Source organism: Tasmannia lanceolata, unplaced genomic scaffold (assembly GCF_043159265.1).
Source record: "Tasmannia lanceolata isolate RefF3 unplaced genomic scaffold, GAP_Taslan_0.1 ptg000037l, whole genome shotgun sequence".
Lineage (NCBI taxonomy): Eukaryota > Viridiplantae > Streptophyta > Magnoliopsida > Canellales > Winteraceae > Tasmannia > Tasmannia lanceolata.
The window spans coordinates 5,980,706-6,052,627 of NW_027518714.1; the positions used below are offsets into that span (position 1 = coordinate 5,980,706).

At 38.4% G+C, this 71,922-nt stretch overlaps 4 protein-coding genes and 1 non-coding gene across 6 annotated transcripts; 3 read left to right on the top strand and 2 right to left on the bottom strand.

The window, feature by feature from the left end:
* Positions 1–11,392: 11,392 nt before the first annotated feature.
* LOC143861863 (protein GRAVITROPIC IN THE LIGHT 1-like) lies at positions 11,393–14,778 on the top strand. Of its 2 annotated transcripts, none has more exons than XM_077372815.1 (2): positions 11,393–11,720; positions 12,379–14,778. In XM_077372815.1, exon 2 carries the CDS (start codon positions 13,182–13,184, stop codon positions 14,538–14,540), a length of 1,359 nt encoding a protein of 452 aa, XP_077228930.1. In that variant the 5' UTR covers positions 11,393–11,720; positions 12,379–13,181; the 3' UTR covers positions 14,541–14,778. The 2 variants fall into 2 exon arrangements, with proteins under 2 accessions (XP_077228930.1, XP_077228929.1); XM_077372814.1 differs by having other exon boundaries at positions 13,182–14,778.
* Positions 14,779–17,841: 3,063 nt separating this feature from the next.
* LOC143860333 (uncharacterized) lies at positions 17,842–19,709 on the bottom strand. Its single transcript, XM_077370919.1, has 3 exons — positions 18,788–19,709; positions 18,572–18,649; positions 17,842–18,434 (listed from the first exon to the last, which is right to left on the bottom strand). Exons 1-3 carry the CDS (start codon positions 19,707–19,709, stop codon positions 17,842–17,844), a joined length of 1,593 nt encoding a protein of 530 aa, XP_077227034.1.
* Positions 19,710–30,601: 10,892 nt separating this feature from the next.
* TPS7 (trehalose-phosphatase/synthase 7) lies at positions 30,602–35,506 on the bottom strand. The gene is made up of 4 exons (XM_077370563.1): positions 35,251–35,506; positions 32,708–34,948; positions 32,357–32,630; positions 30,602–31,577 (listed from the first exon to the last, which is right to left on the bottom strand). Exons 2-4 carry the CDS (start codon positions 34,696–34,698, stop codon positions 31,269–31,271), a joined length of 2,574 nt encoding a protein of 857 aa, XP_077226678.1. The 5' UTR covers positions 34,699–34,948; positions 35,251–35,506; the 3' UTR covers positions 30,602–31,268.
* A 5,408-nt stretch (positions 35,507–40,914) lies between these two features.
* On the top strand, positions 40,915–55,938 carry LOC143860335 (uncharacterized). Its single transcript, XM_077370924.1, has 10 exons — positions 40,915–41,064; positions 43,496–43,618; positions 44,165–44,234; positions 45,775–45,899; positions 50,065–50,358; positions 50,449–50,535; positions 50,896–51,321; positions 55,270–55,382; positions 55,505–55,610; positions 55,755–55,938. Exons 1-10 carry the CDS (start codon positions 40,915–40,917, stop codon positions 55,890–55,892), a joined length of 1,632 nt encoding a protein of 543 aa, XP_077227039.1. The 3' UTR covers positions 55,893–55,938.
* Positions 54,010–54,128, top strand: LOC143862732 (5S ribosomal RNA). The gene has a single exon (XR_013240452.1). It is a non-coding gene; the product is annotated as a 5S ribosomal RNA (ribosomal RNA).
* Positions 55,939–71,922: the final 15,984 nt, after the last annotated feature.

A 71,922-nucleotide genomic window follows, 5' to 3' on the forward strand; every position in this document is an offset into this window, starting at 1 on the left:
GATTTGAAAAATCTTTTCGATTAGACGCTATTGCGCGCTCATGTTCAAAAAGGAAACGCCTCTCTTACTCAAGTCATCGAATCTTCAACTAAACGAGACTCTTTGTTTTTCATCCTACGGTCTAAAATCCTCACCTCACTTCCTCATCGAATCTTCAATCATTTTGCTTTTCCCCCCTAAGTTCTCCGAGCCCAAAACCGGGGTTTAATTCTGTGCCCTTGGGACCTCTTGTACTTATTGGTTCCACTTCTTTAATATATGTGGTGGGGGTCTTGCCTAACCCCAGCTTAATCATAAAAAAAAACAAAAGAAGAAGACTCTTGACCATTAAAAAAGATGCAGAGTGCTTTCCAGCAAGGGTAATCATTCGTCATCCGTACGCCAGAAATTTTAGCATGTCTGTAGATCCTAATAATGTTAAATATGTTGGACGAGATCGACATAGCTGTGGTGTTTAAGGCTTAGAACTTTATGATATAACCATAAATGCTTACGAAGTGTATGAGATGGTTCAGATTCACCTAAACTTATTCTTAATATTAAAGTATAAGTGGGACTTATCTTTTTGTGATCCAGATCGTTCAATTAATGGGCTCCACTATGGATGGCCCACGTCTTAAACTTCTTCACTTTTAGATGACCCTAGACACCAAAAAATGATGGTCAATTGGTGGGTATCCATGACCTTCACCTTCACTTTTAACGCATGATCTATGGTGGGGCTATCCAATTGAATACTATCTGTCAATCGGGGATAGGACCCACTTGATACAGTTGCAGCATTAGGAAAGACTTAAAGAGAAATGATATATTCACTCCCTTTTCTTGCCCAGGCCACCTTATGTATTAGGGGTGGACATGGTTCCGGTTCGAACCGAGGAACCGAACCGAACCGGCACATATGGTTCGGTTCGGTTCGGTTCCATAGTTATATGGTTCGGTTCCGGTTCTAATAACCTGGAACCGATGGAAATTCGGTTCGGTTCTGGGTTTGGATCCCGGAACCGAGAACCGAACCAAGAACCGACCCACCTTAAAACCCTTAGTCAGACTGGAAAACAAGTTTTTTAATCTCAGCACTTGCCCAAATATTTTTAATCTCACCAAACAAGCCTTAATATTTTAATGGCAGGAAAGAAGATGTGGGAATCCTTTTTGTTTTTAATATTAACTTGAAAGTTTTTGTAAGTGTAAGAAGAAAGTGAAAGGCTTTTAAAAATAGTAAAATATTATGAGAGTAGTTTGTATAACGCCCCCACAAAGTCATATTCATCATTTCATTAGAGACTTTTGTGCTCTGCTTTTCCCATAATGATGATGACAAGCTGGAAACAAAAAATTATTCTATCTCAAGAAAAGAAAACCAAACATTCAAACAACTATTGTGAAGAAATTCCGTTGATTTGATGAAGATCGGGTAAACCCAGAACCGAACCGAACCGAACCGATTATATATGGTTCTGGTTCGGTTCGGTTCCAAACTTATATGGTTCTGGTTCGGTTCCAATTTCAGGGAACCGATTATATATGGTTCGGTTCTGGGTATACCCCAAAACCGAACCGAACCGAACCATGTCCACCCCTATTATGTATACCCAATTCTCTCCCACAAGTGTACCAAACCTATATTTGTGGATGATACTTCTCTTTCCTATTGGTAAATTAGGGTGGATTAAAACGTGTAAAATCTGTTCTTATAGATGAAATTATATGAACAAATTATGTGGTGGCCCCCTAAAAAAGTGATTAGAGTATAATAAAGATGAAAATGACAATATAACACCGACACCACCTCTATCCAGTCTCTCCTCCCAATCAATACGGGTCGAAGGAGAATCTGTTTGGAAAAATATAGGGCAGTGATAAATCGACTCTCCAAATTGATAAATCGACTCTCCATGTGTCTTTCTCTCTCAGATAAAGCCATTTCGTGACACCTCCTTTTCAACAATAAAGAGTCACCTCCGGCCTGAATCTTTCTTATTCTTTTAATCTACACGAGGTGACACTTTTTCTTGAAAAAGTGGGGCTTCAATATTGCTCTTGCGAAATTCTCCTGGTGAATTTGAATTAGTTGTGTGATGAATTTGTGTTTATGTGGTTTGTGGTAAGAGCTGTAACTTCAGCAAGTGCCTGTTTGTTCTGGATTGATAATGACAGCCCTTTTATTTGCCATCACGGCAATGGTAGATGGGAGGCATCAAACAAAACGTATCATAATGTATTCGCATCTCACAGCACGTGATTTCACACAGGCATGTTTAGACCATTGAGTTTGTTGAAAGCATGTGTTTTTTCTTAGAGATAGACCTAATCCTCTGATCCTCTAATCCTCTGACTATTTGGTGAACGTAAACTTCTTTATTTGTAAGGACGCTGACTGTGACTGCTCATTTAGATTATCCAATATGTATGAGAAAACATGTATTTGTAGTTTTTCGTCATGTTCGGGCGTTTGTGTGCATTTGTATGATCAACACATGTTGCTTTCTAAGCCACATTGGTGATCATTAACCTTTATGTAAAATTTAATTCATGATTATATAACCTAATGTAGGGACCTTGAGTGTTTTAGGGTTGTATTCCCTATGGCCTTGTTTATCAACCATGAGATTTTTTTTCCATGAAACATTAGTTTATCAAGTAATGAGAGAGGTCTAGGGAGCGCGAAACATGAAGAGACTTGAGATCGCATGGAGAGGGTAAGATGTTGCTAAATTGCCAAGAAGAAAAAAATTGTATTTTGATTAGAGATTTTCTTTTCCTTCTTTTTTCTAACTTTTCTCACCCTCTTTACTCTCTCTCTTCTCCCTCCCTCCCTGGCCCTCTCTCACCACATGATAAACTAAAATCCCATGGGAAAATTTTTTCATGGCAGCCAAACATCTAATTGCTAAATCCTAGATTGGTACGTTTTCGATTTTATTTGGTTACTTAAGCTAAACAATCTCTTGGTATGTGAATAATAATTGTATAATAAATACATTAATATCCATGAAAAGTTAACACATGGAAAAATCTTTTACACCTTAGGATTGATGGGGTGGGGCACCAATTCTACCCGGGCCCATGTAGAAGGTTGTGCCCACTATTTTACACCTATGATTTGATGGGTGGGGCCACCATTTTACACCCATGCATATAGGAATGCTAGAATCATTTGCACCCCATCCAATCCTACCTGTTAAACGGTTTGGATCATTTGAACAAACAGGCCCCATGTCTGTCCTATTTTATATTTAGGCCGGCAGAACTATATTCATCGTACGCTTTTCTCTCTTCATATCAGTTAACAACAAGATGATTGGCAATCTCCATCCGTAATTGTGGTGAAAATGCCAAATCGAGATTGAGGAGAGACCTTATACATTCCTGTATAAGTTCCATATGGGGTGTCCTTTATTGCTCGGGAAATGATATCTAGTGTCTCTTGCTTTGACAATGGCTTTCTTTACTTTATTGTACACTTTTATGACCTTTTGGGCCCAACATATTTATGTTGTGGTCCATCGGACATCCTATAGTGTGGTCCGTACAATACCTTTTGAAAAACACGGGACCATAAGGGCTTACACCATATAAAATCTCAGCATTCAATAGCTAAATAGAGAAATGTCAGTGCGTTTTATTACTCTGCAAATTTTGGGGCATATGTTCCATTTTCAAGTGATTTTTGTTTTTGTTTTTCCTTTTTGGGAATTTCAAAGGAAAGTAAATCTATATATGTAGGGCATTTTTGGCAACCATGAAAAAACAGGGAGCTAATTTTTTCACCCCAATGAAGGATTATGCGCGCCCCTTGTAACTGAATTGCGGCAGACTTTAACGCTTCTTGGTGTCAAATCACCTTAACAGGGGGGCACATAATCCTAGGTAGGGCTGCAACTCGGGTCGGGCGGGTCGGGTTTTGAAGAACCCAACCCTGCCCGAGAAATATCTCGGGTCGGGTTTTTTTCCAGAAAACTCACGATTCCCAAACCCGGCCCTACCCATGATAAATCTCGAGTCGGGTCGGGTTGGGTCGGGTTTTTTTTAACGTTGATGCATTTTTTTAAGGAAAACTCTTGTTTGGCAAGGCAACTCAACTCATAGAAGTAGAAAAACTCAAGCATGGCAAACTCTTTAGTGCATTGCTTGAGTTTGCCATGCTTGGACTAATAATTCTTTTTGGACTAATAATTAGTCCAAAGAGAGTAAATTGATGCATTACCAAATGAAAATGATTACACTCATATGAGATAGACAACAAACTATTTAGTGCATTAACTATTTAGTTGAAAATTGAAATCCTAGAGCTAAGAAACCCTAGAGCTAAAGGGGGGAAAAGAACAGAAGATGGAAATAGTCCTTGTGATTGCGTGCGTGTGTGAGTTTTCACTTTTAAAGTAACAGAGTTTTAGAAAAAAAAATACATGCTATAAGTTAAGTAACTCGGGTCGGGTTGGGCCCCTTCAAGATTCATGCGGGCTTTTGGATTGTAGACTCGGCTCGACCCGAAACCCGAGAAACATGAACCCAACCCAAGCTATTTTCGGGTCGGGTCCATGCGGGATGGGTAAAAGCCAACCCAAGTTGCAACCCTATTCCTAGGGGGTGAAAAAATCATCTCCCAAAAGAAAATCATGGAACATTTGTTTTCCATTAGACAGCAGGGCTGGGAGAGAGACATTTGTTTGCGGCTCACTTTTGCTGGAGAGCATGTGTGAAATGAACAAGGCAAAATATGCTAAAAAGTGAGCATGTATGGTAATGAATAAGATAAAATGGGCTTAAAGTTAGCTTATGTGTCAATGAATTAAATGAATGAGAAAAAAATCTAATCTAATCTAATCTAACTATTATATATAAAGGCAAAATGATGGTTTAAGTTCTTCCACCCTTTGCCGTTATTTCCGCTTCTGTTCCCACTGCCATAATTCCAATTGTATCCCACATGTAAGGGCATTTGTGTCATTTGCCGTTATTTCCGCTTGTGTCTAACCTTTTGATCCACACGTCAGCATTACTCTTTTACTATTAACCCTTTTGCTGATATCTGACATCTATCTCTGTGAGAAATTATTTGAGGGTAAAATCATAATCTACATACAAAAAGTACTGACATAGGGTACCTGTCTATGACAATTACGGCAAAAAACTACCAAGAATAGGCAAAGACATATGACAGTGATGAAAGAACTACTTTATATTACTCATGCAGGACACTTGCAAAATATTGATAGATTCCGGGCACTTGAAGAGGAACAACAATTATGGAAATCCCTATCGATAGGAGGGCTAGGATCAACCTATGGAAATGGTTTTACGGGCCCAACCGATTGATGTTGTGTTCCATCACATGGACGGTTTAGACCAACCTATAACCCTCTATAAATCGGAGGGTTCGGATCAACCTATGAAAATTATTTTTGAGGCACAACCTATGTAGGAAGTGGCCCATCCAAAAGAAATTTCTTTTCTTTTTGTCTGGGATTTACACGCCAGCATTATTGTTTTACCATTAACCCCTTTGCTGATATCTAACATCTATCTTTATGAGAAATTATTTCAGGGTAAAATCGTAATCTACATACGAAAATTACCGACACAGGATACGGGCCATACCGTACATTTTAATAAAGTGAGGAGTGCGATCATCAAAATACGGTGAGTAGTGCGATTATAAAATATGGTAGTGAGGACATTAGCACTATATATAATTTCAAACCGTCGTTGTTACTTGCATGTTCCCACGCAGGTCGGGTTCAACCTGAATTTGGATTGGGTCGGGTTAAGCTTTTTCGAAATCGGGTTGAGTCAGGTTGGGAAAAATCAACCCCAAATGGAAATTGGGTTGGGTCGGGTTGGGCTGTCGGGCAACCCGACCTGAATTTCAGTTCCATCTGAAGAAGTTCTGTATATGTGTGTTTTTCTTTTTCAACATTCAAATAGTCTCCACAGTCCACAATGGACGGTTTGGATAATCCTATGGTGCGGCCCATACCGTACTTGAATAAAATGCGGATAATATTTCCCTTTGTTAATTGTTAGTCCCTGTTTGGTTTGGATTTTGAGAACCGATTGTGAGTTAAAAACTAATTATTGGTGACTCACTATTGGTTCTCAAAATCCAAAACAACCCGGCTTGAGTTGAGGTGGTCAACAATTGGTACCATATCAAATCGGGTCAGCCCGACCTAACCCACGCGAATTAGGTCGGGTTGACACCCAAGTTGCACCCCTAACGATGACGAAAAAACTACTTTTCCTTATTCACTATGTGCGGGTCAAATTACAGAAATGTTGATATTACGAATGCAGGACACCTATAAAAATACTGACGAATACTGGGCACCTTAAGATGAACAATAATCATGGAAACCTCTATAGATTGGAGGGCTAGGATCAGCCAATGGAAATGATTTTACGGGCACAACCTATTGATGTTGTGTTCCATCACATGGACGGTTTAGATCAACCTATGACGTGGTCTGTACAATTTGAAATGGATATTTAAATGTGATGCACGTGCATTTTTACTAGTCTACTAAAAAGTGAACATTTGTGGTTGTTCTCTCCTCCAAAGGAGAGCTGCGAAATGCCTTTCCCCGAAATTGCCGAGCAAATCCGTTGCAATTATTTGATTTCACAAGTCGGTTTGGGCAGACTAAAACCTGATATACAGAGGGAGTAGAGTCTAGAGCCTCAAAACTTAGTTCCCTCACTCACACATATTTAATGCATTTTTTTTATTTGAGGTCTGCTAGCAAAACGGGGTTTCGTTTGGAAAAAGAAGAGGAAACCCTATGTTTGTGACACATGAGGCAAGAAGACTTGAAAGTGAGCCTGAATCCCAACAAAATGCAAAAAAACACTGTGGAATCCCTCCAGTCAATTCCACTTTAGTCTTTCTTTTCCAAACGAAATCTCGGTTAGGAAGTGTTTTCCTTATAATTTTCATCCACACAATCTCCATCCCTTCCTCACAATGCCATTTTGGGATTTAAAAACAGTCCTCGTATTATATAGTTGGCATTGTAATGCTACTTAAATGTCCCTGTTGTGATTTAAGATGTAAGAAACTTTTTAATATTAGCTTTTAGGGATTTGCTAGGGAATTTTGTCTAAAGGCATTTCACGGCTGACTTTTGCATGAGAAAACAACTGTGATGAATTGAATGAATAAGACAAAATTTGTTGAAAAGTGAGCCTCTGATGATTTGAATGAATAAGACAAAATTTACTGAAAAATGGGCCTAGGTGGCTTTCTCTCATGCAAAAGTCAGCCACAAAATGCCTTTCCGCAAAATTCGCTTGCAAAACCCATCTTATATCATTTGTAACATTATACTATTACTTTATTAGCTATATATTCTTTCTAATTTCCTAATGAGAAATCATCTAACCCCACACTTTCTTTTATTATAATACCATATAGGGAACTTCATGGAGAGGGAATGGGAATAGGTTTTCATAAATAAATTGGATTTAATTATATAATATGTTCGTGATACATGTACAAGAGGACGAAAAATGTCCAACTGGGCCGAACTTTACTTCCAATAAAATAACCAAAATACCTTAGATTTTTTTGGAGTAAATTTTCGAAAGAATTACCATTAATATGAGGTGACCAGATGCAACCAACACCGATGGTGATCTCCTCGCTCTGTTGGGGGTTCCACGCAAAAGCAAAGATCCCACAACAGAAAAGTTAAGAGACGTGGGTGGGCTTATAAGGACTTGGGCACCCTCCGGACCCTTAACATCTAGATTTTAAGGGTCAGTTTTTACCGAGTCGCAACAAGTCGTATTAGAACTGGAGTGTGGTAAACCCGGTGTGCTTTCAAGGAGATAAAAATCCCTCGGGGAAGATCTCGTTAACCCTGGTTTGCGTCCGAGGATGAAATAATCCCTTGGGAAAGATCTGGCCGAGCCTGACCGAGCCGAGCCTGTTTCGAGCCCGAGCTCGGAGCTTTTGAGCTTAACAAGCCGAGCCGAGCCTGGCCAAGCTCGGCTCGGCTCGGCTCGTTTACACCCCTACCGAAGAGTAGACAATGAGAAATTCTATGGTGCCCAACCGTGAAGTGCGTCAAGGTGGTACTTCAAATGTACCACCCTTGATATTTGATCCAACAGCAGCCTCTTAAAAAGTGTGCTGTTGTTAGATCAAATATCAAGAGTGGTAGATTTTTCAAGCTACTTGACGGTGGGGCATCATATAAAAACTCGCCATTTACAAGGTTTTGATTGAAAGGATAAGATCATCGAATTAGGACGGTTTCTTGAATGCATGCCCCACTAAGTTTGTGGTCCAATGATCGAAGGTTGGGCCCACCATATTGAAAATAGTCAATAATAATTGGGTGCCAATATCAGTTTACTGAAAACATACAGATAATGAATTTCTAAAGCTACTGGTATTTCCACCACCTTGTTTTATAATGAGACAGTCACTGTCTTTTACTATTGAACATGTAGGGAATTTAACAGGGTAGAACTCACCCCCTCAAGCTAGCTATTAGAAGGAGGGTCCCATTCCCTTATAATCCATCTACATCCATTTCACATGTCCGATGTGGGACTATTGCTTCTGCGTGGAACCCCAACAATCTCCCCCTCCACGTGGAAGCAATGTGGGAACCACGAGATAACTATACCGGGGTTTTCGAGATCTTCCCCGAGATACATTCCCGCCTTCGGAGGCAAACCAGGGTTACCACGCCCTAGCTCTGATAACATTTGTAGTGAAATTTAACCGGGTATAACTCACCCCTAAAAGCTAGCTACCACGCCTTAGCTCTTCTTCTAAAAAGAGCAAAAGGGAAAGTTGCCTTATTTCCCACCCACGTGGGTTGTTTTGGGTGGGAAGGCAAAAGGCAAAGATAGAAACCCTCTTATTTGAGTTTCTTGGAAACAGCTAAAAAGAGAAGTGATGTTGTCTTGGTGGCAGGAAAAAAAAATCAAGAGAGTGAAAGAGAGAAAAAAGAGAGAGAAGAGAGAGATAGAGAGAGATAGAGAGGAGAAATAGGGTTTTTCTCTTTGGTTTCTTCTTGGGGCTTTCTCTTGGGTTTTTTCTTGGGTTGTCTCTTGGGTTTTGGGTTTAATTCATTGTAATACTTGTATAATGTTTTTCTCATAGCGGAAGATCGTGTTTCTTGCCCGCGGAGTAGGCTTGGCCAAACCACGTAAAATCTCGGTGTTCATATTGTGGCTTGTTTGTGTTATTTTTTCTTTTCCATTAATTTGTCCGTGATCGGATCGGATTGCCCCACGGATTTTCTCAACAGAACAAACTATCAAAAACTACTACAATTCCCAAAAGGCTATGCCCAGCCAATGAAAAAGGAAAAGACAAGATGAGTTAGTGTTATGTTCAGAACATGGTAGTGCAGAAATCAGTAGCAACACAGATTTTTTAAACCCGGAATTCATCTAGGAGCCCAGGGTGATACCTTAAATTTTAATAAAAAAAAGGTTACAAGAGGAGGACATAGAACCTTGCCTCTAACCCAACTAGATGCAATTAAAAAGAGGAAAGAAACAACCCCTTGGGGAAATGATATTTCCCCCTCTGACGAAGAAATCCCCCACCACCCCCCCCCCCCCCCCCCAATTTACGTTATTCGTAACGTTTTAAACACAAAGTAAAACATTAAAGGAGGTGAATTTATCATCGAGCAGTGACCCATTCTCATAGAAACCATTAAGGGAGGGGAGGGGGGATATAATTTCCCTAATTATCTCGTTCGAATATAAGAAATACATAATTGGTTGCATCTAACAACTCCTCTAGGGTTCTTCGGCTGAGTACTCCATTCCCAAATAACCATATTAGTCTTGGTGTAGCAAGCATGATTGGCCAAGTCCGCAACAAGATTAGCTTCCCTGTGAATGTGAGTGACAATAAAATCAATAGCAGATAATACATCCCTGCTATTAATTATTTCTTTTACAATCCAAGCTGTCTAAAGCCCAGAATTTGAAAACAATTTTGTCCACTTTTACATTTTTGCATCGGACACACCACTCGGAGCGGTTTGACTGCAATAAGATCTCGAATCACAACAACAAAAAAGAGATGGTGCTCACGTATGTGGGCCCTATGTTGTAAAGGACACAAGATGAGACAGAATAAATCAAATTCTATAGGGCGATTAGCTTTCCTCCTTCATTAGTAGGAAAATCTAACGATTCCAATTAACTTCTAATTCTCTTTTTCTTAACTTTAAGGTGGAATTGACACTGGTAATCGACTATATACTTAGGAGTTATGAATTGTATATAGTCTGTTATCTTAACTCAGTTCTTGACAGCCTAAGCGTGGGGGATTAACGTCATTCTAAAATTTAAATATGATCTATCTATTTCTTAATCAAATGTCTCTTCTAATACCTATCTTAACATTATTATAATAATTAAAAACTATATAAATGAGAATAATATGGTTGCAGCATATGACTGAATAAATATAAATACTATTAAAATCTAAAATTATTATATGCCAATCAAACACCTTCAATTTATTTTCCAATTAGACGCGTTTGTTGTATTATTGTTAATGAATAGATAAATAATTTATAACTAAGAATAATTAAGGGGGAATATATTTTGTTAAAAAGAGGGCTGTTTAGTAAAGTAAGCTATTCCTAATTAGTTAATTTATTAATTTAGATGGGATTTGCTGGCCAATAAGCTATTCCAAATTAATAAATAATTAGATTTATTTGACTGGGCCCACCACGGAAACCGGGCGGAAACTTACGGTCACGTGCTGATGGATTCAACTGTGTGCCGCTTAATATCCAGCTGGACCCCAAAAATAATAGTAAATGCTAAAAGTCTAAACAAATAACAGCAATTTTGGGAATGACAAAGGTGTCCACGAAGATTTTTTTCCGCACACATATCGGCTGGCTTACTTGTTTTCACTTGGGGAAATGATATCCACACTTCCTGGCTTTGATAATGGCACTTCTTATTTTACTCAAATACAATTTTGGTTGGTGAACACAAGTTTGCATCAATCAAATGATCACAGCCGTAGGATAGTAGAAGAAAGAGGCTGCTGATCAACGGCTATTTGATCAGTATGACTTAGCACATTGGCCTACCGCCTACGTCAGACCTAAATGTCGAAAATACCCCTGTATGATTTAGTTTAATAAGTTGCGAAATTTCCGAGAATTCTTGTGCAACGCGGCTCAAGGAGATTAGCAGAATAACACGGTTATGTTGGTAATTTCCTAAATAATGAGGGGCGATGATAAATTCGCACCCCTTTTTTTGCCGTGATTTGACGTCAAAAAGCGTTAAAGTCTTGCACGATTCACATTATAAGTGGTGCGAATTATCCTACAGGCGGTGCGAATATATCATCTCCCATAATAAAACCTACAAATAGACGAACCTAGGGTTTTATTCCCGATGCCCCTGTTTTCCAACATTTTTCTTGCTACGCGTTTTCGTCTCTTCTTCCCGCTCTGTTTTTCTCGCCCTTTCTCTGCTAAAACAGTAACTTTCTTCTCAGAAAACCTAAAAATCAAAAGCAATCGCACCGTTGAATCCGTATTTCCTCTGGTTCATAGAGCTTCGATCAGTATTAGAAGATTCAAACTTAAGTTTCAGGCCATTTTCGCCATATCAAAGCTAGGTCAAAGCAAGTCCTTTTGTTGAAAAGTTCATGCCAGGTTTTCATCGAGGAAGATTCATGGTTTGATAACGAAAGATTCAGTTAAAAGGTAAGCATTCCGAGTAGAAATAACACCTATAATTGCTACATATATTCCTTCAATGAATCTGCAGTTTCTATGATTCTACAGTATTTATAGCTTCCTGTTTCATCTATTTCGAGATTGATGTTTCATTTATCGTCTTTCTCGTAGAACACTGCAGATTTTTGTTAGGTAAACTCGATTGAAAGAAGATTTTCAACTAATGTTTGTTTTCTGATTGATTTATGTGCTTTTTTCCCTGCGTCTAGATGAAATCCTAAGCTGGAAGATCTTCGTGCTAGGGTTTCTCTCTTTAAAGAGATTTAGGTTCCTTTTTTTGTGCTTTTTTGGAGATTATTTCCCCATTTGTTTTGGTGAAGTCTGAACAGAGACGTTTCTAGAAAGGGCCTTTGGTTTTATCGGTCTGTTTTCTTGATGGAGAGAAATATAGCAAATACCTAATTTATCCCCCATTGTTTCGATTATTTTCATTTGTAATTTGGTAACCAATTTTTTTTTATCTCGAGGAGCTAATATTCGGACACGTGTGGTCCACTGCCACATGTCCGATCTGATGATCTGGCGGGGACCATCAATATCCCAACCCACCATGATCCAATGGCTAAGATGGAACGGATGAAATCCCCATTTAGGAAGGGAATCTGACCATTGGTTTTTTCAACAGGTCTCTGATTATGGTCTTCCAAAAACGGTGCCACGTGTCATTGGCCGTGACTTGCCCTATTAAAATTTTGGCTGAACTTTTCCGTCCGGCCAATACACATCCACAAGTGATGGCTTTTGATGTAATGGTGGTTTTTACTATGTGAGGGTATATTGGTCATTTTAGCCATTGATTTTATTTCCAGTATATATGGCGGCTATGCTTTTGTGTTAAAACCTCGAAAACTCAAAACCAGTTTTATCCAGACTGAGAGCACTTCAGTGGAGTTTTGTCGAAATTACCCTTTTGGGTTAAGTTTCAATTTTAGAAGGTGAATTAGACACTTCTCTTTCTAAAATTAGACGATAGGAAAATAAATAGATGTAGCTTCTTGCCTTCTTCCTGTGTTTCTAATTTTTTTTCTGAAACCAAAATATGTTGTTTCCATTAAAAAGGAGGGTGTCTGAGATAAAAAAAGGGGGTACTACTTTTTCTTTCCAAACAAGCACATTCTTTTTCTCTGATTAATCTTTTTTATTATCTTTGAGATCATATAACAAGGCAACTCTTTAATTCATCCTCCTCTGTTCTCCTTTTACTTCTGCCGCGTTTAAAATCTCCTGTTACACTTCAAAAAAGCATTGAAAACTCTTACAAAAGCCAAAATCCCATCACAAGCCCTCGAACGGAGAGTTAAAGCAGAAGCTTTCTCTCCAACTTCTTTCTCTCAATCATACATACATGATACATGTTTTCTCTTCTCAGAATATACACTTTCTTACCCAAAACCCATCTCATCCCACCTTATTTCTTTTCCCCTTCAGATGGATACAGTAAAATCAAAGTCTTCCAACGTAACCGGATTAGTACACAAATTTTCCAAAGTTCTCCGGTTCCGCGCTACCGGAATCTCCCCAGATGATAGTATCAGAAACCCTAAATTGCCAGAAAAAGATGAAGATTTGACTCATAAGGTCTTTAAAAATTCCCAGTCTTTCAATGGCGATGATGAGAAGGTAATTAATCGAGAAGCCATGGAAGCTCTTATTGCGAAGCTCTTTGCGAATGTTTCCGCCATTAAAGCTGCCTATGCTCAGCTCCAAATCGCTCAGACTCCTTATGATCCAGACACCATTCAGTCTGCAGATGAAGTTGTGGTCTCTGAGCTGAAAAATCTCTCAGAGTTGAAACAGTGTTACTTGAAAAAACAGATCATTCCTTCACAAAATTCTCAGATGGTTGCTGAGATTGAAGAACAGCAGAATCTTTTGAAGACTTTTGATATCCTTTCAAAGAAACTCCAGTCCCAGCTCGAGCTTAAAGACTCAGAGCTTATTTTCCTCAGAGAGAAGTTCTTCGAGTCAGATAGACAGAACAAAACCCTAGAAAAAAGACTAAACCCTAACAACTGTCTCTCAGCCTTTGATAATCTCCACTTATCCGCCTTAAACCCTAACCATTTCATTACAGTTCTCCGTCACACCCTCAAATCGATTCGAGCCTTCGTTAAATTAATGATCAGCGGAATGGAATCAGCGGGTTGGGATATTGATTCCGCTTCCGGTTCGATCGAACCGGATGTGAAATTTACTAAACCGGCCCACAGATTTTTCGCATTCGAATCATACGTCTGCAGAAAAATGTTTGGTGATTTTCAGAACCCGTATTTTTCAATTCCGAAGGAAAATTCCTCTAAACAGAGACACCACCAACGCCAATTCTTCGAGAGCTTTATGGGGTTTAAATCAATCAAACCCACGGAATTTCTCCTCCAAAACCCTAAATCTTTATTTGGGAATTTCTGCCGTTTGAAGTATTTATCCCTGGTACATCCAAAAATGGAATCATCTTTCTTTGGCGATCTCAACCAGAGGACCCTTTTGAATTCCGGCGAGTTCCCGGCGAGTTCTTTCTTCGCCGAGTTCGTAGAAATGGCGAAAAGGGTTTGGCTTTTGCATTGTTTGGGTTTCTCTTTTGAACCAGAAGCCTTAATTTTTCAGGTGAGGAAGGGTTGCCGGTTTTCTGAGGTGTACATGGAAAGCGTGGTGGAGGACGGGTTTTTTTTCCCGTCCGGTGACTCTTCGCCGGAGATCTTTAAACCCAAGGTGGGTTTTACCGTAATTCCGGGATTCAAGGTCGGAAAAACGATCGTACAGTGTACAGTCTATATATCTCCGGCATGAGGCCCTCGTTTGTCGAGGGTTGATTGGATTCCAATATTCCATCGTGTTTGTCCACTTCTATCTGGCACACACTGGACGCTTTGGATTCATCTGGGCCCACTCGTGACTGTCAGGTTATTTTGTCTGGATTATTAGAGTTTGCAGTGAGGGAATAGCTGTATATAGTGGGGGCCACTTTCTCTCTTTATCCATGTGGAAAGAACGTAATATATATAAAAACTATTTTAATTTCCTTTTTTGGAGGTGGGAATTTTGACAACTTGTTACAGAAAATCTGTAGTATCTTTGCACTTTGCAGTGTCTACAAATGGTAAGTCTTTTCCTGCTTTTCTTTCTTTAATTTCATATAGATTATAATGGCAGGTTATTAGATGATGAAAGTGACAGATGTATTTCGGTTTGATTATGATTAGTTTATCTCTGCCTAAACATAAACTAAAACCGGAAATCCTTCTATTATACAGTCATTATAAGATTTTTTATTTGATATTTTTGTCCGAGAATCAGACACCTGTCGCTGTGGATGACTGCCACATGGCAGCATTGGATTCCACCAAGGTCTCTCTCTCTCTCTCTCGCTCTCACTGGATTAGGGCGTTCAGACATGTATTTATGGCAGCTGAAAGTGATGGGATGGGCCTATGGGTTTGCTTATTTCAGTAGTTTTCAAGGAATTAGGGATGGGTGTGTTTGTTTATTTATGTAGTTTTCACTTTTCAGTCACTTGAAGCACTCCAAGCATCTACCTCACTTAACGCTTTGGAAGAAAATTGGAGGAAGTCTTCACCTGATCTTCTCCTTCAATCTAAGCGGTTTGTGTGATCTGAATCTAGAGGCCCCTCCTTGCTTTTGTTACCTAACTCTCTCATAGTCTGACCTAGCCAAAAGTGCTGCTTTCCTATTCTTGACACTATTTACTAAATGGTAAAACGTGGTATAATACAATGTAGTTAGGGGTGTAAACGAGCCGAGCCGAGATTGGCCAGGCTCGGCTCGGCTAGTTGAGATCAAAAGCTCCGCTTGGCCAAGCTCGCGAGCCTTACCGAGCTCGGGTTATATTAAGTTCACACCCCCTCATCTTCCTTGGACAGCCCTATCTAGTGTAATTTGACTACTTTTTTTACACTATGGGGGGTGGTCCAAGTAACAAATGGGGTTCCAAAAATGAAGCGACATATTTTGCCTCCCCCTTTCACTCCCTGGATAACCCTTTTAGTGTATATATTAATATATAATATATTTATTTAAATATATTAAATTCTTAACGAGCCTTAACGAGCCGAGCCTGGCCTAAATCGGGCTCGGCTCGTTAAGCTTAACAAGCCTGGCAAGCCGGCTCGGCTCGGCTCGTTAAGGATTCGAGCCAAGCTCGAGCTCGAGCGAGCTTCCGAGCCCGACCCAAAATTGACACCCTTAAATGTAGTAGATGACATGGTAATTCATAATTTTATTTGATATAACCATGGCTTTAAATTTCGGGGTTCCTATATTACCCTTACACATAAAAGCAAAAAGGGCAGATGATATCACATTCCTAGTTGATAATTTGAATAATGGTGTGTTTGAGATATACACAGGGCATGTTGCAGAGAGATCCAAACTATCTGTAGCTAGACATCTGAAGACAATACGCCGCAAATCGTCGAAGACAGGCCCACATCTGAACAAACAAGAAGAAGTGTGAGTAGGGGTGGCAATGGTTCTGTTTGACCCTCAAACCGAACCGAACCGAAATTTGAATCGGTTTGGTTTTACCAAACTGAAACCGAACCAAAATCAAATTTTCGGTTCGGTTCTGCCAATTTTACCACCCCTTACTCATAATTATTGGAGATATTCGGTTTCGGTTCGGTTTGATCCCCAAACCAAACCAAACCGAAATTTGAATCGGTTTGGTTTAACCAAACCAAAACTGAATTTTCAGTTTGGTGTCGGCTCGGTTCCGGTTCGGTTCGGCCAATTTTGCCACCCCTAAGTGTGAGTGTGAAGTCCAGTATTTTTCAAAAAGTACCGTAGGGACCACTTCATAAGATTATCCAAACCGTTCATATTTTGGGCTACAACTTAAATAGGCTGTGCCATGAATAGTGTCCATAGGATGATCCTAACTCGTCAATCTATAGTGGTTTCTATAATGTGCAGTTCCTCTACAAATCGGAGGGTTAGGATCATCCTATGTAGATAATTCACAGGTACAGCCTATTTTTTTTTTTGAAATGGTGAATCATATTAGAATGGAAAGGGAAGCCCGAGGTGGGACAGCCCAACGGGGTACAGCCTATTAAAGTTATGGTCCAAAATATGAACTGTTTGGATCATCTTATGAAGTGGGCCCTACTGTACTTTTGGAAAAATAATGGACTTCACACTTGCACACCTTACAAAATCTTGTTTTCTAGAGCATTTATTTACATACGAGATTCTACATGGGAAATGATATATCCGCCCCTTTTGATCACCGGAAACACCCCCTTTCAGTGTGTCAGTGACTAAAGAGGGGCTGTTGTACTTATGTCCCTGATTGCCACCAACACTGACAGGGGGTGTTCCTGGTGATCAAAAGGGGCGGATATATCACTTCCCTTCTTCATACTTCCTCTCATATGAAGTGGGCTCCCTTGTATCTATCAACCCTCTCTAATCAATGATGGTTTTGTGATTTCCATTTCCTAAAGACTTTACTAAACTACAAAAGTATCGTATGACAAGAGACGAAAATAAAAATGTGCATAAATAGATCAATTATGTTTGAAGTTGAAAATGAAAATTTATAGCAATTATTTGTTTTTTCCATGTTTATAGCCAAAAAGAATATTCACTACAAGTTCTACCAACGATACAATGGATGGTGCATAGATCATTTTAAGAGATGGGCCTTCGGATTCTTAACCTAATGACGATCTAGTAATGTCTTCTGAAAGAGAAGGGCAATGCTAGAACTAGAACTTGATGACGCTTGAAGGATAAAGTGCTTTTTTAGAGATGAAATCAGATGGGACAGAACATATCTAGTACATGTAATTCCGAGAGTTCTTAGGATTCTTTTCCAATGTTCTTTTTTTGGCAAGCTAGGGTTAGGCAGTAACCCGACCAGATGTATTAACTAAAAAAGAGATAGGATACAAGGGGGCCACAAGGGCAAAACAAGCACAAGGCCAGACAAACAGAAGCAAAGGGACAAAACTGGCCACAGAGGGAAAAGGCTACATTCTACAGTAATTGACTCCCAGGGGATCATTTTTAACAAGGTTCATCAGAATTTCAGAGACCTCTGCTGTGGTGGGAAGAATTTTGATTCCTTTCAAAGGGCAGTCATGTTTAGAGAGATAGTCTGCTGTTGGTTTGCTTCTCTCCATTGGTGCGACACTTTCCACATTTCAAATGAAGTGAGAAGATCTTGCAGTAACTCTAGAGTGACTTTCTTCCTCCAAGGACAATTGCATTTTCCTGTGATGATTTGAAGAGCATTCATTGAGTCTGTTTCAATCCATAACTTTCTGATATCCATAGACCTTGCTAGCTTCACTCCTTCTAGGATGGCTTCAAGTTCGAGCTCCGAAATAGTTTTTGGGGCCTTATTCCAAGAAAACATTACCAGAATATTACTAGTACTGCCTCGGATGAGGCCACCAATACTACCCTGGTCATTTGCTAAAGAGGCATCAGAGTTTAGTTTAGCCATGTCCTCTGGAGGAGGAACCCATATGCAATGTCTTGACGATTTTTCTTTGCTAAAACAGGGAAGACCAAGGATATTTGAGATCCTTATGTTCTTTTCTGATGGGATATCTTGGAGCGCCAAGTACAGAGTTCTGAATTTGATGATATCGAAAATATCTTTCAGAGTTTGCTGCTTATGGGTGGTTTTTTCCTCGAATACTCGTTTGTTTCTCTCTTTCCACAGGTGATACACAGTAGCACTAAAAGCAATTCTGATGGCTCTGGCAATCTGGCCCTTGCCTTTGAAGGTGTTTCTCAGCCACTCTTCTTCTTTTCAGACGCCACTATTTGGTTTTCTTTTATACCCAAACCTTGAGAGAATGAGTCTCCAAACCCAGCTGGAATAGGAACAAGCAAAGAAAAGATGCTGGTGAGTTTCTGGTTCAGATCTGCACAGGGAACAGGTTGAGTCTCTTTGGGAACCCAAGAAGAAAAGTCTGTCTTTTGTACTCAGTCTGGATTGAATAGCTTGCCATACTACTGAGCAATGACGAGGAAGATGGCCAGGAAACCAAAGAGAAGAGTACCAAGGTACGAGCGGATTGCGGTTCTGATTACTTCCCAGGCACTTTTGAAAGAAAAATTGCCGTCAGTTGTGGGCTTCCAGATGGGATAACTTGGGAGCTCCTTTGTGAAGAGACCAAAATGAACAATCTGAGTGAGCTCTCCATATGGACCAGAGTTGAGGACTTCTTTCCAGTCGGGATCACTACGGATATCATGAACAGATACATTCCTTGGAATGTTTGATAGCATGGTGCCTATAGATGTTCGAGAATCCACTGGCCCATCAGGGTGCCATGGATCCGTCCAGAAATTCAGGTCCCTTCCTTCACCCACCAGATAACATATTCGGACCTTGAATTCATCTCTGTTCTTAAAAATGCTTCTTGCACCCCAGGAAAGGCTATGAGGCATTGGAATTTGCCAAAAGTTTCTTCCTCTTAGGTATTTGGATCGGAACCAGATAGACTGGGGGTTGTTAGACTTCTCTAGAATGTGCCAAATATGCCTCCATTGAGCAGCTCTATTAATGTCAGACGCCTTTCTGATTCCCATACCTCCTTCTTTTTTGGGGTAACAAAGAGTTTCCCAAGATATTGGGTGAAAACTCTTGTGATCAGAACCCGTCCAGATAAAGTCCCTGCTAATCTTATCAATTGAATGGAGAATTGAAACAGGGAGGTTAAAAGCCGAACACCAATAGGTTTGGAAGGAAGATAGCACAGATTTTGCTAGCTCAATTCTTCCAGCTTTAGATAAGAATTTATTAGGCCAACAAGCAATTCTTTTCTTCAATTTATCGAGAAGAGGAAGACAATCCTGTCTTTTAAGTCTGGAAGAGATCAAAGGAAGACCAAGGTATCTTATTGGGAGCGTTCCAGTTCTGAAGTTGAAGATGAAGGTAATTCTGTTTATTGTGCCCATATTCCAATGTTCTTCAACCATGTTAATCAAAGAAAACAATGATTAATGCAAACATAAGGGACTTACCAGTTGGCGTTGTTTATCTTGTAAAGCTTTTCCTCACACTTTAGATTTTGTATTTTCGGCTTTGGACTTCCATCGTACCACCCTGACGCTACTTGAGGGTTGGCCTCCATATAATTTCTCTGCTTTTGGTCCATATAATTTCTCTGCTTTTGGTAACCAAAAGTCACTTGTTTCTCCAAATGGCATTTAGAGCCCACGTGATGTAGGACGGTTTATCTCCCTAAATTAGTTAGCATGAGATAATTGTGGATTAGGGATAGATTTTATTTTTATCCTTAGAGATAGAGCTAGAGTTAATATAGGATTCTTGTTTATTTTCTATAAATATTAGCTTTGTGCATGTAAAAAATGAGATCTTATGGAATAAAATTTCAGTTTATTTTATCTTTTCCTCGTGGATTCAAGGGTTCTTAGTTCTTCCTTGTGGATTCAAGGATTTTGTCAAAGAAGATGGTGTTCTTCTTCTCCAACGGGTTGAAGACGGTGTTATTCGCCTTTCCACACGCTTCCGCCGCGCCACTAAGGAAGAAGTGAGTTCTCCTCTTCTTCCCAATCCCCTGGAATCCAACCCCAGGGGACAAATTGATTATTCTCTACCATTGAGTTTTAGGAATCAACAATCACCTTTTCTAGTGCGGGAAGAGGGACATATGGAGGTATTATTTATAGATGAAATGAGCTCCCATCAAGATCATTCCCTCCTAGAATAGCTATTGTTATTCACTTTTCTTGTCCCTCAAGGCTTCAACTTAGCAACTTGCTAAGTATAAATAATTTAAACCCATAAAATGGCAAGTTGCCAAGGGTCCAATGGACCTGACATCACTCACTAATTTCAGTCAATGGCTGCCTACGCAAACGCCATCTCAAGATTGAAAACTTTATAACATTCTCCATCTTGGCCTGCATAGGTTTCAATCTTTGCGTTCAATTGGCCAATCAAAGTCTAATTCAATTGGCCAATCAAAGTTTTATTCTTATTAGTTATTACCATCGTGTTCATTGAAGCTGCTAATAATGAATCATGTAATCATCAAGGGTGATTCGGAAGTGATCATCCAAGCGCTCCGCAACACCAACAACATCCCATGGATGGCTACTAATGCCTTTCGGGAAGGCAATTCTACAACGAACCTTCTGGCTTCTATGCGGCAACTAGAAAGTGAAACTGGGTTTGACACAATGAAGTGCCTGATTTTCTTTTTGGTCATCTAATGATGTACAAGAACGTATTATGTCTTAGAAGTTGTCTCATCTCTGAGCAAGTATTCGGGTCCCCGCCGAACCCCAGGTTACCTATCGAAAAAAAAAAAAAACTGTCTCACTTCTGCACAAGTGTGCTGCCCAAAACATGCCATTCACTTTCCTTGGAATGGCTGAGATTAATCTAACTGGAAATCCGTATTTTTAATCTCAACCATTCACATGAAGTGAATGGGCTGATTTTGGGTGGCCCACTGAGCCGTGTTGGAGGTGAAATCAACTATAATATATGATTACAGAGGGGCTGCTTTACTTCACCTGGGAAGGATTCAACGGGCCTGATTGCAACGTACATTTGGTGGCTGTCCCATATAAAAAAAGGGGTGAATTTATCATTTCTCTTAAAAAAATATGTGCATCATAACTTATTTATATATTCGGAGGTTAGCTGGGATCGAACCTGCGACCATAAGGTTGAGATACAAAGCCTAAACCCTTGAGCTACAGGCCCAACCCACTGCATCATAACTTATGTTAGCTCCTCGTAACCCTTCCCATTTCTACGAGTGCTTCTGAAGTGATATGCCTAATGCTTGGGCCTGCTCACGTGATGTCAAAATGATCTAGCCTACCCTTCTAGAGACAATTTATCACCATTTCAAATAAAACGGGTAATGGTAGGGAAACCCGTTTTAAAGTGGAGACCAAACAAATGGGTTGTTCCCACCAAGGTTTAAAATTTCGGGTTTCGGTACCAGTTTCGGACCCTGAAATTTCAAAATTTCGAAATCTCGTACAAAACCCGAAACCAATATTTTATTAAATATTAAATTTCGGTGAAATATTAAATTAATATTAAAAAAAAAAAACAGATTTTTTGGGTCAAAATTCGGAAAAACCGAAATTTCGGCCGAAATAAATGACCGTTTCGGTTTTTGGTGGTTTCGGTGTCGGTCTCCACGGTTGAAATTTAAAACAATGGTTCCCACCACATCACAAGTGAGGTAAGCCCAGTCCTTTAGTTTAGGAATATCACCAAAAAGGCGATTTTTTTGCACACTAGATTACCATTCCGATTTTAGTTTCTCCAATAGATTACCATATCATTTTCCTTGGAAAAAAAAAAAATCCTTATTAGCTGACAAATCACGACTTTTTGCTTGATTTGAGGCTGAACATAATTAGGCTCTCTTCGTCTTAAATTTCGAGAATTTTGGGACTCAAAATGGGTTCTCAAAATCCAAACTGAACAGGGGTGTATTGCTACCACGTGGATGATATATCAAAGTCCACCTGGGATCACAATGTCACGACACGTGGAATTTTACTAAACAAACTACTATACGAGATGCCCCGTCTATATAAAAAGAAGTCCCAAATATTAGTCTCTCTCTCTCTACACTCGCATTGCTGAAAGGGAGGTAGGAGATTGAGTTCTGTGAGTACGGAGTAGTGAGGGGTATGCCCATGTGAACAATTTCAAGGTTTTTTTTTCTTCAATTTGTTGTGATTTAGTCTTGTTTTTTGGGTTTCTGTCATGGGTTTTGAGAGAAGCCCCATGAATGAGATTAAAAAAAGAAATAATTGCTCTCCGTTGTGGTTTAATTTTGTAGTGTTTTAAGCCTTTTATGGTGATCTTGTGCAGTGAACTTAATATGATGATAAATTTTAAGAAAATTAGTGTAGAATTGATCCACAACTGTTATGTTTCACTGTTGTACAGCTAGATGTGTGGGGCATTTGGGGCAAACCAATGCTTCTTGAAAAACAATCAATGCATCTATTTGCTATAAAAATATTGAATCTAATAGCGTGAGGTATGTTTCTTTTTTATTACAGAATGTTTCTTTTCTTGGTAGCCTCACACTGGCTACAAATCCCATGAAATAGCAAGGTGTGTTAGGGATAGCAAGGTGTGTTAGGTCCATTAGAGCCTTGACAACTTGCCAATTTTTGTGTTGATTGTAAAGCTGTTGGATTCTAATCCCTCTAGGATGGAGAAAAAGCTGGCCTGGTGGAAAAAGTCCTCTCTTTCTTTTGGATGATGCATAGGTCTTATAGTCTCATTAAAGGGACCTTATCCAACCTCCCAATATATTAAATGTCATTGTTTAAGATCCCTTTAGTGGTTGCTAAAAATATGGAAAAAATTCGAAGGGATTTTCTATTGAAAGGTAGGGAGGAAGGAAAATTTTTAAAACATCTGGTGAATTGGAGTCAAGTTGCCTACCAAAGAAAGAAGGAGGTCCTGAGCTGGAAATTATATTAGAAAGAATAAGGCACTCTCAGGAAAATGGCTGTGGCGCTACTGAATTGAGAGCTCTTTGGAGGAATGTTATCCAAAGTAAGTACGTAGAAACAAGGGAAGGGTGGGATGCAGGTAGGTTAGGTAGATGTCGAGGCTCAGGGAAGTGGAGGTCTATTTTTCTCTTTATGACATTTTTAGTAAGGGAATTAGATTTAGGTAGGGGTGGTTATTCGGTTTAAACCGAACCGAATAGACCGAAATTTGGTAACCGAAATAATTTCGGTTACCGAAACCGAATAACCGAATTGTGCGAGAAAAGAGAGGGAAAAAAAAAATCAAAATCTTGGTTTGGATCGGAGGGCTAGGATCATCCTATTAAAATGATTTTTTGAGCACAACCTAATTAAGTTATGATCAATCAAATGGACGGTTTTGATCATCCTACGGAGTGCACATATAGCACTTTTTTTTTGGAAAAAAATGGTTTTCATCCATAATTTCGGTTATTCGGTTAACCGATTTTTTTTTTTTTTTTGAGAAAACCGAAACCAAATAACCGAATTTCCCACCAAAAAAAAAACTGAAACTGAATCGAAAAGAAAAAAACCGAACCGAACCGACCAATTCGATTCGGTTATTCGGTTTTAACCGAATAATGCTCACCCCATAGGTATTTTATTAGTTTTAGTACTTTCCTAAGTGTCCTTAATAATTTGTATTAAACTTGGGAAGGCTCTACGGTTGACCATTCCTTTTTGCATTACGTCGTCACTAAATTAAGTAGATAAATGCTACTATTAGTGGATGAAATTGCAACTTTTTGTTGCTCTCCAAACCAAGGCAATTCTTTAGTTGGACATTTGTTGTCATGGAGCAAGCTGCTTGATAGCAAGTTGTTTGTTTTTACATATTGCTGAAATAAGGATTGCATGGTTTTGTTTGGAGTAGCTGAAATAGCATGTTGCTGCTCGTTTGGATTCAACTACCATTTCCCCCCTTAAGATGTACCTTGCTGCCTCTAAGATTGGAAGCTTGCTTGAAGAGGTTGCAACTACCAAATGAATTGCCATTACATTTTTCAGTGTTACTCAAGAGGGTGGATCTCACTTCCATATGTTCAGGCTGAACATCATTTAGCTGGCATCTTCTCTATGCCATAGCAATGGCTTGACACGCAATTTTGGTTCAGAAATCGATGTCTTTTGACCCAGTACATCAATTGAGAGAGAGAGAGAGCTCTTCTCTTGATCATAGAAGTAAAGTAAAAGCAAAGATAAATTAGGACATGTTTGATTTTAGTTCGGGGACCTCTTCTCTTCATGCAGCCATTTCCTAATACAGTTTCTCTCACAAATTCTTTATGACGGTTTTTTCCACTTTGAGCTTTGAATTTCAAAGGTCGCAACCACTTGAAACTTCCTCTTTGAATTTTGAATTTCAAAGGTCATCATATCGAACAAGGGAATTGCTAGCGGCCATCGCATAAGGCATTTCGCAGCTGGTCTGTCTCATGTCAGACCAGCCACCTCGTGAATAGAGCAAAAGCTGTTGTCTTCATTCACGAGTTGGCTGGTCTGACATGCGATAAACCAGCCGCAAAATGCCTTTTGCGATGGACCCTAGCAAATCCCATCTAACAATAACCACCATCATTCATCTATTGGCGGATAACGCTCAAGAAATTTAAAAACCGGTGTAGACATTGGAGTATTACTTCTATGATCGAGATCCATCACACTGCAACTAAAAATCAAACTCTATATCCTGTGGCTAAAATGTGTAGGGGACAATTTGTATTTGTTGGAGAAGAAAGAATAGAAACCGGTTTGCTTCAAGGCGAGAAATCGCTTTCCTTAAGATAGATTTCGCCCCCACTAGAAGTGTGCAAAGGAGATCCGCGAACTGCCTCCAAGATACAATGAAGCCTATATTTGACGACGCTATGCGGAAGCGGAGTCAAATCCGCCCTTTAGAGAATAACAAGCCTTAGAGAATCAATCTAATTACTGTTTCTGTAGTATAACAGTAATTAGACAAACAAGAATGAAACAATAGAAAATAACTCTGGTGGGATTGAGAAAAGAGAGTATAATTGCACTGGAAGTCTTGAGAATTGCACAAGAAATAAGTAAATTCATTTTCTATCTTAAAATGGCTGGGTTCTGCACTTTTTATTGAGCCTTTGGTGACTTTTCAGTGTGAAAAGCACCCCTGAATAGTGTCTTTCTAGTTCGGTTTGAATTCTGGCAATCCTGGAGTGACTGTTGGGATATTTAAAATCCCGTCCTCCCCTATAACCGTTAGATGATTCATTTACGGTACAGATCACACCCCTAGATTCTTGATCGTTGGGGGAAGGCACACAACCCATTACACACAACCCAATGGGTCGCATCCACTGACTGTTGGAGTATTGAGCCCGTTGGGTCGACCGTTAGGCTCGAATCAAAGCTCAACCCAACCGAACTATTCGGCACTAGGCTTGATGGGCCTATGAACTATTCAGCCCACCCACTAGACCGATCCACAATCGTCTAGATCCAACGGTCCAGATCAAATCTGGAAAAATCAAAGGCTCCAATCGCTCATCGCTACGATGCGGCGTGCGCCCTATAGCCCTATAGCCCATTGGCAACGCCGCACGTCCGAGCGGCTCGACCCATGGCTAAGACCCCACGTGCACACAAACAAGAGAAAGGAAAGAGTGAACTAATATATGCCCATCTCCAACTTTTCTCCGGAGCAATGTGAAACTATCTTTTCAATGCGCTTCTACACTCTTTCCAAAAGCAAAAGCAAAAAACAACTTTTTCAAAGAATAATTTTTCTTTTCCCAAAACAACTAAAAGAAAATATTTTCCAAAATTTGTTTTGACCACAAAACACTTGATTTTGAAAAATCTTTAACAAAATGCTCCCCGCCATTTATTAGGAATTGTAAAAAGTTCATACATCTAGTATAGCATTTGACGGAGAATTAGAATTGAAGAACCAAATACTAATTTCCTTACATGATGTGACTCAAGAATATTCACCATTTCTGGGTACTTGTTCTGCTTGGTGTAAACTTGTTGCTTACATTCTTGGGATGTGTCTTGGATGAACTAGTCAAAGTCGATTTGACTAATCGGGATTGGATATTAGGTGAGGCCTGGCTTTTAAGTGAGATGAAACAGTGTTCCATGTGATTGCAGGGAGTAAAAATTTAGGATGAGTTTAAGTTTTTTGGTTGAGAATTGAGTCACAGGGAAGGATTTGTATCTGTCAATATCTGTTTCATTATCATAGTAGGGTCAAAAAACTGTTTGTTCTAGTAGGCTTATACGATGATAACAATGCATGCTCAAGCAGGCACTTCTAAAAGTCGGGCAAGATTGTGATCCATCCTCATCTATTATTATTATTATTATTATTATTTTTTGAATGGTCCTCATCTCTCGTAATTGTTCCCTGTTTTGTCATTTCCCTTGGATTTATCTACTTGTATCTAGTACATGAGAGTGGTTGCTTCAATTTACACACACAAAGCAGTTCGAAGAAGAGTTTTCTTGTATGTAACAATGATATTTTACAGTTGGGAGTTTCAAACCAATGGAAGATATCTCCATAAAAGGTTTCAATGTCCTGGTCATGCATCCTTGGTCCCTGCTCAAGAAAAGAGTGATTGTTTACATTCTTGTCTAATTTAAAAATGAGAGAGAAGGACAAAACATGGTAGCTTGATCCTTGGTATTAGAGTAGTAATTGTTAAATCTTAGCACCTTATTTGGATATTTAATATTTGTTGTAGGCTTTTGTTTGTTATCTCCTTAGAATGATGTCATTTCCAAGAAAAGAGAGTAGAAAACTAGAAATGTATCCATCTTTAGGAAAAGACAAACAGAAAGGGACGGAAATATCATTTTCCTTTGTTTTATTGGTCATGTTAATGAATATTAAAACAAGTTGCATTTTTCAAAGGGGGTTGATGTGTTCACTTCCTTATTTTGATGTTTACCCTTTCTTTATTTTAAACTTCCTGATTGACCACTAGCCTGTAAGCAATTCTACCAGGCTACCAGCCCCTGAGAAAAGAGTCAAACAAAGAGAGCAGTGCCAATATCAAGGCAAGGGGGTGTGGAAATACTTATGTTTAAATCTGTTAAAAAGGTCTCCATTGTGAAACGAATACCACCAAATAAGATTATTGGATACTTAGTCCTCCTGAGTCCTGCGTTGATATTTCAATAGGTGGTGGGATATGGTAGCCCACATCTTGTCACTGTCTGACCTTTATAAGATGGTGAGATTCATGCATGGGCCTCTTTAATTTATGCATAACTCTTGTTAGATAGAGGAATTCTACGTAATATTGAGTGATTAAAAAATTGTATTTGTTTAGGGGAAGACCCTGATTGACTGCAGGAATTTTTTTTTGGAAAAGTTTGGAATGGTAATTTTCTTTGTCCAAAATTTCATTTTTTTTAGGAGCAATTACCAATGGGGGACATACATTAGGCGAAATTATCAACGAGGGACAAAAGAGGTCTTGTCAGTAAAAGCTGGATGAAAATGCCCTTTGGCATTTACAACACGTTTTGACCTTGTTTTTTCCTACTCCCCTCTTCTTTTACTTTTTCATTATCACCTTTTTGATTTTTTACCCTACTAGTCATCTTCCTCCTTGTTCAACCCCCATTGTTGCCGGCAAATATTGAAAAGTTGAATGTTGAGTTCTTACCATTTATATCTAGGTTTTGTTTTTCTTTTTTTTTTTAGGGTTTTGCACTAATTTTCATTCCACTGTTTCTAATTTAACTTTTTAGGCTTTAAGCGGTTTGTATTTTAGGGTGTGTTATAGAGATAATGCATGGATGGCTTCACTCACTTTTTTGTAAGACAAGTGGTTGTATGAGAAACAGTTGATGTAATACATGAATGGATGGGTACATATTTTTTTATTTACTTAAATTTTTTTTTAATACACAAATTGGGAAGTAATACATGAAACACATTTAATGAAAACAACATCCATTTCTTTTATTATTTCTATCATGAGCAGAATTGTAATGTAATTAGAAGAGTTGCTATAGGGGGTTTTCAAGTCTCTAGGATTGGGGTTATCTAGTATAAAGAATGGCTTACCAATTTCTGAATGGGGTGATCAAGTCCATGAAAATTGGCCAAGGGTACTGGAGTTTTGGAAGGGGGTTTTCAAGTCTCTGGGAAATGAGTTATCTAGTATAAAAAAATGGGGTTACCAATTTCCGAACGGGCTTATCAAGTCTTTGAAAATTGGCCGAGGGTACTGGAGTTTTGGAAGGGGGTTTTCAAGTCTCTTGGATTGGGGTTATCAAGTATTAAAATGGGGTTACCAATTTCTGAATGGACTTATCAAGTCCCTAAAAATTGGCCGAGGGTACTAGAGTTTTGGAAGGGGGTTTTCAAGTATTTGAGATTGGGGTTATCTAGTATCAAAATGGTGTTACCAATTTACGAATGGGCTTATCAAGTCCCTTAAAAATGCCCAACAGTATTGGAGTTTTGGAAGGAGGTTTGCAAGTCTTTGGGGTTGGGGTTATCCAGTATCAAAATGGGGCTACCAAATTCCGAATGAGCTTATGAACACGTTTTTACTTCATGTTTTTTTTCACTCGTTCATTTTCACTGTTTTTTTTTTCTTTCTACTTTACGATTCATCTTCCTCATCCTTCATTGAAAGGGAGAAGGAGAAATGCAAAACCCTAAAAGAAATGAAAGACAAAACCTAGATATAGAGAGATAGATGGGAATGAACTCACGTTTCAAGTTTTCGAGCTTTCCCGCCTCCAATGGTGGCTAAATGATGAAGAAGATGACTGGTAAGGTAAAAAAAAAAAAAAGTTGAAAATGAAAAAGTAAAAAAAAAGAGGGAAAGAAGAGAGGAGGGAAAAGTGAAAAAGCAAAACGTGTTGCTTAAGAAAATGACATTTTCATCCAACTTTTAATGACAAGATCTCTTTTGTCCCTTGTTGATAATTTTGAAAAGCATGGGTCATGTTGATAATTCCACCTAATTTTTGTCCCCCATTGGTAATTGTTCCTTTTTTTTTATTACACATGAAAATAAATAGCTTGAACCGGCATGGTTTTTTTTTATTTAGTCGGACCTTTACTTTATTATAATATCCCACTAAATAAGCCATAACCGTATAATTTCCTTCTAAATTGTAGAAAGAAAAAAATTACTAAGAAAATATTATGTGAAAAATATTTTTCCTGCAATCCAACCAGGGTCGAAATGAACTTATCAAATAAATAAATTCCTAAAGCTTCGACTAAACGGGAATCAAAATTAGGAGGTTGACAAAATAAAAAGGGTCATGCTAAGGTGTGATTTCAGATTTCATAGGCTATTGGTTTTGGTTCTTTGCAAGTTGATTTCTTGGGTAAGTAGTATGGGGAGGGGATTATTTACATTTACCTGGTTCCTGAATGCTATGTAAATAATATCTGAAGTAATTATTTGTTTCTTTGAAATTTATATTGTTGGATGTCGGCATTAGCAAGGAAATTCCATACATTACTGAATAAATTCTGAATGAATGGGCTGCAAAAATAAAGGTAACGGGCTAAATCTTGTTCAGAAGATCTTAACCTGTGGCCAAAGTAGATACAAGACCTTTTCTTTGTCATTAGAAATGGAGTTTTGATTGTTAGTCTTAACATCGTTCCAATGTTCTGGATGTGCAGAAGTTTGGTGATGACGCAGGGATGCTAAAGAGATACTACTTACTCATGAGCTTATCTTGAATCAGGATCTTTTGGCTCAATTTTATCCCATTTTGCCGAGGGAGCAACCTCATTTTTCACCTTGAATTGGTCGAAATATATGGAATTTCTTACTCTTCGTGGAGGATTAGATCCAGTAACAGGGGTCAGTTGCCGTCTCCAAGTTGTTAAGGAACAGTGGAATAGTAGCATTGAGTTTCTCGATCCGTTGCCTTAGTAGTAGTCAGTTCTATTTTTTGATGGGGTATGGAATGGATTTAACTCAGCTGTAGAGTATCACCTTGACGCGGGGGAAGTCATAAGTTCGATCCATCACTTTATTTTGAAAGAAGATCAGCCTGACCGTTCTGCCATAAGTACCTCCATATTCTATAGAGTAGGATTCGACAATAGGGTTATTAGGGTTGAGTCGGTGATTCGAGAACTTCTTTAATTTGGATGCTGTTACAGATCGAGATGAACATAAAGAACAATTCCAGATTGAGATAAAACTCTAGAGGTCAGAACATCTTGAGCTACAATTGAAAAGCTATTGAGGGCTATTCAGTTTAGATCCTTTAATGTGGAATGAACATCTCGCCTTGCCTGCAACTGTCTTGCACGTTTTCCCTGCAGAATTTTCATGTCATGTGGGAAGCAAAAGGAATGTGAAACGAAAGGAACTTCCTACAATCCTTTTTATCTTTACAGATTCAGTAATTTAATCAATCAAGCACGAAAGAAAAACAAATAGAATTTCACCCACAAAAAAAAAGAAAAAGAGAGATAAAAAGAGGCAACAGTATATCAGAAATGTTCAACTGGATGGTTATCAACCAGTTGATATCTTCCGCTGGATCTCCCTGTGTTCTTTAGCTTCTGAAGCAACTCTCCACGCATGAAAGATAAGATGCTACCACCTCCTTCATGGAATGAATGGTTTAGTTGATGTGGGTACTCTTTCCTAACCCTGTTTTGATTCTCTCTTTACTACTGCTGATGGATCAGTAAGTCTGAAATCACCTTGGGCCAAGAGTATCAAAATGGCACTTCTTTTAGCTCCAAGTCAGTCTGAATATATATCCTGAACTTCTCTTTTACTTGTGTAAAAGGGCCCAATTCCAGATTCCAGAAGCACAACATGGCTTCACAGTATTTCATAGATATTCAAACTTGAGTTTTTCTTTCCCCTTTCTTTCCCCAATACCCCGACGAATTTCTTCTACCCAGTAACATCTGATCTGACCTGCAGATGGCTGCTGTAATGTCTTCTCTTGGATTTGTTTGATTGAGGGACTAGAGTTACTCAGCCGAAGAAGACCCAGTGGGGCATTTCAGGGAGACCCTGTGGTCCCTGCTTGAGGCGAGGACGGTGGACTAGAGGCTTCGGCGAGAGCTTCCAGCATTGTTATGACCTCAGCTGTATCATCCAAATAATACTTGGCTTTGCTCGGCTTCTGCCCAACAGTGCAGGCAAACACAGCTGGATTGTTGGAAAGCATATCCTTCGTCAGGGCGCCAATGCCTCCAAACATATCTTCATCAGATCTATCATCGCCAATGCACAACACAAAGTCTGCCTTCTTCCCAGTCTCTGTCATTGATGATAAAATCTTCCCTGCAACTAGACCTTTGCTGACTCCCTGGAAACCACCATCAATTGCAAACATAACCCACTGAGAAAAACTATCATAAATTCACGACACAACTGGAAATATGGACTCTTATTCTGATCAATCAGTGATTTATCTACGCACACCAACACAACTGAGCCACTAAGTTAATGAACTCGTGTTTGCAATGTAATGACCCTTCCAACTAGGCACAGGCTTGAACCCATGTCAAGATTTTAGATATCCTGTGCTCAGCTATGAATGGGGAAAGATACAAAAACACAAAGATGATGGTTCTAGTTTAAGTTAAGGCTGACAAGTAAATAAACTGAGTTCATCCCATCTTAAACCACCAAGATAAACTTATTTGCAGCTATGCAATGAAATGGAAATGGAAGGTCCCTGAAAGAAGTGAAGAAACTACATTTACGAGTAAACTCTTCTTTCTTTTTTTTGGAAAAGGTAACGAAATATATTGCAATAATCAAGGTAGACATAGGGACAAGACGTCCCCAGATATAAAAACGATGATCAAAGCAAAAACACCGACACAGACGGGATAGAGCAAAAACTAGGGGCCAACACAGCCAGAAAAATTTGACAAGGACGTAGAAATCCGGTTAACACCCTCTTTGGCCAAAAATCTAGGAGTAAACTCTTGGACGAGCGAAAGAGTCCTTACATCCATCTTTGTCCCTCAACTTTTAGTTTCTAATCTTTTGAGCGGGATTCATAAGGCGAGGTGGTTTACTATAGTGAAATATGTCAACGCACAAGAAGTGTAATGGGTGAAACAAGTATCCACATACCTGAGGCTTTACTTCTACAATGTACTGACCGCTCTTCACAGCAACCGGTTCATTAGCTAGCACGCTCTCTAGATGGTCTAACATCTCCTTTGCTTGTGAGGATCCAAAGCCTGGGTCTGCATCCTTGTGGTGCCAAACCAAGGCACTTTCTTTGGTTTCAATGGAAGAACCATCCGTAGCTTCTGTATACAGTTTCATGACAGGCTCAGCTATCTGCATCCACCCAAAGTCAGTAGCCTGCCCGCAGATATCCCATTCTTTGTTTCCTGCCCACCTGAGAAAATTACAACATTAGGAAAGTTGCAACAATGAAGTTCAGAAAAGCAGAAGTGAAGAACAAAAGCATCACACCTCAAGAAGAAGCCATGCTCCGCGGCAATTCCGAGCTGCTCACATGGAGAAAACCACTTCCCTAAGCTATCCCTCCCTCTTCCGCTCACAATGAAAACGACATTTTTGGGATCAGCACTAAGGGTATTGAGGATTGATATCACTTCCACACTAGGGGTTTTGTTGATGACTGCTTTGGGCATCACAGTGCCGTCATAATCCAACAGTATGGCTCTGTTCTCCGCCTTAGCATATGCTGAGACAATGGTATCTATGGATAGCTTTCTGAAATTAGGATCAAGCGCCACAACTCGAAAACCAAAGCTCAACCCAATTCCCCAACACATCCTCCTGAAATGGTCTCTGCAAGTTCTCTCCATGTCTTGTATGAAGCTCCGCGACCAGTATGCAACATCATGGGTGCTAACATATCTGTAGTGCTTCTCATGTCTCAACTGTTTCTCGGCCTCAGCCATCGAGATTGCTTCGTTCATTGCCTCAGATGTTGATTCAACATTCCATGGGTTAATCCGAATTGCTCCACTCAGCGAAGGAGAACATCCAATGAACTCGGACACTACCAACATACTCTTTTTGGGGCCGCTTGATTCCGAACTTGATTCAGACCCAACGGCTCCCTGTCTGCAGACAATATACTCGTATGGAGTAAGGTTCATTCCATCCCTCACAGCCGTGACAACAACACATTCTGCAATTGTGTAGAAAGCAATCCTTTCGCTGATAGAAATTGGACGGTCGATGAACACCACTGGTTCATAACCAGGTCGTCCAAATTCTTCATTGATCCTGTTGCAGCTTGCTTTTATCTCAGTCTGTATTTGCTCGAGGTCTCTCCCTCTACCTCTAGCCGGATTCGCAATCTGAACTAAGACTGCATTCCCCTGCCATTTTGGGTGCATCTTGAGCATTTGTTCCATTGCCAACAATTTCAAATTTATCCCTTTGAAAATATCCATGTCATCGACGCCGAGCAACACAGTCTTCCCCTCAAACTGTTGCCTAAGCTCCCCTACTCTCCACTCCTTATCTACAAGACTCAAAACATTCTCAATCTGACCCATATGAATCCCAACCGGCATGATCTTGATTCCGATGGTTCGCCCATAATATTCCAATCCAATGTAACCCCTCTTGGACTGATACTCCAAGCCCAACATACGGCTGCAACACGAAAGGAAATGACGAGCATAGTCAAAGGTATGGAAACCGATCAGGTCCGAATTCAAAAGTGCCTTGAGGATCTCTTCTCTAACTGGAAGAGTCCTATAGATCTCGGACGATGGAAATGGGCTATGGAGGAAGAACCCCATCCTAAGCCGATTAAAACGCCTTCGCAAGAAAGTGGGTAGAACCATAAGATGATAGTCATGAATCCAAACATAGTCATCTTCTGGATTAATGACCTCAATCACTCTCTGTGAAAAAATCTTGTTTGCAGATACATAAGCTTCCCACAAGGACCGATCAAAACGACCTCCATGCTCAGCCGAGAAAGGGAGCATGTAATGGAAAAGAGGCCACAAATGCTGCTTACAGAAACCATGATAGAATTTAGAAAGAATCTCAGGGGGTAAAAAAGCAGGAACACACTTAAATCTCTCCAACAGAGTCTGTGAAACATCATCCTGTTCATTTGGGTCCACTTCAACTTTCAAGGATCCAACATAGATCACCTCCATGTCATCAGGTAACCCATCCTTAAGCTGTAAAAGTAATGAATCCTCATCCCAACTGAAACTCCAACCCTTGCTACCCTTGCTATCGGATCTTCGCTTGGCTTTTACAGGAAGCTGATTTGCGACGATGATTATCCGATCCTGTATGATCGAAGATGGAACATCGGACGAGACGCTGTTCGCCTGATCTTCATCGAGTTCCGACACGTTCCCCGGAACGGTCATTACCCTAGGAAGTCGCTTTCTAGGGGCTCCTAATGCAGGGAAATTCCCTGATGCTAGATCTAATAGATTTGTGTATGACCTAGACAACATTTTCCCTCTTTTTTTTTTTAACAGAATCCTCAAAGATCTAAAACCTAGACCAGATGGAAAGATTCGTACGTTCTTCAAATGGAAAATCACACAAGATCTAACGTATTTGTATATGACCTAGACAACATTTTCCCTCTCTTTTTTTACAGAATCCTCAAAGATCTACGACATACGTTCTTCAAATTGGAAATTGCACAAGATCTAAGTAGAATACCCCTTCAGAAAGATCGTATCAACGCCAAAACAAACCCTAGAAGCAAACAAATACAAAAAAAGATCAATCAATGTTACAGAGAAATAACAGATCCATGAAAATCTAAACCTAACCCTAGCTTTCCTCAGAACCTACTGGAAAGATTGAAAGATATTTACAGGCAATGATTACAAAAGATCTACTACTTTTTTAATCTAAGAAATTGAAGACAAAAAAATTAATCAGAAAAAAAAAACAAAAAAAAACAGCGGTATAAAACAAAAAACGAAAGGAACTTGTCCGCCATCGTTAAAATCCTCATTTATGTGAAGGGAGAGAAGATTCGAATTGACGCTTACCGCTGTAGAAAAATCAATTTGTCGATCTCGTGAAAAAAAAATCAAGAACAGAAAATTTTCTCTCCCGTTTTGTTCCCTTATAAGAGCAAAAAACAGCCCTAGGGTTTGGTCTTCTATCTTTCCTCTCGCTCGCTCGCTCACTCTCTCTCTCTCTCTCTCTGTCTCTCTCTGGCCTGTAAAGAGGCGATTTTTCGAATATTCAAGGCACAATTTTTTTAAAATATAATAGGGATAAAAAATAATAGAAAATGAGGAAAATGCTTGTGCGTGAGGGGAAGGCGGGCTCGAAATAAAAAAGAGAGGATAAGGTCGGCCATCTAACCGAGTGCCAGCTGGATCCATCACGTGCTTCTCTCTCTCTCTCTTCCCAAATGGGCCTGGCCCACCTTGTGATGCCACGTCGGATCTTGGTTTCTTTCCTTTAATTTTTAAGACCAGTTATATTCCGACACGATCTCATTTGCCGTCCGGAACGCACCGAGAGGGAACTGTTTGGAGACGTTACCTCTGCCTGCCACGTGGCGACGTTCGAGGGCTTCTCTTCATAGATAAGGCGCAACCACGGATGTGACGTGGCACCTATGTTGTTACGTCATCAGTGACGTGTCACGTGCCGCGTGCGAATACCACTCCCTCTCTCTCTCTGCTCAATGTTTGAGGAAACGCAACTTATCCTTTTCTTCTGCGATTATGACATGCATGTCCCTCGTCCAGCTTTGGCCTTTCGCTTTCAAGGGGCATGCTATATACTCTTAAAACTCTTTGGTAAGAAAGGGGTATATGTGTCTTTTTGCTTCTAATGTTGGATGTATTTGATCCCCAGACCCTCGAGCTTCTTTTTTTTTGACTTCCTACGGTCCGCATAACAACGTGGAAATTCGGAATGCAGCCGGTCCATTAGTACTTTTCTATGTTTGATTAGGTCAGCTTCCCGCCTGGCCAGACCCGACGATTCTGACCGAGTCTAGATTGACGAGTCAGGACCAAGGCGAGCCATCAAAAAATGATGTTACCATCTTTTGGCCCCAAAAAATCGTTGTGTATCCACTTCCGATCGGTTCCACCTATGTCTTAGTCTCGATCCATTCAAATCCCCCGAAAAATTAGCCGCTTAGATACCGGATTTTAGAATCCAGGGTTTTAGTTTGAAAACAGTGTAAAAGAGGGTTGATAATCAAACTGTTGTATGCTGTGAGGGTATGCTGTCGTCGTAGCGTTTCTTAGAGTTTAAGTAAGAAATCCAGGTTATAGAAGCCTCTCCCGCATCTTAAAATTTCTAAGACCTAGAAACATGGGATGATCTGCTACTCTCTTGCTGACGGAAAGAAGGGCAAGAAGTAAGAAAACGATGGATAGTCCGCTTCTTCTCTTGTCTGTCATCTAAAATTTTGAAGAAATCCTAAATTATAAAATCTGTGTATCCAAGCGGCCCCTAAGCGTGTTCTTCGGATTCTACTTTCCATGTCTCAATCATGATCCATTTCAAATCGGACTATGCTAGGGGGTCCGACTTACATTTGTACACATTTAAATTACTCAAGGTGGTGAGGGAGAGTCGCAATGGCAACCTACATTGGATTAGAGACTTACAATCAATAGTTAGAGAAGGAAAAGAAGACACTGACCCAAAACTTGAGACAGATAATGAAAAAATACTGAAAATAGCTAGAAAATAGATATGGCTTATTTTTTACTAAAATACCCTTAAAACAATACTTAATGTTATAAAAATTAAACGGTATTTTCATTAAATAATATCTATCTATAATACATACTAAGCAGCTAACTTTCCGTTGTCATTCGTCATTTTTCCAGGATAAGTTTATCTGGAAAAAGTTTTTCCCCTTCAAAATCTTTTGCCACGACTAATTTTGGTTTGCCACCCGTGCAAGACTGAATTTCCAGCAATAAATTTCGTTGCCCCACGTCCCCCAAAATTGAATTTCATGCTATCAATACAGTTTTGCATTTGAAATTTAAATTGCCCCTATAATTTTGGATTTACCTGCTAAATCGGTTTGAGATTAAGCAAGATATCCTACTAATTAGGTTTTCCTCCTTAAAATTTGGTTTTTCTATTTATCTCACTTTTATCGGTTTGTGTTTTTTTTTTAATAATGAAAGAGAGCCTTCCTAATATTTGATTTTAGTTTCTGTAATTGATGGTAATAAATGTGAGAGAAATGTATTCGTAACATTCAACTTTACCATTCACTTTCCATTTTATCCCGAAATTCTCTCCCACTTCTCTCTACCACGTACATTTCCGTTTCCATTGAAAACTCAAATGGAAAAATACAACTCTCTTTCCATTCTATCCCTAAAATCTTGCCCTCTCTCCCAAAAATCTCTATTTCTCTCTTCTCTGTCTTTCTGTTTATACCATGCGTTTCTAAACTATTTTTTTTGCCCATGAGTCATGAAATGAGAAACTTTTGAGTTCCCCCTCTCTCACAGCTGCCTCTCTCTTACAGTTGCATATCCAACGCCCCGCTTAGAAAAGTAGCTGCATAAAAAAGTGCCAAAAGAAGAAGTTGAAGTTGTATAATCTCTCTCTCTCTCTCTCTCTCTCTCTCTCTCTCTCTCTTTATCTTCTTTGCATTTATGTTTTTGGCCCTTTCTTTTCCTTTTTATCTGCATTTTGAAAATATGTAAATGGCATCTAACTAATTTTGTTCGGTTTTGAGTGTTGATTGGAAGTCTCTGTTTGAACATGTTTGTTGGATTTTGTTTACACATTTATAACCTACAGGGTAGAATAAGCAGGTTACATATACAGATTCTTGGGTGAGTCCCACTATTTTGCAACTTATGTTTTGATGGGTTGGCCCACCATTACACACCCATCGGTGGTTGGAGTCCCTGCTCTGGTGGGCCACACCCGGTCCTATTGGATGATCTCAATCTTGGTCAACAGGTGAATCAATGGTCCAGGTAGAAAAGATCTTAATAGCTATGGGTAACCAATGTATTAGCCATGCATGGCAATGATTGGGACCATTAATCTTATGAGCTTGGTCCGTTCTTGGGTTGGTCCCACCATTTTGCAACCTATGTTCTGATGGGGTAGGCCCACAATTTTAAACCCATGCATAGCATGGGGCCGGGATACTATTAACAGTATATGAATCCAGACGGTGCCACGGGCTTTTATTATTTGTCCGGATCAGATCGGTAATTTGTTTGGATCCTATGATCGTAATTTGAAATATGTTCATGGATCCTAGTAGTGTGTACAGTTGTGGTCCATTAAACTTTGAATTCCGATAGTCGTTCGGACTGTATAGATACACTGACAACTCTATATTTTTTTGTTACAACTGTTCCCACGCGCAAAGTGCAGGGGGAAAAGATGAAAAAGGAGATATTGATATTTCCACCCCGTTTTGGCGTAGATGGCATACAAGAGGACGTGGAAATGCAGGTTAGACCATAGCTGGTTAGTGGTTACAGCCTAAACACGCGGCCACGTGCACAATAGCTGGATTTCACCGTAACGAGATGATGGGGTGCCCTTTTACGGTCTTACCGACAGTATTTCTGACTGTTGAGTTTAGTTGGGGGCGTGAGGTACTAACAGCAGGGCCCATCAGAATAACGGTCCAGATCATCAAATTTAAAAGGACTCATCAGAGATGGTTCATCATTGCCTTTGATGTGGTCGTAGATGTTGGATTAGACATTTTATAAGTTCCTAATTAGCTGTATCATCACAGTATCAAAAAAGTGTAAAATAACATTAGGAGTGCTACTATCAAAATAAGGTGCGGCTAATTTCATATCTCAAAGCCATAAAGCTTAGATTGAGACACTGACCTGCTTTTGTTTCAAAGGCTATAATATCTTCTCCAAGCATATTAGATATATCTTCTCTTGGGAAATCACGTAAAAAGGTGCTGTTACAACGGCATCTCTAGGGGTGTAAACGGATCGAATTCGAATCGGATATAGCTATATCCGAATTCGATTACAGTATACACTATCCGAATTCGGATTCGGATTCGAATTTGACGGATATTTAATATCTATTACCGAATTCGTATTCGTCGGATATTGTTCGAATTCGGATATTATCCGTATCCGTTTATCCGGTAAATTCGAACATTGTATTGCAGCACTTTATCTTTCTATAGTCGTCCATTTACCATCAATGACTATGGCCTTTTTGCTCTAGAATTCTCTAGAAACTATGACATATTCATTCAATCACCATCATCCATTTGTCTCTTTCATCCTACAACCCACATTTGTTGCTTCATAAAGAAGCCATGTCAAATTTCAAGAATGCCCTTAAAATGAGAGATTACATCATTTCCTGCCCAAAACACTTTTTGTTTTTGTTTTTTTCTAAAAGGAAAATTCACTTTTCTTTTAGAAACAAAAGATAGTGTCATTACTAAAAATAAATATTAATGATATTATTAATAATAAATAAAAGGGATTTACTTCTCGGATTCGGATGTTAAACGGATCGGATATACCATTTACCAGATTCGCATCTGCTAAAAGCCGAATATCTCATAAACGGATTCGGATAATATCCGCTTGAAACGGATCCGAATAATATTCGCTTTAAACGGATTCGGATGCAGACGGTAATCGAATTTTCGAATATCCATTTACACCCCTAGGCATCTCGCAACGTAGCATAACCTAATTTTCCAATTTCCATAATCAACATGGTTTTAAGATCCCGATATATCGGAAAGATGCCGATACCGATATATTCAAACCGTTCCAACTCTGAAAATTGGAGGGATGCGGTTTCTTCTGTTTCTCAATAATGATCAATGACATCAAGAACCGCTTTTATATGGTTTAACAGTATATATCAAAATCCCCTAATTTGCATGCCACGTACGTAAGGGCCCTTGGTCATTGCTGTGTGCATGTTACATGAGAGAGAGAGAGAGAGAGAGACAGAGAGAGAGAGAGAGAGAGAGGCCCATAAGTGATCTAGTAGACTCATTTTCCTGCTTTTGGGGCAAGAAAAATATTTTTGGAAAAACAATTTCTAGGTTTTTGTTTCTGGCTTCACGATACAGAGGGAAATGATATGATTTTGGCTTATTTAGAGGGATATCATTATAAATTGAAGGCCCCTCTAATATTAAATCCTGAAGTGTGGTGGTTCAAGCCATTTTCTTTCATGTGTGATAAAAAAATGGAAAAGTAGGAGATTTTAGAAAAAGGTTTTCCTTTCCAAACAAATTCCTGCAAAATAAATGGGGCCTTAACCATGCTCCTAAAGCTTAAATAGTGAGAGTTTCAGTGGGTATCTTTAGAAACTGATTCTCTCCCTTTTGCTTTGCAGAAAGGTTGCTACGACCTTCCCTTAGAAGTAAAGATCTTTAAGATATGCTCTTCTTGTAAATGGAAAATATAAAATGAAAAGGATTGATCGAAAAAGAATATTAATCAATAACCAATCACATGTGACCCACCAAGAACAAAAGAGAAAACAAGAGAGCAAAATAATAATAAGAAAACATGTTAACTACACAGAAAAAAGAAGAATCAAACGAAAAGACAAAACCTAGCCTGCTTTTTCTGGAGATTCTTCCAATGCTTATTGATAATAACGATTAAGCTTTAGTTGATTCTATTTAGTTTATTAATCATAAATTTCACCCTGTGGTGGCCAACTTCCATATTGGATTGAGCATGTCAACGGGAAAAGGAAAAATTTCAATAGACTTAAGCATTGGAATCATTGGAAGGTGGAAGGAGACCTTTCGATGGATTCCTATCTTTGGTGCTTTTCTTGCATTTGCCAATGCATTTGCTACGGGAGCCAACAGCCTTCCTGTCCCGGTTTGTTTCTTTCTTCTTCTCGGTTGGGATTTTTACGTATCATTAATCCATAATCTGTAAAATTAATATACAGATAATTCATCAAGTAGACAAAAAGTATTAACTTTTTGAAAAGAATCCTAAATGCAACTTATGATATAACAGACATTGGATACCTTTCTTGAAAAATATGCCTTCCGATCAGCTATTCTGATTCTGGGAAAATTTATTCTTTTTTCACAGAAAAATGAGTTTTTCAGCTGTTCCAAAATTGAGAATTTTCTCTTTTTTTTTAAGAAGATTTTTTTCATGGAATGGATTTTCCCATTGATTTTTTTGTTCCATAGATTGTTTTTTTCCCTACATCTAAGTGGGGCCCCTAAAAGCATGACTTTTTTGCACCGAAGTGTTTGTAATTGTGTCATTACGAAACCGTAATCGATTTTAATACGTTCTTTTAGGCTCTGTTCACTTCTTTTCCCCGGAAAGGAAAGGAAAAGATTTCGTTTTCCTTTCCTGATTAGGAGTTCACCCTCTAGTTAGGAGTCCGTCCTCGAGATAGAAGTTTGTCCTCTAAGTGTTAGGAGTCTATCCTTTAGTATAGGAGTCTGTCTTACCTTTACAGAGTTTAGGATTCTGTCCAACCTGTCATAAAGTCATAGGATTCTCTTCAAGTCTTACAAGGTATAGGATTCTGTCCAACCCTTGCAAAGTATAGGATTCTGTCCAACCCCTGCAAAGTATAGGATTCTGTCCAACCTTTGCAAATCTTAGGAGTCTATCCTGCCCTTATAGATAATAAGAGTCTGTCCTACCCTTACATAATATAGGAGTCTACCCTTTAGCTCTAGGGATTCTGTCCTTTTTTCGATATATTTAATCGGAAACCAAATCTCGTAACTGGGAAAAAGTCAATTTCCACGTCATTTTCAGCTTTTAAATAAGAAATTCCACATATGATAATATTTTTCCCTAGAAAAGAAGTGAACACAAAAATTCTCTTGTCAAGGTCTTGTCAGAAGGGTGTGGCTCTTTGGCGTAAAGTCATGGGTTTGCTCCCCAGTGAGGAGCGTTCGAATCCCCCCCTGCTTACCCGATGTGCATGGTTTCCAGGTGATTGCGTGCATCCGTAGGGAAATAGTCCTACCCCCGAAGGGGGTGGGGACACCCTTCGTTACCAAAAAACAAAGGTCTTGTTAGGGAAAAAAAAAGGCTGTTTTCCAGGGAAAACAGCACCAGGGAAACGAAGTGAACAGAGCCTTATTGGAAAATTTTCTAGCATTTGGTAAACTCATTTTCCATGGAAATTTTTTCCAAACTAATAAATTCCCTGTTTTCGAGGAAAATTGCAAGCCTGCTACCATGACATCTTTTTATGGAATTTTTCCATATTTATTCTCTTTTTATTGGTTTTTACATTAAAAAAAATGAATTTTCCAGCATTTAGTAGACTTTATTTTCCATGCAATTGAAATATTACCCTGATTTTAAGGAAAAGGGAAATGATATATTTCCCTCCCTTTCTTCGCAGTTCCACCCTCTCGTGGTGTAAAAAGAGTAGTCCTACAAACACTAGAGGAGGTGGCCCAAGGAAGAAAAGGTGGTGAATATATCACTTCCCAAGGAAAACTCCCAAGGAAAATTGCAAACCTATTACACTTAGGATTTTTTTTCCATGGAATATTATTTTCCATAGATCTTTCATCTTTCCCATAACTTTTCCCTAGAACCAAATACTTTAGAAGTAACGGAAGGGCATTTTCATCCCAAAAAAAGAAGAAGTTTGCTATGGTACTTAGACACTGTTTCAATGGTTTTTTCATGAATTTCAATGAAAAATTGCAAAATTATTTTCAAATTAGGGATTTTTGCACGAGATGGACATGCTTGGCCCACCATATCAACTACCTATGTGCGCCACGTGCCCGGTTGGAAAGAGATTAACATCTTAAACATCATATGTGCTTTTTGCAGATCACAACCATACATTCGGTTGATGATCGGATGATCTGAACCATGCATGCAGTGGGCCTACAGTTGACGGAATGCAGTACAGATATCACATTGTTCGAATAATTAAAATCAATTTAACAGTGGACCTTTGCTAATTAAATGTAGACCATTGAAAATCTCTGCTTTCACAATTACCCAGTTTAATGGAACTATTTGGACGGTTAGGATCTTTCTTTTATCGTTGTGCAATTCAACAACTGTAGGCCCCCACACATGGAACATTCGGATCCTTCAGCCCTACAATGGCGATGCACCACTGCCTCTGAGGCTCTGATTGATGTCAGATTAAGATCCTAACCCGCTTAGTTCAGATTTGGATCCGGATCTGGTCCGATTACAATGGTACAATTTGGATCGGATTGGCATGTGGGTTCAGTTCGTTGATACCCATAGCTACCATAAGATAGTTTGTGACACAGTTTTTTATGATGTTGGACAGTTCTCGACGTCAGTGGTGTCCGGCGCATTCACCCTTTTACAGGCTTCACTAATGCTTTGCATCATCAACGTGCCAGGGGCTGCCTTAGCCAAAAACCACTCCGTTGATGCTTTGTTCTCAGATGTATGTATGTCTATCTATATATGTATATATATATGAGGAAAAAGATTGTACGCTCGACCGTACCTAAAGTTAGGTACGGTAGAGTGCCAAATCACATGGGTCCCCCATTTTTGGTGGGCATCTAAACCATTCATTTGCAAGGCCCCATCATAGATAAAGTGCATACCAAAAATCAGCACCATTGAATCATCCTAACCCCTCCAAAACTGGAGGCCAAAATGGGCAGATTTGTGGACAAACACTGTTTGTCCATTTTGGCCTCCACAAATGGATGGGTTAGGATGATCCTATGGAGCTGATTTTTGGTATGCACCATATCTATGATGGGGCCTTGCAAATGAATGGTTTAGATGCTCACCAAAAATGTGGGACCCATGTGATTTGGCACTCTACCGTACCTAACTTTAGGTACGGTCGAGCGTACAATCTTATTCCTCTATATATATATATATATATATATATATATATATATATATATATATATATATATATATGAGAGAGAGAGAGAGTAGATATCATTGATTTCTAAGTATCTTTTTTGTGCAGTTTCTCAAAGAAAATCAAGTCAGTGAGGGCTTCTTGATGTGGAGTTTGGTTACTGTTCTCATCACAACAAGTACTTGCACCGAACCCTACCAAATAAACGAATTTCATATCATCAAATACCTTTTATTTAATAAGAGAGAAATTATATGGTGCCTGACCGTGAGATACCCTACAGAAAATCACATTATGGAAAGGGAGCTGATATTCATTATCCCTTATTTTGATAGTACCTCCTAAATCTATTTTTAGAATAATGATATGGTAACCGATTTGAGGACCAAGAGTGGAACCGAACAAATAGCTTCTTAACACCTTAGAAATCTTTCCCTAGATGTTTTTTTTGGCTCTTTTTCAAGAAAATGGCAGAACTACCCCTCCTACGCTATAGTCTCGGTCACCATAGCAGCACTCCTATTTTTATATTTAAATTTCACCCATTGGTAATGACAAAGTTTAAAATATAGACAGGGAGTGAAAAATAAGAAAAAAATGGAGTGCCAGTATGGCAGTATCTGAGGATACCACCAAAATCTAGGGGTGCAACTTGGGTCAGGCTCAACCTGAACCCGACGGGTTCAACCCGATTTTGGCTCGGGTCGGGTTGGCATTTTCTTGGGTTGGGTTGGGAAAAGCAACCCGATTTAATTTTGGGTTGGGCAATGGTTGAGGCCTTAGGCAACCCGACCCGACCCGAACCCGACCTTCGTCCTCTAATTTTATCATGATTTTCTTAGGATTATGTTTTTTTTTCCTTGTATTTTTCGGTTTGGCCATATATGAACCCGAATCCAACCTGACTTAACCCGAACCCAACCCGACTCAACCTGACCTGATTTGGAGGCAGGTTGGGTTAGGGTTGACCATCCTCAAACCGACACTCGGGTTGTGTCAGGTTAGGGTTGAGGGAATGCTATCTCGGGCTGGGTGAGGGTTGGACCCAACCCGACCCGAGTTGCACCCCTACCAAAATCGATCTTTAATTGCAAATAGGGTTATTCAAGTTAAGTTTATTTAAAAAATGAGACATTAAGGCCCAGCTTGTTTTGGATTTTGGGAACTGATTGTGAGTCCGAAACTGATTATTAGACTCAAGATTAAACTTAAATTTGAGTCCAATAATCAATTTAGCACTCGCAATCGGTTCTCAAAATCCAAAAGAAACAGGGCCTAAAGGCACTTTGAAAGAGATTAACTATAAGATTGTTTATCATTATTTACCATAAGATTATCTAAATTCAAGTTCATATGCAAATAATTATTAGAGGTATCCAAAGAATGTTAGAATATGTGACATCTCACCGTTGGATTAGGGTAAGATCTCACCATTGGATAAGGTGCTAGATAAGGTAGGAAGGATAGATTAGAATAATAATCCAAATTAGGACCGATTAAGATCTTACCCTAATCCAACGGTGAGATAGGTGCTAGATAAGTTAGGAAGGATAGATTAGAATATTAATCCTGATTAGGATCTTACCCTATCCAACGGTGAGATCTCACATATTCCTAGCAAAGAAGCCCTAAGGTAATAAGCTGATATCTTAAACAATGATAAATGCAGTGAAATATTATTCGATACACCTCTAATGAGCCCTTTTTATAAAGTGCAGTAATTTGGCTTGCCCTTGCTACGTACTTGGAATTACCAGTTTCGTCCCAGGAATCAATGCAGAGTGCTCTCCTAGGAACTATGCTTGTCAATGGAGGAGTTCATTTCTTGCCCGTGTGGAACATGGTAAGCAAAAGTTTAATGTGTCTTATCTTACTTTGGCTATTGATCTAATGGCATCTCCAGTTTGTGATGTAAGATCAATTAAGAACCATACAAATAACTAGAATACAGTTATAAGGGGAAAAACAATGTTATGTACTCTGAACGGTGGTGACTGAAGACCAGTCGCAGCATTTGGTGGATGATCGATTTGGGTTGGATCTTCTATTGCCTCTCTGGATGTCTTGGCCGTTGATGGGGGTATATCTCCTTGAGGTCAGTTAGAAGGCATCAGACCTCTCATATTTTTTAAAAAAAAGAGAGTTATAATTAGAGTTCCACCCTTAATTAATAGAACTCGAATCCAAATATTTTACTTAGTGCACGTTTGGCAAGGGCTCCCTTCAGTTTAAACTTCCTCTTAAAGAGATAATGGCATTATTATCATAAAATATTCTCTTTTCTTCTTAGGTGATAAAGAGTCAACATTAAAACCCTTTTGTTCATGTGAACATTCAAGACTCAATACCTCTTTCATAAATATTTAAATTTCTTATGTGCAATTTTGTTAATAAAATATAAAGAGGAATAGATTACCCATGGCCATGGGTTATTATTTTAAATTTTAGAATTTGAGAACATGTATTGACAAAGTATTTTAGAAATTCCGATGTATATAAACAAGTTTTAATCACATGGTCATGGAGTCTCACAGGTCCTATTCTCCGTATGGGAGTAGAACAACCATTTCCTCCCTATTCCACGAGTGACCAGTGGCACATAATCAACCATTTTCTTCTGACAAAAATACCCCTACATTTTTTAATTAAGGCTCTAATTTTTACCTAGGTGAAATTGGTATGTTAACCTGAACCAACTCTGTTCAATCTTTTACTTAAAACGTATGTAGTTTGAATGTTTGATGAATTGCTTAAAAGACATGTTTCACAATTTGTACATTCTAGTCTCTTTTGTGTTAATTTTTCTTAACTTAGTTACTATGATTGCACTGGCTGTACTGTTGTAATCCTAATGTTTAATGAAATGATTGAAAGAGACTTCTTAGGTTTTTTGAGTTCTTAAAATTTTAGGACTTCGGTGTGTTACGTGACTAAATGGTCCCACCTTGGCTGAAATATATCAGTTTAGATATTTGATATTTTTAGATTTTGATCTCCAATTGTTTGGTATATGTAGGACTCTTAGGGATAAGGGTGATCTAGATTACAGTTTTTCTATAAATAACATATACTCAGTCTTTTTGAAAATGGAATGAAGAAATTTGTTACAGGTGTGCACAAAGGAGGATTGATCCTTCCCTCGAAGTGGATTAAGAGGCTGATCTTCTTATACCTATAAGAAGATCAAAACCGTTGCGAACCGATTTGTGTTTGCAACAAGTGATATCAGAGCGGTCGATCTTCGCCATGGCTACGTATCGGGAGATTTTGGATTCCATGCGTGACGTTTAGAAGTTCAATACATTTGCTTCGAAAATGATAGAAGAGCAACATCGATTTGCCGAGCATGTTGATCAAGGAAATGCATGAAGATGAAAGAAAGCAAATAGAAGAAAAGAAAAAAAGAAAAAAAGAAAGGCATTGATGATTTCAATACTATCGAGTTCGACGAGTTCACCTCCGGAAAATCCGTCGCTTATCTCAAACTATCCAACGCCATCAAGAAGATCCTCATCCACAATCATCTATGCGTCAAAATCTCAATCATTCCAAAAAGGTACTGCGAACAACACGGTCAGATCAGCTTGAACATGGAGCTGCCTCAACCCCTGATGATAACATACGAAATGTTGACCAATCGCGAGACGAAGAGAAGAAAAAAATGAGGGAGAAGGAAAAAGACTTTCAAAAAGTGCGCAAGATTTGATTTTTTACCAACTAGGCAGCGCTTAATCTCCAACCTTGAAGACAAGGTTGATTTCAAGGGGGGAGAAATGGTACGTGACTAAATGGTTTCACCTTGGCTGAAATAAATCAGTATAGATATTTGATATTTTTAGATTTTGATCTCTAGTTGTTTAGGTAGGACTCTCAAGGATAAGGCTTATCTAGATTAGGATTTTTCTATAAATAACATGTACTCAGTCTTTTTCAAAAGGGAATGAAGAAATTTGTTACAGAACGTGTGTTTTTGTGCACAAAGGAAGATTGTCCCTTCCCTCGAAGTGGATCAAGAGGCTGATCTTCCTCTAAGAAGACCGAACCCGTTGTGAACCGATTTGGGTTCGTAACACGGAGTGGGGTTAAATGACTAAACAAATGGATGCTACGAAGACAGCCAAGGATGATAAATGCATATCCCGAGAATTTGTTTTTCTTGTTCATGGCATTCAGAAGAAAATTAGAATTGTTTACTATTCATATCAGATTTATCAATCTTATACCCTAGAAGACAGCCAACTGATCTTCCATACACTTAGAGATCAATCCCAGAGTTTTACTAAATCCAACACAGAATATTACTGCATTGTTTGGATAACACCACACCCTCCACATTCACGGTCGAAACTTCGTTATTGTTCTCTAAAAGTTCAGATTTTAGGTCAAATTCTCTAACTGGTTTGATGTTCTATATCTTTTTAGTATCCAGCTGTGAAAAACTAAAAAAAAAAACATATTTGTCTGTCCTGTAGAATAATTTTTATCAACCAAGTTACCAATGCTTTACCTAATATTATATCCTTGAGTATCATTTAACCAATTTCAATGTACAAACTCGAATTTAGAAACTCTTTTATTTTGTTATGCACCATTGAAGAAAACAAAAAGAGAGATTATGTGCCTAGATCTTTCATCATCCTTTACCATCTTTGCAATGGGCTTTTTCCTTCTAAGTGAATATGCTAAAAAGAGCAAAAGTTAGTTAGCGTCTTCACGAGGAATAAAATCAAAGACAAGCCATAGTCATGTAGAGTGAGCCCTACCCATATACAAGATCTAGACCACTCATTAAGTAATCTCACTGTGGATAGGCCATGCCCCAAAATTTTGATGAGGAATACAGCATGACAACAAATAGTCAAGTGAAGTAGGGCCCACCCAAATGCATTATCTTAGCCTTTTATTAAGTGGTCCCACTGTGGATAGGCCACAACCCAAAAATCTTCTACTGAAGATGATTCTAGCTTACGAATTCAATTCAAAGAAGTTTGAGTTTTATGCCATAAAAGTAATGGTCATTGGATCAATGTATTTGTTTTACATCTCGTTTTACTGCGTTCAACGGATCAATGGAAAAAGAAAACTTTACCATGTTTTACTCAAAAAAAAAAAAAAAAAAAGTTTTACGACAATTTTATTATGACTGGAACGTACCCTTAAAGAGACAATTGTCGTAAGGTAGGATCAAGGTTTTAAATTTCGGTTTCGGCCGAAATTGCGGTCGAAATCATTTAAAAATTATGATAATGATTTCTTTTTTCTTTTTAAATTTTGACCAGTATGTCTAAAATTTTGGTGTAAATTTCGGCGATTCCAGTGGAAATTCTATAATATTTCATGTAAAAATTGTGATAATGAGTTTTTTTTTTTTTTTTTGGACCGAAATGTTTAAAATTTCGGTGTGAATTTCGGCGATTCCGGTGGAAATTATGTAAAAATGGCTAAAATCAAAATTCAAGTGAAATTTCAGTGAAATTTTGGAATTTTGGTGAAATTTAACTAAAATCTTGTAAAGAAACGACTTCATTTTAATTTCATTTTGGCTGTGGCCAAAACTGAAATATTTCGGTCATTTCGTTTCGTTTCTGCCGAAATTTAAAACCATGGGTAGGATCCACTAACATGTGTACGGCAATCAAATTCATGAATATTGTTGGCCATCACAAGCCCATTGCCCTTTCTCACATCTTCATTGGATGATTCTAGACCTTTGTTCAATGTGATGAAAAAGACATCCTTTAAAGTGTCTTTAAAATCAAGAAATGATGAAAAAGATGTCCATTATGATGTATTTAAACAGTTAATTAATACACATCAATCTTGCAAATGAGATCATTGTTTGGCAACGGGCTTGGAGGCTTCGTCACCCTATACTGGCCCATCAGATCAATCATCCCTGTTGTCAAGCACATGCCACATTTTTGGGAGCTGTTGACTATCCTACTAAATTCATCCATATTAACCCATTACAATCTAATAAGTAATAACCAATTATTTGTTTTATGCAGGATAAGAATCAAAATTTCAATGGCGTCGGACTCATTAGGATTATCCTGGAATGGACCGTGGCTCCACCAATCGCTGCTCTGATAGCCTTCTGCTTCTTCAGATTCTTGAAGATCACTGTGCTTCGCCAAGAAAATGCGGAGAAGAGAATCCTCACATTTCTCCCTATTTACTATGGAATATCAGCTGGACTCCTCTGCTTCTTTCTCATGTATCAGGTGTCTGGTGACAAGCTGAATTTAAGACTTCTTCCAATTTTTCTTTCTAAAAAGAACAAAGATTTCTGCATTAATCATGTTTTTAGAACATGGGTTTCTTAAAAAAAAATTTCTTAATTTTTTTTCTAAAATGACCCATTGGCATTTCTTTGTATTTCTGGGTGGCAGGTTATTCCACAAATAGTAACTATTGAGGACTGGGAGACTGTACTTGCTGTTACATTAGCAACTCTAATTGCAGCTCTATTATCTTTGGTATGATTTATTTTAATTAGCTAAGTTATGCTTTGGATTTTCTATCATTAACCTGCAATGTCCAATTCCTCACATAAATCTGTCTTAGTAATCATTGATATCCAGTTTAGGAGATTTTATATGATGTGTGGCCTTATATGCCCGTATTTTTCGAAAGTATGGTACGGCCCACACCATGTGATGATCCAAACCATCCCACACCATAGGATATCCAAACCATCCATTTGGATCATCCTATGGTGTGGGGGTGGGTTGTACTGTACTTTTTTGAAAAATACGGGTTTATACCGCCACACATCATATAAAATCTCCCAATTTAGTACTTCTCTACTTAATAACTTGTTTTTTGCTCTAATGCAGATAGTGGTGGTTCCTTTGGCTAGAAAAAGACTGGATGGTGAAATTTTTATCAATAAAAAATCACAATCATGGAAGCATCGTACCACACAAAATCAAGAGCCCTGCATTAGACCAGATGAAGAAGAAGAGAAATTTGAAGATGCTCTAAAAGATTACATGGAAATGAGAGTTCTTGACACAGTGTACGAAGAAGATGAGAGAAGTTGTGCCTCTCCGGCAACATTGCCAGATTCCAATATATCGATGCCTACTTCGTTGGTGGTTTCAACACCTGGATCCTTGTTAGTTTCATCACAATCAACTCCCTTCAAGCAGCTTCTTGAATCTACACCAAATCGACTAGTTCAGAAAAGGAACTTTCAAAAGATTGAGAAGACAACGGGCACAGATAATTTCTTTAAGTTTTTTAGAGATACCATTTCACCTGTAAGTTCTCACTCTGATTCCTCTTACATTCTTGTTGAAGTAGTAAATGATCAAATAACACCAACTCCAACAGCTTATGCTTTTGGAGTAATTGGTTGGTTCACATAGTATCTTGCCCCACGGCAGATCCTGGGTTCAAAACCCAACAACTCCTTGATATTAAAAAAATCAATTACATGTACGGCCATATCACTTGACTACATAAAAGATAAAACACCGATGTTTCATCAATCTTGAAAACATGCATATAACTACAATGAGAAGTAATCAACATGAAATTTCAGAACAACCTGATCAACCCTTAGGACTGGATTAATTTGAATCATTTTTCTTTTCTTGAATGTTTTTTAAACAAAGACTGAGGATTGATGCAGAGAAGCAAGTGATTGCATCGATGAAAATACTCCAAAATCACTGCTAAGGAGACTGAAGTGAGTTTGTGTTGAAGCCATTATCTTTCAAATTATTGCGAGACCGTTTCCCTCTCCATGAAACTTAGTTCATTTTCTCTTAGGAAGCTAAAAATAATCATCGCAATAAAAAACACAAAGGAAGAAATAATCTATAGCTTTACCTATCCAGACTTCTTTTTGAGTTTCGTTATTAAGAGAAACTATGAGAGATGTGTTAAATAAATAAGAATTAAGAACTATTTACAACTTAAACCCAAAAATATTTCTCTAATTTAGCCGTGCTCAATATAATCCCGGTGTGCTCTATAAGAGTGGTTCATCCTTTCAGTCCATATCATATTGTTGTGGCATTTTATGAATCGTCAAGTGCCTATTAATACCATGTTCGCTACAAAACTCCTTAAATTCATTTAAACAAAATTCTCCTCCATTATCAGTCCTTAGCCCTCCCCAAACCCCGCAATGACAGGAGCCTCGTGCACTGGGCTGCTCTTTATCGGTCCTTAGCTACTTAATTATCAAACACTTTTGATTATCTACGACTGCTTTAAATTTTTTAAAAGCATCTGATTTTCTATTGAGCATGAACAACCGCCTATTGATTCATAAAAAAGTCTCAATAAAAGAGACAATGTATGACTATGAACAAACACCTAATAATTCATAAGGTGCTTCTCATGTATATATAATTATGAATAAATTTAAGAATTTTTATATTTGTAGACTAAGAAAATGATACTCTACGTTATTTACCAAGTAAGCAATTCTCACAAAAATTTAAGGAGAAGATTTTAAACCATAAAAGAGATTTCATCAAACAAGTACGTAAAGTTTATGCTTGCTCATATAACCCAAACACTTTTGCCACACCATCGAAGATTATCTTGGCAGTACTCAACTCAACTCAACTCAACTCAACTCAACTCAAACTAAGCCTTTGTCCCAAACTAGTTGGGGTCAGCTAATGAATCCTTTAGAAAATTTTCATGAAGAAGGTGAAAGAATCTACCCTGCTCAAATTGACTAAGTCTAATCCTGACACTAGTTGGATTCGTCAACTCAAATTGATTATCTTGGCACGTGCAATGTAATAATTTATTCTCCCATTAATGTCTCTCTAATGAGCCTATATAGGTTACTCATTAATTCTCCATTTGAAACCTTCAATATGTCTTTAACGACTTTCAAATGACTGCTAACACCTGAGCATTATAATATATGGTTATCAAATATTTTAACGATTGAAGGCACGTTAGGCTTGGAATATGTCTAACATCAAATATAGTGGGCACACATCATTTGAACATCTTGATCCCCACATCCCACTACCGTATATTCACTGCTATCACAGATATGTAGACAACACACCCTCATATGAGCAGTATTTATATAACCACTCCTTGTGTTGTGCACATAATACATCACCTTTTCATAAAAGTTAGAATTGTTGCCACTTATCAAATTTTCTTGAGAATCAATGGGGCGGGGAGCCCGATTTAGGTTCTTGAACATCACTCTTATTCAATCCGCATTCCTTCTTTACATTGCTTGATTTACTACAACCTCTCCACTTTATTTATTTTGTTTTTTGCTCTCTAGACTTATTTCTATTATTGCCTCTCCCATTATGTTCCCTTTTACTAGGTGTACTCTTTACGAACATTGCATCACCTGAAAGAAGTTACACCATGATTGAATCGATCTCATACAGCTTAATATTGTTCAAATTCATAATCATATTGTCCCACGATTCAAGCATTAAACAAAGTAAAATATTGGCCTCTCATCTTCCTAGATTTTAACATCGACTCTCATCAACTTGCTGCTTAGGGACTTGCTGATTAGGGTGCTGAACTTGTTTATGTGTTACTGCTAAGATGCCCCATTTTTATTTTCAAATTATGGAGCTACCGGCATAGGAAGATTTTATTCGCCAACCATTTTTCCTCATACATGTTATTCAACTTGTTAGGCAACCCCTTCACGATTTTCTTTGAAGAAACATTGAATATCACTAAATCTTCCAATGCAAGAAGTAGATCCGGCATTGTTGATTGATTTTTCTTCTCAAGCTCCTCATCTTTTATCATCGATGATTTATTTTCGATCCCCACAATAGCAATGCTGCCTCAATCACCATTCACCAACATTGTATTCATCTTTAAAATTCGCAATGCAAAGCTTGTTCTATCGAACCTTGGAATCTCAAACTTGGCTGCAATCTTTCTGGCCATCCCAAAAAAATCATAAGAAAATAAATCGCCTCAATCAATTGGGGTACAATCATACCAGTACAAATGCACTGGATCCCATCAGAACTCCAAAGTTAACCGTGCTTGGGCGAGAGTAGTACTAGGATGGGTGACCTCCTGGGAAGGCCTCGTGTTGCACCTTTAACCTTTCAAAATAAATAAATAAATAAATAAATCGCCTCAATCACCATTCATCAACATTGTATTCATCTTTAAAATTCACAATGAAAAACTTGCTCTATCGAATTTTGGAATCTCAAACTTGGCTGTAATCTTTTCGGCCTTCCCAAACAAATCATAAGAAATTAAATCCTCTCTACAACAATCATAAACCAGAGCTCTGATACCAGATGTTAAGAAAATATAATGCAGGAAAATGTACAAATTGCAAAGAGAGAACAAAAGGGAAATTTTACGTCGTTCGGTCGGTGTCCTATGTCCATGGGATGTAGATCTCTTCTTCCCCGCCGTCAAAGGCCAATGATTACAACTCCAATGGAGCAAACCCACAGCCACAAGAACTCACAAATGAAAAACAAGAAAACCAAAAAATGGTGGGTTCCCCTCTCACCAAAAAAAAAAGAAAGAAAAAAAAACCCACACATATTCAGTTTTCTCTTCTCAAAAGGAAAAAAACATACAAACCTACAGTTTCAGGGTTTTTACAAGAGAGAATAAATGGAAAGTGTATGTGGTTTCCTACATAATAGAGTTTGATTAGGTCCCAACTACGAGAAGTAAAAGTAGTAAAGACATACATATCTAATCTACCTAACACATTCATGATCATTACAATTTTGAGGGACAATAGATGAATGTGTTACGCATCTAATCTGCCTAACACATTCATGATCATTACAATTTTGAGGGACAATAGATGGTGAAGAGTCAGGTATTATTTTCTAGAAAAAATTGTATATAGGGTGGTTACTAACCCTCTTCTTTACCAAAGTGTTACTAACTTCTTAGGCAAGTTGCACGGCTAGCTACATATATTCAATAGACTCACATTTCATTTCTGATTTCCTCAATATGATTAACATTCCTCTGATGAGGTCAATATCATAGGCTAACTCTCTGGAAAAAGCTGTCATTTTTACTGGCTCTGACAGTATAAAATTTAGTTTTGTTGCGCTGTATTCTTTTAATTCTAAGGTATCCTCTAGTTTTTTAATGCAACAGGACGATAAGAATAAAAAACACTACAAAACTGTCTGTTCATGTATTCCATTGTTCAACAAACAAGAAGTCTTATTGATTTGTATTTTAATGTATCCCAACAGGTTGATGAATATGATAGACATACGCTTGTTAGACATGCTCTCGCCGAAAAGTTTGATAAGAAGATGGAGGATCTCTTGGGTTTCCCACATCTTTTAGCCGCATGCATTTTTGCGTAAGTATTTTGTTATCATATCATCCATTATAACCAACCATTCAAAAAAAATCATTCATTATAACCAAGTCATGATTGCATGTTTACTATCTTATATCGAAGTTGTTTCCTTTGATCCTCAGACTGATTCAATCTGCTAATGAGATTGCGGCAGTAGCTACTCCATTTGAAGCTATTGATGATATATTCCAACATAGAGAAAAATATTCAGGGAATGTGGAAGATGTGGTAAGTTTGGGCTGTTAATAACTCCATTTCATACCTTGATGATTTGATTCTATTTCACTTAATTTTTTATCCCTTAATTCTCTACTCATTAAGGGATCCCATTCAAGTCATTAAGGGATCTCATTAAGGGATACCATGCCTAAGATTTTATCAGGGTCCCATCCAAGTCAAGTGGTGGATCAGATCGATTGGGGGGTTTGGAGCCTCGATGGGGTTCTTTCTCTGTGGATGGCGGTTGACTCAGTGTTTAGGCGGAAAACTGACATATGTAAGCAATTCTAGAGGGTTGAGTTCACAGTTGTGCGCCGTGGCAACTATGATTGTGGTGACTAGGATGAATCTCCCCGTATCAAGTACCCTCTCTTTCGTTGGATCATTATTGGGAGTTGGGATTGCTGATGATCCTAGGGTAAGTTGTGAATTGTTTTTGTCGATTATTTAGCTTAACTATTTATGAGTTTATTTTTAGGAACAATCTTGTCTACATTTGCACTCCGTATTTTGGCATGAATTGATATTAACACCATGCTCAAACAACAATTAGATGTGGGGAACACCACCACTAGGTGACCTCTATGTCAATATTATCACCAACCATCTTTTTTGGGAAATGATAGCAGCACAACCATATTTTGATATGCATATGGGACATTTATTAGGCCTGTTTAGCAATCACTAACTATAAAATTTCAAGATAATTGTAGAACTATTTTAACCATTAATTATATACATAATAGTCTTTCTTAGTATCATACTTACCTTTGGGATCCTTAATTTGATGTTTGCAGAATGTGAATTGGAAGCTCTTGTTCAAGTTCTTATGTGGGTGGATTGGTAGCATCTTGTTTTGTTGTGGGGTTTCTTACAGTATTTTCTCATTTACCATATTCTCTCCTGCCTATGTAGTGCCTTGAATCTCATCCATTTTTACAGAGAAAATGAGTTCTATTGTCCAATACATTGAATATCTTTCATGACTGCAGTGTTCATGAAGGAGTAAACCTCCATAGAGATGGTAAAAGAATGGGAAAAAAAAAAGTGTTCATGTCTATGCATATAATGACTTTGTGATGAAGTGTTCATGTCTATGCATATGATGACTTTGGTATAAAGGGGAGTGTGGAATTAGGAAAAAAAAAGCATGAAAGGATTGGTTTGTACCATTAAATGCTAGTGCAAAAGATTCAATTGAGTTTTTGCTAATTTGTTCATAGATTTTTCTGTTGGCTTTGTGATAATTTTCATCTTTTGGTTCAATGTTCTCGGGCAAGCTCGTATTTTGATTAGTATCTATGTGTGGATTAACAAGCTCATAGAAGTACGGAAGTAAATAAAATCTAAGGAGCTTTGTAAATTAGTAAATGTCTTTCTTCATATGCATTTGTGCTGGAAATTGAGGGTAAAGACCTCAATCAAGAGATAGTGAGAGTAGTTTTACCATTGGCAAGTCAACTTGGTGGGAATTTTACTTCTAGTTTCTACTAGAGCCTACTACTGGAAGTTGGGAAGAAATGCCTACTTCAACTTGCTGTTTTTTTTTTTTTTTTGGTTTGGCCACCTTGTCTTATGTATAACTGCATTTTGTCTCATGAAATCTCTACTATTTTCATTTGGGTTCTACTATTTTCGTCTTGCTGTAACTAGGTCAAATTGTAGTACCATGTTTATTGCTAGTACAATCATAACCCAATAGGATTCCAATGTCCCAAAAGAAACACATCAGAAAAAAAAAGAACCCAAAGGGGGTATTCTTCATGTGGATATAAATTCTTGTATAATTTGTTCTGTGATTGGGTACTTTGCCTTGGATAATCCTATATATATATATATATAGAGAGAGAGAAAACGGTTCCTACACACCTGTAGATAAGTTATCTACACACTAACTTAAAATACAGTGGGGGCCACATGATTTGGGTGATCCAAACAATTCATTTTTAAGGCCCTCACATAGATAGTGTGTCCACAAAAAATCAGATCCATAGGATCATCCTAACCATTCAAAATGTGGAGGCAAAAAATGGACTAATTTGTGAAGGTTTAAAGACATCCATTTTACCTCCACAAATCGTAGGGTTGGGATGATCCTATGGATCTGATTTTTTGTAGACACCCTATCTATGTGAGGGCCTTTAAAATGGATGGCTTGGATCACCCAAACAATGTGGGCCCCCACTGTATTTTAAGCTAGTGTGTAGAGAACTCTCTACACATATGTGTAGGAACCGTTTTCTCATATATATATATATATATATATATATATATATATATATAAAGCGGAATCCTCTAAGCTGTGGTGGTGCCACGTGTCAGCCCCTCCTCTATCCTGCAGTTTTAAAAAGCCCTATTTATCAGGTCTATATATCATAATACGCAATTAAAGACGTGTTACAAAGGTTTCTAAAAACACAATTAAGGTCGTGTTCGGCAACGCTTCTCATTCTCGCCTACTTAATCTACTATCACACATGTTTAGCAAAATTATTTCTATCATTTGAGAAAAAATCTCCACTATATCTCACCTTTTTACCAAAAATTTTTCTCTCTCAATATCCTACCTTTTTAGCAAAAATATATATCCTATATATCCCTATATATAAAGCGGAATCCTATAAACAGTGGAGCTGCAACGTGGTCCTATATAAAGCGGAATCCTATATTCCAAGTTCTCATCAGTTTAATGCGTGTTAGCTTTTTTATACTTATTTTTATTCTAAGTTTTTGATAGATTTCTGCATGTTTCTTAACACATCTGATTTCTATATGATTTCGTAGTTGATTTCAACTTCCCTTGCATTAGGAGTGCCCAAAAGATGAAAGAAAACATTTAATAAAGTGAGGAGTGCCCTCATCAAAAGATCATCCTATGGTGCGGTCCATACCATACTTTTAATAAAGTGAGGAGTGCCCTCATCAAAATACGGTAGTGCTGATAACATTTCATCTCTTTAAAAATCATTCTTATAGAGCATTAGGTTTAGATGCCAAGGCAATTGTTTTTTATTAAATATTTATGTGCTCTAACTTCTTTTTTTTCCGTAAAGATTGATCCAAATAATCTTGCTGGCTAAGACGTAGGAAATCGTTCAGTTGAATTGAGAGGATTTTCTATAGTAGTTTCATATTACTAATAAGTTCTTTTTTAAGGTAATGATAAATTCACAACCCTGTAGAATAATCCGCACCCCTCTTTTAAGGTAATGATAAATTCACCAGCCCATTTAATGTAGGAGCACACAATTTTTACTTATTATCCTATTTAAAACAAGAGGAATGATGGATACAAGGGAGCCCTTGCATAAAGAGCCAAAAAAGGGCTCTTGATTGGATCCAAGTCACCAAATGTAACTGATTTTACTTTTTCAACCGATTTTAAAGGGCAGTGATAAATCGACTCCCCATGTGTCTATCTCTCTCCTCTTTCTCTCTCTAACCTAAAGGAGAGAGAAAGACACATGGGGAGTCGATTTATCAATTTGGGGAGTAGATTTATCACTCCCCATTTTAAATTGTAACTGACAATGACGTGAATCCAATGAAGAGTCCTTTTGCGGCTCTTTATGCAAGGGCTCCCTTGTATCTGTCATTGCTCTTATGCCACTGGTTTTCATCCCAATTTAGCCCATTCATCTTGATGGGAATCAATCATTCATCCCATAAGGCTCTGATCAAATCAGGAGCGTCCAATATGCACTATTTTTGGGCAATGGGAGATCCAAGGTGGGCCCATTAACTAAATTTGGGATTGATCAGATTAACAGTAATAGGATTCTATCACATCTCAATAAGAAATGACGAGAGCAATATAGAAACTAACCAACCTATAAAACTAAACCTCAAAATCATTTTGTTCAGTTACCTTTGCCGTCTTTTACTTGACACCAACATGCCACTTCACGTGCACTTTCATGTCATTAACTTTTCCAATATAAGGGATTGACTCTTAAGCCCCACGATTAATTAACTAAGCATTTAATTTGCATAATCTTTTGATCGGATTGTCTACTCTCGTAGGTGGTTCCTATATCAGCTGTGACCCAATGGAGTTATTCCTTTTTAAAAGAGAAAATATTTTTTATCATTCTGATGTGGATCTATTCAAGGGCCCTTCTCCCGCCCTTGCGTAAAGAGGGCCCTTGCATCTATCATTCCTCTAATTTTCAATATGGGTAACGTGTATTTTTTATCAAACTAATTTCTTATCCCTAATAGATTTAAAGGACTAAGACATTTTATAATACTTAAATCGTTGAAAGTTTATCGAATTTGTGGATGATTACTCATAGTTTTCAGAGTTTTTCTTAATAAAGGTCACATTGGAGACGCATGTCATAAGAAACCCCTTAAAAATGTGTTGTGTCTTTAAGAATCCAGTCCTATACTAAGCACCTCTCACAACGTGTCATGTGTCACATAGTGTAAGAAAGACCAATAGAAATGCACGGAAAAGCAAGTTTTTATATGGTGTCCAAATCAAGCATGGCTTGCACCGTATGGAAATTATGTGGGCCCTGCAAGCCATGCCTCACCTATTTTCTCAATTCTCTCCTGTACCCAAAAGGTTGGTTAGGTTGGAGTTTTTAGCTAGGCTCATTTATGATTTTCACTTCATAATCAATTGGCTTGACTGATGCAACCATGGCGAGCGAATCTAGTGGAACCCAACTGTATTTATCTTCTCATTCCAACCCTAATTTATTGTACTTGAAACCCTAATTAGGTAAGTCCCCACATTGACTTGGAGAAATCAAAATCAAGAAAAATCCTCTTCATGGTGGAAAACCTCCTATCCAAATTCGTTCATTCCAAATACAGAAAGTGAGATCTGTGATGAGATCACTTCTCTTTTGCCTTTGAAATTTCAGCAAAAAAAATTCTTTGAAAGTGGGGGTGGGTCGTTGTACAGTGATTAGATGAGCCATCCTTTTGGGGATTTTCGAATCTAAGGAAATCTTGAAATCTTGACTCAAACAAAGGCCATATTCAATGAAACAGATTTCCAAGTACTACCATCGTGCCCTTTTTTCTCAGTAATCAATGAAATTCCATGCAAAGTCAAACATTAATTCCAACAATGCTAGCATTTGATGGAACCCACCAAGAAGTTTGAACTAGAAATTTACAGGAGAGTTGTAACGATCATTCCAATTACTATTATCTTTGTGGAATGAGGAGATACATACACACTTGACTCACTGGATCGAGGAACAGATACACTAACTTTCCATGATTTTGTACAGGGTCACCACCAGTATGATGGGACCCACATTACATGGTTTGACAATTGAATACAGCTGGGGCGGTCATAAATGGCAACTTGGAAACCAAATTACGTAAAGAGAAGAGCTCTGTGTGACTGCTTTCATATATGGTGGGACCAGTGTGGAACTCACTCTTAAAAGCTAGCAGTGAAGGAGAGGGTGCCCAAGTCCTTATAACCTTCCACATTAGTTGCTTTTGCTTTTTTCAATGTGGGATCTTTGCTTTTGCATGGATCTCCAACAATCACCCCCGGGGACTGAGCCGATTTGCTCTTGCATTGGGGGGAATAATTCTTATTCAATAATCAATAAAATTTTATAAAGTAAAAATCATTAAAATCACATAAATTTTAATTCGAATTGCTTTCGTTTAAAAACCATGCCCTAAAGAATGTCGGTAATCATAACTGGGATTCTAGTCTATCACCATTATCAAGTAGATCAGTAGAATGTCGGTAATCATAAAAGAAGATGAGAAAGAAATGCAATTCTATGAAGAAATGAAAACATTGGTGCCGTGTTCTCTGACCATTGAAACGAAAGAAAAGAAGAAACATGACAAACTCGTTTATTATATCCAAAGGGAGGATCTTCAGAGGCACTGCACACGTGATGAGTTGTACTGCTATATATGGACCTTCAACTTCTATGCCTTCACATTCACGTGACAGCCAAAACACATCTGAAGATTCCTTCATTGATGATGAGTATTTCAATGAATAATATTCACGTTCATGTCTTCCTTCCTAGTTTTGCATAGTGATGGATGTTTAATGGAGTTTTATGTCTGCATGATGGTCGGGAAATCAAGGACCATCCATTTTGGTGGGTCCAAGTTCAATTGTGGCTATCACGTACGGAAATCTCAGTATTTGGACGGCCAAATACTAACCTTTTACTTAAAGTTGGCTTGTGCTAGAGACAAATGCTGACCTCATATATGCACTATTAAAGTAGTTGATGCAACTAATCTTTCCTGTGTGTGAGTCACAAACAGTACAAATTAACATTTCATGAAACCTAAGCTACAGCCACTGGGTTTAGAGTCCCGGCCAGTTTTCCCAGTTGTCACAGTTAGCTTCTGTAGTAAGAGTAATCTAATATTGTCTTAAGCCATAGCTGGCCAAGGTTGGGCCCAATGACCTAAAAGGTTCATCCTATGGTTAAGTCATTCTTGGGCTTTTTACTTTTTTTCAAGTAAAGGGGATAAGAAAGTTAAGGAAAGGGTAATCTTTAAAGGCGTCAACACAAGTTAGGATTTGCCCCAAGTAAGTTGGTTGTTATAAATGTGGCACGGCAAAGAAAAAGTGTAATGATTAATCTGTGAGGGTTTTGAAATTTGTGATCATGTTAAGCAGGTGAAAATGGAAATAATAATGTCATGGACATTCTAATGGATTTAGGTAAAGGACTACTACTTTTAGAGGGCCACCTTCGCGCTACGGTAAGGTTGCTCCATTGTGACCTGGTGGTCATCAGTTTGAGTCATGGAAAAGCAAAGCAAGAGTACATCTAGCCCTCCCCAGACCCCGCAACGGTGGGAGCCTCGTGCACTGGGCCGCCCTTTAAAAAAGGACTACTACTTTTATAAAGCACAATTAGGTGGCAATTAAGAACTAACTATTCAATGTAAGTCAACTAATTATCCAATGTAAGTCATACTCTTGGCTATATATGATATAGAAATTAATAATGATATCTAGAGCTGCTTGGATTAGGGTTATACCTAATTGCCAACCCCTTACAATTACCATGTATAAAGGGTACTTTTATCTTTCAAAAAAGATAGCAATGGTACTAAAGAACAAGCAGTTATTTATCTATTGTTAGGCACATGGAGAGAGGCAGGTTAGGGATGTCACAAAACCGTGAGCTTCTTATTAGTTGCCCTCTATAGAGAGAGGGATGCAAGATGATAATAGGTTAGTTGGGGGTACTTAGGAAATAAATGGTATAGCCATTATCAATAAATAGTTCAAATTAAGTAATTCAAACTCATTGATAGGATCTAAAATTAGCAATCTAGGGGATTGTAGGATTTTGAGAATAACTAGTAGAATGAGATTGCAAATTCACAATCAATGTGATGTGGTCATTATGGAATAAATGAGATAATGTGGAAAATGATATGATCATTCATTTTGTTTTTTTAATAACTACATTTCTATTTGTAGGCATCTAACAGAAATTCACCTTCCCCTCCCCACCCTTCCCCTGCCCTTTTAGACATGGTAGCCAAAGATTGAGCTGGTTGCTGGTTGTATTGTATCTATGTAAAATTTTAATCCGTCATTTTTATATTAATGAACCGGTAGGAGTCTGATACAGTTCTGGAAGTTTCAGATCTGCTCAAATGGAATTTAGAAAGAAATCGGGAACGAAACAGAGGGAAAAGAAGATGAGGGAGAGAAGAACAAGAGAGAGACGAAGGAATATTTCTTTTTTCTTACCTTTTCCAAATGAGGTTCATTCCTTTATATTGGAATGTCCCTTTCAGTTGGTTACACTGACAGATCTTGCACATGTCATATATTCCCTTTTTGTTACAGAAAAACAGAATTGCAATTTAAAAGTAAACTAACAATCCTTAGATACTAATCTACTAACTAATCTTGACCTTTAAACTAATGCTTGATGTAATTCTCCATCCCTTTGGGTTGTCGCCTGACCCTGACCCTGTTTGTCCTGTGTTGTTCAGTAGCTTCAATCCAACCTTCCCTTCCTTGCTTGATCCCTTGATCTATGGTCCCCTGTTGATCTGAATTTGTATCATTGCCCAGCCCTTCAAAAGTAACCTTGTCCTCAAGGTTAAAATCCAGTTTGGAAAATATTGCAGCACCATGTAATTCATCTAGTAGGTCATCAATCGGAGGAATCGGAAACCTGTCTCGGATCGTAATGGCATTCAACGCACGATAGTCGACACAAAATCTCCAAGTATTGTCTTTCTTCTTGACCAACAGAACTGGGGATGAATAAGGACTATGGCTGGGTACAATGAGACCATTGTGTAGCGTTTCCTGTATAAGTCTTTCAATGTCATTTTTCTGAAAATGCTGATATCTATACGGTTTGGCATTGACTGGGGAAGAGCCTGGTAACAGATGAAGTTGATGGTCAATTTCTGTTGGAGGAGGTAAGGTAGTGGAAGCCTTAAAAACAGGGAGGAACTGTTGTAAGAGGTGAGCCACATCTGTTGGTAAATCAGTTGGAAATAGAGGATCTGCTGCGGTAGCCAAGAGTGAAGATTCCATAGTGTCGTCAACGCAGATTAGTTGAAAACAAGAAGCTATTGAATCTGTTCTGGAAAGACCCTTGAAGTGGGCTGCCTTGAGGGAAGAGGGGTTCAGCCCAGATTCTCCGACCAATGTAATTGGGATATCATTCCAATGGAAATCCATGGTGGATGATTGGTAATTAGTTAGAATGGATCCCAACTGAGCCAACCATTGAATACCTAGCACCGCATCTGCGCCTTTGATTGGAAGAATGAAGAAATCAAATGTAAAGTGATGATTTTGTAAAGTTAGTGGAACCTGGACACATTTTTTGTTACAAACTAAAGATTCACCATTGCCAATAAGAACTTTGAAAGGAGACGTAGGAAGAATGGGCCAATTGAACGTCTGAGCCACGTTGTCTTTGAGGAAATTGTGTGTAGATCCACTGTCTATCAAAACATGGATAGATTGATTAGCATAGGTTCCAGTAACTCTGATAGTACTAGGAGTTTGCGGACCCACAATTGCATAAAAAGAGATTGCAGCGGGATTGTCTCCTGATGGTTCTTTTTCATTGATATCATGAACAATGTTGATACCATCGTCCTCGACCAATTCAATATCATCATCAATTGCAGTCAGATGGTAAACCTGTTTTCGACAGTCATGTCCCGGAGTGTATTTATCATCACAGTAATAACAAAGTCCGTTTTCGCGCTTGGATTTCATTTCTTCCCTCGACAATTGCCGTGTTCGTACCAAAGGCTGGTTTGAGGGAGGTATCTGGATGGGTTTGTTAGGAAAAACTGACGGTGTTGGCAACAAACCAGGGTCTCCTGTAGGTGTTTGCCAAGGTATCTGCCAACAAACCAGGGCCAATTTGTAAGAACCCTTCGTGATTGTAGCGTCAATTGCATATGGCCCATAGTACTTTTTACTACGCTTTTGGAGGGTCCGACGAACCAGGAAATGTTGTCTGTAAGGTTGGAACTGTAACAAAACCCAACTACCCACCTCCAATCGCTTGTCAAGACGTTTCTGATCCACTAGACAGCTCATTCTCGCTTGAGATTGATGTAAAGTATACTTGAGACGGATTAAAATCTGATCACGTTGTGGAAGGTCGTCCTCCACTGCTTCAATGGAAGAAGAGCCTGAATTGTACAATGGTATTGTAGGAGGCTTTCTTCCATAGAGTGCCTCGAACATTGTTCTTAGGCATGTCTTTGAATGAGCAAATGCCTTTGGAGCTTCAGAACTCCACGGAAAAGCATCTTTTTGTAAGAGGTCTGTGAGAGGGGAGGCTACAGTAGCATAATGAAGAAGAAATTGACGGGAGTAGCCTGTCAGGCCGACGAATCCGCACAAGTGTTTCAAAGAGGAGGGCCATGTCCAATGTTGCATGGCTTGAACCTTATCAGGATCAGATTGTAAGCCAAGGCCAGACAACAATTGTCCCAAAGAGTCAAGCATATTTTGGCAAAATTGACATTGAGACAATTTGGCAAACAGTTTGTGAGCGGATGAACATTCCAGAACAGCTCCGAGTTCCTCTAACCATTGAATGCCCAAAATAACAGCAGCCCCATTAGAAGGTAGGAGGACTAAATCAAATTGGAATTCAGGTGTTGGGAGATTGAATTTGACATCAAGGCATTTTTTAGGACAAAGGAATGATTCCCCGTTTCCAATTAAAACTCTGAATGGAGTGGGTGGTACTATTGGCCATTTAATTATATTTGCAACTTGGTCCTTCACAAAATTGTGAGTTGAACCAGTATCGATCAAAACATGGAGGGAATGGTTAGGGCGTACCCTTGTGAGAGGTATAGTACTTGGATTTTGTTGACCGACGAGTGTGGGGAAGCTGATTTCCGCGGGTTTATCCCCCAAATTTTCAGTTGAAGTGTCCTCTAAAATTTCATCATTATCATCCTCCATGATGCAATCAGGGACCTCATCAATGGCTTCACCTGTAGGTCGATGTAGGTAGGGGTTTTGGGTACGGGTCTGCAATTGCTTGATCAGGGCTACGAGTTCTTCGTGTTGTTGTGATTGAGTGAGACGGATTTCGTTGATTTGCTGTTGGCAGAGCTTGAAGTGCTCATCGATCTTAGCTTGTGCATGGTAATGTTCTTCCATTGCTGCTGAGAGGACTCTCAATGAAAGCACCAATGATACAGTTCTGGAAGTTTCAGATCTGCTCAAATGGAATTTAGAAAGAAATCGGGAACGAAACAGAGGGAAAAGAAGATGAGGGAGAGAAGAACAAGAGAGAGACGAAGGAATATTTCTTTTTTCTTACCTTTTCCAAATGAGGTTCATTCCTTTATATTGGAATGTCCCTTTCAGTTGGTTACACTGACAGATCTTGCACATGTCATATATTCCCTTTTTGTTACAGAAAAACAGAATTGCAATTTAAAAGTAAACTAACAATCCTTAGATACTAATCTACTAACTAATCTTGACCTTTAAACTAATGCTTGATGTAATTCTCCATCCCTTTGGGTTGTCGCCTGACCCTGACCCTGTTTGTCCTGTGTTGTTCAGTAGCTTCAATCCAACCTTCCCTTCCTTGCTTGATCCCTTGATCTATGGTCCCCTGTTGATCTGAATTTGTATCAGAGTCCGCCTAACCTTAGCTTATCTACTAAAAAATCACATTCAGACTGTACTTAATAGTTAATCGAAACTTTACACACTTAAAGTTTTAAAATGACTTCAGGGTCCTGCAAGTTTTCCCATTATATGTATTGTATAGATTATTGATAAAGACTGTCACTGTTCATAAAAAGCTTCCAACAACCAACAAAAAAGGAAAAATTGTTTAACAATTCCAATCATTTTGGGACAATAAGCGGGTAGCATGCAAAGTGCATGAGACGCTTGAGTTGCATACACTCACATGATGTTAGCATGACTCGAAACCTTCTTCCAAAGGTCTCATCCAAGAAGATGATCAGCTGAATACCATTCCAAATCTAACATTCTACAACTATTCGATCAATGGACTTGAGAAATAGACGATTGGGGGGAAAATGAGAATCGGCCCACATTGAAGTCTTCTAGTTGAATAGGTAGGACTTTTAAATCGGATTGATTTTAGATTGTGTCATCACCATGGTGGGTCCATGTTGATGAGTGGTTCTGAATTTCTGATCATTGCGTAGCGTTCGTGGGGCCTTGTGAATCTTCCAAATTGAACATGCAATTGGTGTTAGAAAGTTCGAAGAAAAATAAAAGTAGAGACATTTCATTATTTTTAATCAATATCAGTACTCTGAATCTTCTCAGCAAAACAGAACTGTATCTTTATTTAACAATAAAACTAGTATATAAAATGGGATTTGCTAGCATCCGTCGCAAAGGCATTTCGCGGATGGTCTATCCATGGTTTTAAATTTCGACCGAAATCCGAAATTTCGGTGGAGACTGACACTGAAATCGGTTAAACCCGAAACAGTCATTTATTTCGGCCGAAATTTCGGAATTTCGGTTGAAATTTTGGTTTTTCCAAAATTTGACCCAAAAAATGTTTTTTTTAATATTAATTTAATGTTTCACTGAAATTTATTATTGAATAAAATATTAGTTTCGGGTCAAGTACCAGATTTGGACCAAAATTTCACGGTCCAAAACCGGTACCGAAACCAAAATTTTAAACCTTGGGTCTGTCACATGTGAGACCAGCCACGCAGGCTCACTTTTCAACAGTTGTTATCTTTATTCACGAGGTGGCTGGTCTGACATGCAACAGACCATCCACAAAATGCCTTCTGCGATAGACGCTAGCAAATCCCATATAAAATATTATAAAGTTTTTTTTTTTTTTGGTAAGTAATATTATAAAGTTAAGCTAAGCAATTGATGATTTCAGTAATTAAAGCCCCATTTGGATTAAGATTTCTGACAGGAAAATTTTCGTGGAATTTTTCTCTCTCCACTATTTAAAGGAAAAAAAGATATATGATTATGGTTAATTTAGAGGAAAATTAAGGTCCCTCTCAAGTAGAAACTGATTAGGGTTGGTACAAGTTATCTTTTGTGTGTGTGTGTGTGTTAAAAAAGTAAGAACATTTTAAAATATTTTCCCTTTCACAACTTTTAGGAAGATTCCTTCAATCCAAACCGGGACTAAATGAAATTTAAGGAAATTATTGCTGATAAAATTTCATTATATGTCTAAAATGGAATACTAACAACCTTTAAGAACCAATTTGGCATGTCTAAAGGAAAAAGAAGCATACCTTTGTTAAAACTGAGGACTATAGAAATCATCCCTGTTTGTATAAGGGGTGCAACTTTGTGTCGGGTCGGTTTGAGCTTTTTCTAACCTGACCCGATTTTTATGGTAAAAGCTCAACCCGAATTCCCAAAAATCGACCAAGTTGCACCCTATTATATATTGAATTTATTTTATTTGTTGTTAGAATTTCCAACATGCCATAAAGATGTACTAATCAGCACCCCTATTGTATATTGAACTTATTTCAGTTGATGTTAGAATTTCATTAAGATGTACTAATCAACGGAAAAAATTTACGAATCTACAAAACAACTCTACATAAAGGAATGTAAAATATCAGGAAAATGTTTGCAAGACTTATGCTCCTTCTAATGGTCATGTTTGGCAACCATAAAATTATTACATGGAGTATTAGTATGGTGAGTTGTGAGAGATGGGCGGAGTGGCAGAGACGCGATAAGGTGGGAGCGGAGGGAGCATGAAAAAGGCCTAAAAAATTAGGCGAAAAGGCCAATTTGAAGTAGCATAATTTTATTCACTATTTTTTTAGGAATTTCTCTCTTCTTTCAACATGCCCTAATTAGTGTTCCTAGTTTACCTAATAGGTTCTGTTGCCTTTGAGAACAACATCACTGGGTGATCCAAAGCCTTTTATCCATCAAGCCCAGGGCAAGTCGCATTTAAGGTCCCGCCCAGAAAATCTGAACCGTTGATTTTTTGTAACAAATATCTTACGCATGGGATGTCTGTTTGGGATTAGACCACGATCATTTGGACCGGCCCATTACATTCAACTAGATCAATGATTATGATCTCACATATATGCTGCCATATACCCCTCTCTTTCTTCTTTTTTTTTTTTTTGGGGGGGGGGGAAGGGAAGCATTGCATTTCTCTTCATAGTCGATGATTGGAAGATGAGTAATGCCAAATGTTTCCTTTAAGCTTTTGTTTCTATTGGCTCTTTATACATGCACAAGTTGCAATTCAACCAGCCCATCGGGCTTGACCCCCAAAACATTGGATCTTGAATTAATTAAGGAAAAATCATGAGTAAAGCAAATATGAAAGCATTCAAATCAAACCCAAAATAATAAAAGATCAATAACTAATTTTCTTCCATTATTTCCTCTCCTGAGCTTTCTAACACAATTACAATATCCCATATCTAATAATTCCTATGATTCCTCCTCTCAAAGGGGAGACAACTTCCTCCTCTCAAAGGGGAGACAACTATAATAAACTGTCTGTACATGTCTTATGCGTCTACAAAATCAAGGTAGCCCACTCAAAGAATCAAAAGAAAAAATTGAAAACCAGTAAAAATAAGCCCTACTAAAAATTTTCAAGTGTGAGAGAAACAGAGCTCCTCTAATGGCCGACTCCCGGGCCAGGAGCCGAGTCGAGAATCCTATTTGTGCGGGTCGTATGTAAAGCGAAGAGCTTTTCGTCGACGATCACGGCATGACCCTTCTTGCTAGGGGCCGATGGGGGTACAGTTCCCTTCGGCAGGGCACTTAGGAACAAACTACCCTCCAAAGAAGGGATTTTCTCAGGTGAAACCAAAAGCTTTCTAGCGTGTAGAGAAGGAGCCAGCAAGATAAAGAGGAAACAAAAGAAAAAGAATATAATTGGACGAGAGGCCATTGGAGAATGATTGATCAAGATTTTTGTAATAGTGGGTTTTTTTCTTTAGAAGAGGAGAAATGAAAAGAAAAAATGTTTTAAGTGTGAGATCGAAATTGAGTAATGCGTAAAAGAGGGGAGACTGAATGGGGTTTTTAAAGGAGGGGGAAGAGAGAGAGAGAGGCGTGTTGGCCAAGTTAGTTTGAATTGGTAGAATTTCTCTTCTTGCTGATTCCTTGGTATTCCGTGAAACTGCCACGTTGAAGGCTTATTTGGTGATCTTAGCTTAGCTTAGCTAAGCAGAGGCACTCTGTTTCCTAGTAATTTCAGCCACCGTCAACTTTCTTTATGACAATGCGCGTGTTCTAACGTGTTTTACCTGCACAAAAGCAGTAACTTTGACTGTTCACTATCGTAAATTGGCGTAAGTGGGTATGGTAGATATACAGAAAAAGGAAGGGGCTATTAAGACTTTAGGAGTTAGGCTCTTTCCCAATAGAGACTCAATTTTAGCCAAATACTGTACAGAATATTCTGTCAATAGATGATCCTGGTTTTTCAAATCAAATGATCCTGACATGGGTGAAAACACCTTGATCGGATGATTCTAGGCCCCAGATACATGAACCCTGCTTCTGGATTCTAATAAGAAAAGCTAAACGTTGAGTTTCGTGTTCCATTATCTTACATATAGAATGTCAATTCCACATGGGACGATCATCATGGGGTCTTCTCATGGTGTTCTACAAGGTATCAATTTCACATACATGCACCAGCCCCCATGTTCCTCCTTTTAGGACCCTAAATTTGTCCTTCCCATTGAGTGTAAAAGTTCCTTTTTTTTTACAAGAATCCAGCATGTGCTTTCCTTCTTTTCTTTTCTTTTACTATTAAAAAAGATGACTTGAAACAACCCCATTCAATTTTTACTTGACGGGGCTTCAGTTTATGTTAATATCCCTTTAAATTAACTATAATTATATCATTTCCCTAAAAATCTTGGAAATACAAAATTTCCCAAGAAATAATTTTCCATCAGGAATAATTTTCTTGCAATCCAAACAAAGACTATGCAAACATAATTCAATGGATCCACCTATATTTTGGTCACGATCCATTCCATTCACTCTTGGTTGGATCCCTTTTTAAGTAGTTTTGGATCGTGTTTCCTGAGTCTGGCTTAAAATCCATTTCGAATTTGACCGTCCATCTTTGTGTGATCCGTCTAAGTTTTACATAATTTTAGCTTAGGGTTATAAGAGGGAAGAGGAAAGGGACAAGAAAATTATGAGTGGGGGTAAACCGTTATCCAAACAAAAATAGAAAAAAAGTTGTTTTTTAAATCTTAGAAAGTTTTTTCCATCACCAAATTACCCCTGTAAAATATGTGTATGTGTGATCCTATAGGGCTGATTTTTGGTACACACCCTATCCATGGAAGGGCCTTCTGAATGAATGCTTTGGATCCCCCAAAAAATGTGCCCCCCACTATGGTATGTGAGCCATGCACAGGTAGCTTATCCGTGCAGCTGCACATACTTCATTTCCTCATATATATATATATATATATATAGAAAACGGTTCCTACACATATGTGTAGAGAGTTCTCTACACACTAGCTTAAAATACAATGGGGGCTCACATTGTTTGGGTGATCCAAACCATCCATTTTAAAGGCCCTCACATAGATAGGGTGTCTACAAAAAATCAGATCCATAGGATCATCCCAACCCTACGATTTGTGGAGGTAAAATGGATGTCTTTAAACCTTCACAAATTAGTCCATTTTTTGCCTCCACAGTTCGAATGGTTAGGATGATCCTATGGATCTGATTTTTTGTGGACATCCTATCTATGTGAAGGCCTTAAAAATGAATGGTTTGGATCACCCAAATAATGTGGCCCCCACTGTATTTTAAGCTAGTGTGTAGATAACTTATCTACACATATGTGTA

What these genes read in the sequence shown, in the direction of transcription:
- LOC143861863 (XM_077372815.1), top strand. Translation starts at nt 13,182, where the DNA reads ATGGATACAGTAAAATCAAAGTCTTCCAACGTAACCGGATTAGTACAC.
- LOC143860335 (XM_077370924.1), top strand. Translation starts at nt 40,915, where the DNA reads ATGTCAACGGGAAAAGGAAAAATTTCAATAGACTTAAGCATTGGAATC. An exon ending in AAGATTTCTGCATTAATCAT is followed by an intron (nt 50,359 to 50,448) that starts GTTTTTAGAACA and finishes TCTGGGTGGCAG; the next exon opens with GTTATTCCACAAATAGTAAC. An exon ending in TTGCAGCTCTATTATCTTTG is followed by an intron (nt 50,536 to 50,895) that starts GTATGATTTATT and finishes GCTCTAATGCAG; the next exon opens with ATAGTGGTGGTTCCTTTGGC.
- TPS7 (XM_077370563.1), bottom strand. Translation starts at nt 34,698, where the DNA reads ATGTTGTCTAGGTCATACACAAATCTATTAGATCTAGCATCAGGGAAT. An exon ending in GAGCATGGCTTCTTCTTGAG is followed by an intron (nt 32,631 to 32,707) that starts GTGTGATGCTTT and finishes TAATTTTCTCAG; the next exon opens with GTGGGCAGGAAACAAAGAAT. An exon ending in TTGTAGAAGTAAAGCCTCAG is followed by an intron (nt 31,578 to 32,356) that starts GTATGTGGATAC and finishes GGTGGTTTCCAG; the next exon opens with GGAGTCAGCAAAGGTCTAGT.
- LOC143860333 (XM_077370919.1), bottom strand. Translation starts at nt 19,709, where the DNA reads ATGGTTGAAGAACATTGGAATATGGGCACAATAAACAGAATTACCTTC. An exon ending in CGCAATCCGCTCGTACCTTG is followed by an intron (nt 18,650 to 18,787) that starts GTACTCTTCTCT and finishes TTCCCTGTGCAG; the next exon opens with ATCTGAACCAGAAACTCACC. An exon ending in TGGAGACTCATTCTCTCAAG is followed by an intron (nt 18,435 to 18,571) that starts GTTTGGGTATAA and finishes ACCTGTGGAAAG; the next exon opens with AGAGAAACAAACGAGTATTC.